The sequence below is a fragment of the Carassius auratus genome, unplaced genomic scaffold, assembly GCF_003368295.1.
Source record: "Carassius auratus strain Wakin unplaced genomic scaffold, ASM336829v1 scaf_tig00015901, whole genome shotgun sequence".
Lineage (NCBI taxonomy): Eukaryota > Metazoa > Chordata > Actinopteri > Cypriniformes > Cyprinidae > Carassius > Carassius auratus.
The window spans coordinates 79,406-140,993 of NW_020524633.1; the positions used below are offsets into that span (position 1 = coordinate 79,406).

The following is a 61,588-nucleotide window of genomic DNA, read 5'->3' on the forward strand; positions in this document are numbered from 1 at the left end:
GATATTGACAGATAGCACAGTAGTTAGAGATATAGAATTTAGATAGATTCATATATATATAGATAGATAGATTCATAGATACATAAATTTATATATAGATTCATATATTAATATATATATATATATATATATATATATATATATAGAGAGAGAGAGAGAGAGAGAGAGATTCATATATATATATATATACTTTCATAAATACATAGATTCATAGATAGATAGATACATATAGACATTAATAGAATAGAGAGAAATGGAGGCTCCACAGAAGAGATGCCGTAAATCTGTGGTGTGGGAGCATTTCCATTTGGAAACCCCAAATAAAGTGAGATGTATGTATTGTGATAGGCAGCTAGCCTACTTCAACAATACATCATCCATGATGCGCCATTTGAGGAGCACTCATCCTGCCATTTTGCAGTGTGCAGAGGATGGTAACATTCCCCCTGTACCTAGGCCTGCTACTGACACTGCTGGGCCATCTAAACAAGGTATACATTGTTTGATATAATATGTACTTCATGTAACACTGTTTAGAAAGTCCATAGTTTTAAATAGACTTAGGCTTGTGTCCACCAGCCTTACAACGTAACGTCAATCTTTTCCAAAACTCCCAATCATGTTGAAAACAGCTTCACTCTGAATATGTAAATGTAACATCTCACAAACTTAGTCACTGTATTACATAGATATTTTTATAGGCTTGAAGACAACATTTTGGTTTTCCTAATTGTTGTAATTTTATATTGTATTTGATCTGTCTTTGCACACTGAGCATAAACTTTCCCAAACTTGAAAAAGCTTTTATTTTTTTTTAAATTTAGTTTTGTGAAAGTACTTTTAATCTTTTATCTTTATTTTCTTTTAAAAGGCAGACAGAGGGAATTGGATGAGGCTCTTGTAGACATGGTGGTAAAGGATTTGCAGCCCTTCACTATCGTGGAGGATGAGGGTTTCATGGCTTTTGTGAACAAACTTGATCCAAGCTATGTCCTCCCATCCCGGAAGGCACTTAAAACGATGGTAACCGAAAGGTACAACATTTCTAAGGAGAAGACAATGGAGGACCTAAAAAAGGCAGATTTTGTTAGCCTTACAGCTGACATGTGGTCCTCCATTAATATGGACGGATACCTTGGTGTTACTTGCCACTACATAACACCAGAGGCAAAGCTGGCAACTGTTGTACTGGGTGTAAGGAGGTTTTACCAAACACACACAGCCCAGCATCTCATGGAGGCTAAAGCTTTGCTAATGGCCGAGTGGGGAATAACCACCAAAGTTCAGTGTATGGTGACTGATGATGCATCCAACATGATCTTAAGTGCCCAGCTACTGAACCTTCGGCATGTCCCATGTTTTGCCCACAATTTAAATTTAATTGTAAAAAAGGCCCTAGATCAAACCCCACTCATCAATGAAATACGACAGAAAGCCAGAAAGATAGTGGGGTTATTTAGATCCAGCTGCAAAGCAAAGGACAAGCTTGTGGAGATGCAGGGCTTGATGGGCAGACCAGCTCTGAAACTGATGCAGGAGGTGGACACAAGATGGAACAGCACTTACGACATGTTGCAGCGCTTGTATGAGCAACGAGAGCCAGTGGGTGCAGCGCTATCAAATTTAAACAGTGATACTGCTCCGCTGACAAGTTTTGAGTATAACATTATACAAGAATCATTGTCACTACTGCAGCCTTTCAAACTCGCAACGACAGAGTTGTCAGAGGAACAGAGAGTGTCTGCTTCAAAGCTCATACCACTTTACAGGATGTTGCAGCACAAGCTATCGCAGAAAAAAGGCCAATCAGCACAGGAATCAACTGCACAATTAGGTAGGCCACAATGACCATACTACTGTATGTAATGTATTGGCCACAACTGTCATATTATTTTTTATCAATATAACCAATATGGTTTGCTTGTGTTTTGAACAGGCACACACCTGCAAGAAGGTCTGCACTCAAGATGTGGTGGGTACGAGTCATTCAGAGCCTTGGCTCTGGCTACACTGCTGGACCCAAGGTTCAAAAATGTGGGTTTTGGAAATCCTGCCAAAGCCCAGGAGGCTGAAAAGCAGATCACACTGGAGTGTGCTTCGCTGATGCGTTCAAACACAGCAACTCCTGGTAAGCAGTTTCACTCTTCATCTGTCATTATGGAGTTATGTCATCTGAATAATTATGTGACTTATACTTCATATATGCTGTCAGTTTAGACTTAGTAACTAATTGTTGTTTTTACTTTCATTCAGAGCCACAGTCAACATCAGGCCCATCATCATCATCATCAACAACAACATCAACAACAGAAACCCAGGACAGTTTATGGGAACTTTTTGATAGTCGTATCCATGAAACCCAGGCGATACACAGTGCCACAGCAGATGCCACAGTAGAAGTTAAAAAGTACCTAAAAGATGCATTTTTGCCAAGAACCCATGATCCACTAAGTTACTGGAAAGAGAGAGCTGTGATTTTTCCTCATTTGTATGTCCTTGCTAAAAAATATCTATGCATGCCAGCAACAAGTGTCCCTTGTGAGAGGATTTTTTCTAAGGCTGGAGAAATTATCAGTAAAAAAAGAAGTAGGCTAAGCCCTTCCACAGCAGAGCAATTAATATTTTTGAATAAAAATCTTTAAAAAAAAAAAAAAAATTAGACCATTGTGGATTTATTTGTTTTATTCATTTTTCATGACCAAAATAACCTAGTTATTATTATGATATAGGATTATATAGGATATTATTATAGGATTTTAAAATATCACCACATTAACGAAAACAACATATTTTTATTTATTTTTAAATGGCTTGATGTCAAAGTTGTTTCAGATAACATGGGCAATTGGCCACTAGGTGTCACCGTGGAGACGGGTGTCGGTAAAGTTTCGAAGCCTCGAAACAAATACGGCACTTTGCTTCAACTGTTTCAGTGTTTCATGAAGCCTCGCTCTGCCCAACACTACCTCTACACTGCCCGCCGGATCGGCCTGAAACGATTCAACTCCAACTCCTGTTTGAATTTCTGAGACTCTTTTTATACCCTTCCTGTTCTCTCCATTGTCCAATCCACGATCGCCGCGTTTATTGTCCTCACCTGTGCCTCGTACAGCCCAATTTGCCTCCCGGAGTTTCCCGGAAGTTCCGGTGTTTGTAATATACGGGCCGGGCGGAAACCATCTTCGGGCGGAACCAACCTTCGCCACTTTTGGTTCCGCCCCCAAAAAGTCACAGTGTGACACTAACCAAAGACAGTAAAAGACGCTAACTCGCTAACCGGAAATTATCGGCAGACACAACCGGAAGACGTTGGCAGAGTGAAAGGATAATGGCGGCCCGCCTATTTCACATAGGAAACTCGTCTATACATAACACACCGAAACACGTTTAAACTAACACTACATTCACTACACCCATTAACATTACAAATATTTAAGTAAACTAACCAACATCCAATAACCTCCCATCTACACACACATATATTAAAACCACACAGTCTATGATTAAAACCCAAAATTTCCACAACTTCAATCTAAATCCTAACGTTAAGTTACCTAACGTTAGTGTAAAACGATTGATTATATCCTAAGGAACTTTTCCCCACACATTAAACATAGCTTTATATACGCTTTATAAACTCAATATAAACCCTACCTATTACACGTACAAAACATTTAATCATTTTTGACTTATTTAACTTATCCGATTTCAAACCTTAAACTCACCTGAAATAACTGAAAACAGCAGCAACGCAAATAGGCCTACGACTGTTACCACTCAGTTTCCATAGCAACTCCCTCCGCTCCACTATTTGAATGTCAATAGAGTGCCGAAGTTATGACGTCACTTTGTAGTTAGAATTTTAGCGTCAGGTTGAATATATATTATTTATATTTTTGCTTTTATTGTTCATTTGTATGTGAATCATCACTAAATAAAGCATTAAAAAAAAAGTTAGACTTTTTCTATATTTCTTGCCTTTGCTGCTGTTTGCAGTTTTCAATTAAAAGCACGTAATGTATATTACTAATAAAAATTACAATTCATTAGCTAAACAATTGTCTTCTCAAACAGATCGCATTGGAATCGGAGGGGGTCGTTAGTGTTGCTGACTATATTTGCAGCTGTGCAGCTGGTAAAGGATTGTGCAACCATCTGACAGCACTTTTGTATCAGACAGCCCACTACGTGCAGCTTAATTTACAAACCGTCCCACCACCACTGGCCTGCACGAGTGAGCCACAGAGATGGCATCGTCCAAGAACACAGGCATGTATTTTTCTTTTCTGCACTTGGTAATAACACTATTAACTCAAAGAAAGTATATGTTAACATTAAAACATAGATTAATAATGAACAAGAGTTCAGATTAAGTAACAAAAATGAAAATCACCAAAGATCAATAAACAATTTTTAACTATCACTGTACATGTTTTATATAAAGGGAGTACATGCAGAGGCAGTGAGTGAACTTTGTGTAGTGAAACCAAAATCAGTTGGGAAGACTGGAATCAAGTCTACCCTATACAAGGAATACACGGGTAATTCACAACTTTGTTTGTTTGTGTGTGTGTGTGCACACAGCTACAGCTTAATGTCTTCACGACTCATAATTTGTGTTGATTTCTTTAGGTCCCCTTCCAGATGCTGATGTCTTGGCTTCTGGTGCAAAACTAAATTGGATAAATCCCAAGCCTATGCTGGCACACATACTTGAGGGTATGTCAAAAGTAGAGTTGGCCCCCTCACAATTTGGTCCTGTTCCTTTTGGCAGTCCACTGTCTTACCAATGTCCCCCTATAGCTGCAGGTGTTCCTGATGTTAATTTTCCCCCACTGCCTGTGCTTGGTTATGAGTTAAGTTGTAATTTTAAATTTGTGCCCACACACCATCAAGCACTTCATCTGGAGTCTATAAAGGTTACCCATAGCTCAGCTTGCCAGATTGAAGAGGCCACAAGACTACAGTCAAAATTCACTGCTTGGGGACAAATTCGGAAATCAAGGGTTACTGCGAGCAGGTTCCGGGAGGTTTGTCATGTGGTTGGGGATTCAGCTAGTCAGTCATTGGCCACAAGAATCTTTAAGGGCACAAGGCAGACAAGTGCTATGAAACGTGGCCTTGAACTTGAGCTAGATATTTTGAGAAAATATTCTGAGACAGCCAGTGTTAGTGTCCTACCATGTGGCTTATTACATACCTCCCCAGTCTAGGGGGATGGGAGGGAGTAATAAAGAAAATGGAGGAAAAATGGAGGGAGTTTTTCCCTTCTACTGACTCACACAACCACGCAAGTAACGTGAAAACAGAATAGAATTTATTAAACACAAGGAAGCAAGTATAACTTCAGGAGGGGTCCAGGCCAACATAACAAACAAAACCTACTAACTCCCAAAAACAAACCTAACTAACCTACAAAATAAAAAGAAAACAAATTACAAAAGATTACCCTAACTCCCTAACTGATCTTAAACAGGAGAAAAAGTATAGTCAAAATAAATAGCAACCACCTCCCTACAGCTTCCCATGAAAACAAAAGAAAACAAAAATAAACCTTAGCTCTAACAACAAAAGAAAATAACTCACGCTTGGGCTGAATAAGTCCTCCCACAAGAGGACCACTAGAAAGTCATCAACAAACTTCTAATCACAACAGAATCAGCTACAAACTCTAGTGACATCAGCAGAAGGTACTCTCACTCCAAATTCCCCCACTCCAGACATCGCAACTCTGTCTTTTAACTTCGAGCATTTCCTCTTGTGGGCCAATCAGGATAGGGCAGTCATCAGAAGAATCATCCACTAATTGGTCTTCACCTGTTAGTCCTTGTCAGCACTTGAGAGGGCGAGAGAAAAGAACACAAGGCACATACACAAGAGACAGTCCCAATTAAGTAAGCCCTGGGACGTAACACCCCCACCACGAGATTTCAAACTAACAAAAAGTTTGTAAACAACCCACCCCCACAACCCATAAGTACACTTAGTTTTCCACTGAATGGACCCTGGACAGGGCATCGGCCACAACATTCTCCGAGCCTTTCTTATGGCGAATATCCAGATGGTATCCCTGCACCATCAAGGACCACCGCATCAACCTCTGGTTGGAATTAGCCATTTGGGACAGGAAAACCAGGGGGTTATGGTCAGTGTAAACGATGACTGGGTTACTGTGATCTCCCAAGTACACTTCAAAGTGCTGCAAGGCTAGTAACAGTGCCAATGCCTCCTTTTCAATAGTGCTATACCTCTGCTGGCACTTTGAAAACTTCTTTGAGTAATAGCACACGGGGTGGTCAATTCCATCACGGTCCTCCTGTAACAGCACTGCTCCAGCTCCAACAGCGCTTGCATCCACCTGTAGTTTAAACGGGAGGGCAAAATTTGGAGCAGACAACACTGGTGCATTACACAAAATATCCTTGGCAGCATTAAAAGCATGAGCACATTCTGGAGTCCAAACAAATTTCTTAGAGGTACTAAGAAGGTCTGTAAGTGGGGAAACTACAGAGGCAAAGTTTTTACAAAAACCTCTATAGTAACCGGTCATCCCCAGAAATCTACGTAGTTCTCTTTTGGTGGTAGGAATAGGAAATTCAACAACGGCAGATATTTTTTCCTCCACAGGACACACCTGTCCCTGCCCAACCTTTTTGCCTAAATAGGTAACAACAGCTTTGGCAAAATCACATTTGGCCAGGTTTAAAGTTAAATTGGCAGCAGCCAACCTATCAAACACACAGTTCAACTTTTCCACATGATCCCTCCATGTAGGTGAGAAGATGACAATATCATCTAAGTAGGCTTCACAATCTGTAACCCCGGACAATACTTCCTGCATAAGCCTCTGAAATGTAGCTGGTGCATTTCGCATACCAAAGGCCATGACCTTATACTGCAGAAAGCTGTCAGGAGTCACAAAGGCAGAAATCTCTGATGCTCGAGCCGTCAAAGGAACTTGCCAGTAACCTTTGAGGAGATCCAACTTGGTGACAAACTGCGAAGAACCCACCCGGTCAACACAATCCTCTAACCTTGGTAAGGGAAAAGAGTCAGGCTTAGTGATGGCATTTACCTTGCGGTAATCTGTACAAAACCGCAAGGACGAATCTGCCTTTGGCACCAATAAACAAGGAGAACTCCAGGGACTCTTGCTAGGTTCCGCCAGTCCATGGTGCAACAAATACTCCACCTCCAACCGCATAACTTCTCTCTCAACAGGAGAAACAACGTATACAGGCTTGGATGATTTTGACTCATTCCGGTCAACATAGGCCTTTAACATATTGACATGACACACCCGAGTCTTTCGTCTCCGATCAGGAGTTCGGATCACATAATTGGTTTCACTTAGCTGCCTATCAACAATGTAAGGTCCAACAAACTTAGTTTGCAACGCAGACCCCGGCACAGTGAGCAGAACCATCACTGAATCTCCAGACTGAAATTTACGAGAAACACTTTTCTGGTCATAACGAACCTTCATTCTAGCCTGAGCAGCAGCCAGATGTTCTTTAGCCACTTCACAAACCTTCTGAAGACGTGCACTGAAAGAGCTGACATATTCCTGCACAGTCACTGGTAATGACGGTTTAGAGACCAACTGCTCACTTAGCAATTTTAAGGGTCCTCGAACTGTGTGACCAAAAACAAGTTCAGCTGGGCTAAACCCTAATGACTCTTGCACAGACTCCCGTGCTGCGAACATTAACAAAGGCAGCCCTTCCACCCAGTCTTTGCCCGAAGCAAGGCAATATGCACGGAGCATGGACTTGAGCGTTTGGTGAAACCGCTCAAGTGCACCTTGTGACTGGGGGTGGTAGGCACTTGAGGTTTGATGACTTACTCCAAGTTCGCTCAATAGGCCTTTAAACAACTTCGAGGTAAAATTAGTCCCCAAATCAGTCTGTATGATTCTAGGCAAACCGAAGACAGAGAAGAACCTTACTAACTCCCTGGCAACAATGTTAGCTTTAAGTGATCTCAGAGGAACAGCTTCAGGGAACCGTGTCGCCGCACACATCATAGTCAGTATATACTGATGGCCCGATTTAGCCCTCGGCAAAGGGCCAACACAATCAAGAATCAATCTCTCAAATGGTTCTCCAATCACCGGAATTGGTTGTAATGGTGCTGGGGGAATCATTGCTTTAGACTTCCCAGCCACCTGACATACATGACAAGACCGACAAAATTCTGAAACTGTGGATTTCATGCTCGGCCAGAAGAAATACCTTGAAACCCTTTTGAAAGTTTTCGTAATACCCAGATGACCTGCGAGCACGTTCTCATGAGCCAATTTTAAAACCTGGTTTCGATAACCAGAGGGTAAAACTATCTGAAATAGTGTATTCCAGCTAGCCTCATCACTGGAAATATTAGACTTCCACCGTCGCATCAAAATACCATCATCCCAAAAAAACACAACCTTGGCTTCAGGCTGGTCTACTTGATCAACTGCTGCATCAGCACAGTTCCTCAAGCTCTGATCAGACTTTTGGGCAGCCGCCAACTGTTCCCTTCCAACTCTTAGAGGACCTAGTTCACTGGTTTGATTGAACTCAGTACCTGGACTCAAATTACTTGGAGTAACAAATAACTTGCATTCCTCAAGTTCTAGAGAAGAATTCATAAATGATTTAGACAAGTCAATAACATCCTCAAACTTCCGGCTCTGAGCACGAGTCACTACACATGCAGGAAAAACTGAGGGGAACAAACTAGCAACATCAGACGTTGAAGATACAGGCTTCTCGATAACCAGTGGGATAGAAAAAACCTTACCACCAGCCAAGTCATTACCCAGCACAAGACCAACTCCCTCCACAGGCAGCTCTGAGCGCACTCCAAGCTCAACAACTCCTGAAACAAGGTCAGAGGTTAGACAAACGGTGTGCAGAGGTAACCTAACACATCCCAGTTCAATGCCACGTACTAAAATATCAGAGCCAGTATATGTTGCAGCAGAAAATGGCAATACGCTCTCCAATATAATAGACTGGGCGGCACCTGTGTCCCTGAGAATTGTAATTGGTCTTAACTCAGAATCATCAGATAACGAGACAAAACCTGACATGAGAAACGGCTGGTACACTGAAGCAGCACTCATGCTTTCACTAACCTCAGAAGGGTTGACAAAAGCAACACTTTTAGCTTTCCTAGACAAATTTTTCTGCTTCCAAGACCGGCACTCAGAAATCAAATGACCTGGGTCAAGACAATAAAAACACACACGCTTGTCACCCATACGTTTTGAATCATACTTGTGAGAACTCTCAGATTTTGGCTGGTCTGCACGAACCAAATCAGTAACTGTATCCTCAGCAAGAGATCGGTTTCTACTCTGACGCACGGAAGGAAAAACGCTTCTGTGCGTTAGCACAAATTCATCAGAGATGACAGCAGCATCCGACAGCTTAGTTACCTTCTTCTCATTTAAGTGCACAACAATATTCTCCGGCAAACAACCTTTAAAGTCTTCCACCAGAACCAACTCTCGAAGTTGTTCAAATGTGGACACTTTACTGGAACAACACCATTTGTCAAAGAGATTCCCCTTCTCTCTGGCAAATTCTACAAATGTTTGTTTGGCTGCTTTTACATAGCCCCGAAACTTCTGCCGGTATGCCTCAGGTACTAATTCATAAGCTCTAAGCACAGCAATTTTAACAATGTCATAATCTAATGACTCTTCTATAGGAAAGGAAGAACAAACTTCCTGGGCTTTACCCTCCAAATTACATTGTAGTAGTAAAGCCCACATATCCTTTGGCCACCTAAGCTTCACAGCCACACGTTCAAATGTAGTGAAATAGGAATCTACTTCAGCTTCACGGAATTTTGGAACTAACCTGATATACCTGCTAACATCAAAAACTGCTTCCCCTGCTCCATCACCAGGAGTCAAAGCACTTGGAGCAGACAGAGATGTACCCAGAGACCTCCCAGACAAAGGAAAAGGGGTAACTGGAACATTATCAGACAAATGCGGTGGAGCAACTAACCTACGTTCTCGTTCACGATCAATCTCTAATTCAAGCTCCCGCAATCGCAACATCTGATTATCATATTCCTGCTTTCTAACCAACAGATCTAATTCTTTCAATTTAACTGCCAATGGAAGCCCACCTGATGTCACTTCAGGCACAGGAACTGACTTTACATCAGAACCCTCAATAACAGGGGTCTTAACTCCATTCCCAGCTTCCTCAGACTCCTCAGGTAAAATTCCTTGCTCTACCAAAACCTTTTGCAATTCAGCTTTAATAATACGCTTGGACGCATGTCTGGAAACTGAAATATGAAAAAAGTCAGCCACTTGTAACAAGTCATCTTTCCGGCACTTGTCAAATACCTCAACAGTGGGACAAAGAGTAAATGAGACTAACTCAAAAACCATACTCACTCAACGTCTTCTCCTCCACCAAAAGAAAGCAGCCAAACAAACAAGCTGACGAGCCCCCAATTTATTACATACCTCCCCAGTCTAGGGGGATGGGAGGGAGTAATAAAGAAAATGGAGGAAAAAATGGAGGGAGTTTTTCCCTTCTACTGACTCACACAACCACGCAAGTAACGTGAAAACAGAATAGAATTTATTAAACACAAGGAAGCAAGTATAACTTCAGGAGGGGTCCAGGCCAACATAACAAACAAAACCTACTAACTCCCAAAAACAAACCTAACTAACCTACAAAATAAAAAGAAAACAAATTACAAAAGATTACCCTAACTGATCTTAAACAGGAGAAAAAGTATAATCAAAATAAATAGCAACCACCTCCCTACAGCTTCCCATGAAAACAAAAGAAAACAAAAATAAACCTTAGCTCTAACAACAAAAGAAAATAACTCACGCTTGAGCTGAATAAGTCCTCCCACAAGAGGACAACTAGAAAGTCATCAACAAACTTCTAATCACAACAGAATCAGCTACAAACTCTAGTGACATCAGCAGAAGGTACTCTCACTCCAAATTCCCCCACTCCAGACATCGCAACTCTGTCTTTTAACTTCGAGCATTTCCTCTTGTGGGCCAATCAGGATAGGGCAGTCATCAGAAGAATCATCCACTAATTGGTCTTCACCTGTTAGTCCTTGTCAGCACTTGAGAGGGCGAGAGAAAAGAACACAAGGCACATACACAAGAGACAGTCCCAATTAAGTAAGCCCTGGGACGTAACAGGCTTTATTATCAACCCAGAAGTACCACATCTGGGAGCTAGTCCAGACGGACGAGTCCACGATCCATCTGAAAAATTCCAGTTTGGACTAGTGGAGGTAAAAAGCACCTCTGCTGACAATATTGCTCAGGTTCCGTTTGTGAAAATTCAGAGAGGAATAGCCAAACTTAAAGAGACCCATAAGTACTACTGGCAGGTACAAGGTCAGCTTGCAGTTACTGGTCTTCATTGGTGTGACTTTGTGACTGACACGAAATCAGATTGCACAATACAGAGGATCTGGCGAGATGATGCGTTCATAGCATCAATGAAAGACAAGCTAGACATGTACTATTATAACGTTTATATGGGTGTCTATCTGTCAGCGGTATGAATGGACAGTTTCTTTTCATATTATACTATGAATTTAAGATTTTTTTCTTATGTGTATATACTTTATGTAGTTGAGTAGTATGTAGCATATTTTGTAGTGTAGATCTTTTGTAGCATATTAGAGAAATCACAAATTATACTGTAACATTAAATATATAGTGCTTGCTCTTAATTAGATGTAAATATGTACATACCAAGCTGAACACATTTTGTATTCAATATTCTGTAACGTATATGATATGCATACACATTTACTGGTTGTATATATTTATTTAATACAATGTGTGAAATAACAATGAACACCAGAGCAGAGTTGACCATTTTTTTTCATGAATTATTATAAAAAGACTTTTATCAGCTATTTCATTTTGTCTGTCCAGTTTATTAATATAAATTGTTTCAATATACACAGATTAACTTTTAATTTACAATAAAAAGTAAAAGCACATTTATTGATGGTAAGTATTAAAAGTATGCATTGCAACTAAATGAAAAAAATTATTTATATATATATATATATATATATATATATATATATATATATATATATATATATATATATATATACACACACACACACACACACACATATATATATATATATATATATATATATATATACACACACACATATACATATATACACATATATACATATACACAAAACCTGCAACATCTTGTGATATAATTGTTTTTTATTTATTTCTAGTTGTCTGATGTGTAAATTCTGCCACCATGAAATTATATTATTAAAATAGAGTGAGAATATTAATAGTATTTAAGAATTGAGTCATACACAGACATCACTGTCATTTCAACAAGATTATTATTTCCGGCTTTACAGAAAATATATTTTTATGGCCTTATACATCCTGTGATCAACGACAATGAGAAAATTATAAAATGATTAATATTATTTGAAAACTATTTCAAAAGGCTTGAAACTTTGGACAACAAATGTACCTGCAATTATAGAATAAGCAAAAAAAAATGTTTACCTGGAGGTGGTTGTGCCGCGTAATCATGTTCCTCAACTTGAACGGATTCATTAGGTGCAGTTTCTACCACCTGCTGCTCCTGAACACGAACGTCCACTCCAAGTCGCAAGGCAGTTCTCTCAAAAGCTGACAGCCTTTGAGGGGGTACATGGAAATTGTTCCACAGAAAACGACTGGGAATGGAACCAACTTTCAGCCGCGAACTTCCTGGAACGTAATCGGCAGCGGTAAAATGCTGACTACAGACATATGTGCTACCTCTCCGAATTACGAAAGTACACCCTTCCTCTCGTCTAATAGCAACGATCCGTTTCTTTTTGTGGTCTTCGTTTAAAGGAAACCCGTGAAAACTCAAATATGGTTGTTTTTGTTTAGAATTAGTGCACTGAGGGACGCTACAGCAACACTTACTCCTCGACTCCGCCATTGTTACCGGAAGTAACTTTACCCTGCGTTGGCGAACGCCGGAAACACAAAACCCGGAAGTGTGAAAAAGGCTAATAAAGTGCCGAAGTTATGACGTCACTTTGTACGCCAAAACGCGAAGTGAGTTAGAATTTTAGCGTCAGGTTGAATATACATTATTTATATTTTTGGTTTTATTGTTCATTTGTATGTGAATCGTCACTAAATAAAGCATTAAAAAAAAAAAAAAAGTTAGAATTTTAGCACTTCCGGTTCCCTTGCCATAAAGTGTTTTTTGAATGGGTTCTTGCTAAATTGCCTGAAATAATGTTTGTGGTTAACAAAGCCTATTAATATTTTTCACGTTTTGATCTATGACATAAAACACATTAGTTATAACCTCCTTGGGATTTTTTTTTTACTTTACTATGTCTTAAAAACTGTGGATGCTAACAAGTTGCTAAAAGGGACTACATCCTTTTGGCAGGGACTTTAGACGTCATCATGACAAACATCTCTCACTAGCCAGCGTTTCAGCTTCACAGATAGTGCTACGACTGTTACCGCTCAGTTTCCAACTCCCTCCGCTCCACTATTTATATGTCAACTATGCTCTCCCATTAAAAAACGTCAATTACACCACACTTACATAAATAAATATACAAAACAAGCATATTTAATAGTTTAACATTTAGTTATTAATTTAGTTTATTATTTTATCCAGACATAAGCTATGTAATTTAAAATGTTGTTTACATTTTTCTATACTAAACACTATAACTGTTATATTTAAAAACAAAGAGTTGTTTAAGTAAATGCAATTTATAACCACTAGATGGCAGCAGAAGACCACTAATAGGCTCATTCAGCTAAGTTAAACAGTACTGTTCAAAAGTTTCATGAATTCATGCCAAAACATTAATAAATCAACTGTTATAACATTTTAAATCTTATTGAGTCAATGTTTTCCATTTTGTCCATAAAGATATATCAGTTTTTTTACAATTTTGCCACATTATGATTACAGTTTAACCTGAAAATGACATCTAAACTCCTAAAAAGAGAAGACTTGCAATAAGTTTATTGTCACCTATCACTTATTTCAAATACCTATATCTGCAACAAAATGTGTGTGCATGTATATGTGTGTCTTTGTCTTTTTGTGTGTGTGTATGCATATACTTACAGAGTATTAAAATATTAGTCTGATCAATCGCTTTCAGTGTGTCTGTCTGTTAGCCTGTTCTCCGTTTTGGATGTGTTTAACGGTCATCCAAGCATCCAGGTTGGCTCTGACCACCTCAGAGGCCTTAATGTGCTTGAACCCCGGTAAACGCTGCTTGCAGCTTTAATTATTATTATTATTATTATTATTATGGTCATATCACCGGTCATTCAAGCTGTTTGTGTAACGGAGGCCTGCTGTAGCCATTTAGCCTCCTTGTTAGTGCGTCCGCCTCCCATGCCGGAAGACCCGGGTTCGAGCCCCGCTCAGTGCGAGGAGTGTCAGAGAGGACCCGGGTGAGAGGGGTTACATTTGCAATGGGGTTTTTTAATAACAGAATGTCAAGAATCAGTTTGTAAATTAATCGGTTCACTCTTGAATCGTAATCAAATCATGAAGCAATAGAAGATTTTCACCTATACTCCAAACTATTTATTTTTTCTTCATTATACTGGTCATAAAACAAAGACATGAGTTGTTAAATCGTACATACTCTCTATGTCTATTATCCAGTCTCTCCACTGGCCAACAGCACGCTCTGAACTCCTTCGCTCTGAGAAACAGATCTGAAACAGGTCTGTGATTTGCTGAGGGGGTCTCCACTAAACAAGATCCACAGGCTTGTGTCTTGTAGAGCTTTTAGCACCCCCAATGTTCCCAAGCCCTCCTGCATCTAATCAAGACATTAGGAAAAAAAAGATTTAGTAAACTGTTAATTTACTAGCTGTGTGTCAATACAGATCAACTGCTTGTAATGATTACATCTTTATAGCAGCCATATCACCCTGGAGCCCAAGACCGGTTTCCCACTGAAGCTAAGCAGGGCTGAGCCTGGTCAGTACCTGGATGGGAGACTCCTGGGAAAACTAGTGCTGCAGGAAGAGGTGCTAGTGAGTCCAGCAGGGGGCGCTCACCCTGTGGTCTGTGTGGGTCCTAGCGCCCCAGTGTAGTGATGGGGACACTATACTGTCAACAAGCACCGTCCTTCGGATGAGACGTTAAACTGAGGTCCTGACTCTCTGTGGTCATTAAAAATCCCAGGATGTCTTTCGAAAAGAGTAGAGGTGTAACCTCGGCATCCTGGCTAAATTCACCCATTGGCCTCCGACCTAACAATCCCCATATCCGCTGATTAGCTTCATCACTCTGTCTCCTCTCCACCAGTAAGCTGGTGTGTGGTGTGTGGTGGGCGTTCTGGCGCAATATGGCTGCCGTCGCATCATCCAGGTGGATGCTGCACACTGGTGGTGGATGAGGAGATACCCCCCGACTAATCTAAGCGCTTTGAGTGTCTAGAAAAGCGCTATAAAAATGTAATGAATTATTATTATTATTATTATTATTATTATAGGTATTTGCCAAACTTTTGAAGACAGAAGGGGCTTTATCAGCACATCTGAATAATATCTCTCCGGGTATCTGCAGGATTTTTTTTTAGCTCAAATTGAAGACTTTTAATGACATTTAAGACCTACACACAAAAAAAAAAAAGTAAAAGTAAAAAAAAAGGTGGGGTAATGTCTATGGTAACATTTAACTGTAAAATGACTGTAATAATGTGATTTATAGTTCAGATACAATTTTTTTTATAAAATGATAAACTTCACATTTCAGCTTTTAAACCATTTTTAGGGAAATAAATTAATCAAAAGAACTGTATTTCCTCACTATTCATATTAGGGCTGTCAGTTTAACATGTTAACTGTTAAAACAAATGAATGGAATTAAAATATCTTAACACTGGCCCCAAACCTGTACATCTCACTTCATACAGTTAACTGTGGGCAAATATTACACAGGGCAACAACTCAATAAATGCAGTTATGCCCTAAAATTCAAGATATTGGTGCAAAAGTGCCCCAGCATGTGTTTTTGTCTAGTATTAATATACAATAAACGATATCACAGGAGCAGCGAGAGTGCTGAAAAAGCCAATAATTGTAGGAACGTGAAAAGGTTCCTCCGCTGCAAATCCCCCTATTAAAACATTCATGGATTGTACAGACACAAAAAGGTTGTCAAAGAAACACAGGTTTAATCCAAACACTTACTGTCTCAAGAGTGCTTCCAATCTACCCTCCAGATAACATTTGAGTGAGAAAGCCAAAACCTCATCACGGGCTTTTAACGTCCTGATGAGAGTTAAGGATCCCAGAAGAACAAGGTTAGAGGCTGTCTCCTCTACAGCTTCCTGGGTTTCTTCAACTGTTTTTGCTTGTTGAATCTACAATGAAAAAAAAACAATTGTTTACACTGTTCTTTACAAGTTGGTTATTAAATGTCACAATTGATTTGCTCATGAATTGGGGAAAAGAACCCATAGGAAAATCATCATGTTTTGATGTCATCCTTTTCTTCTAGTATTTCCAATCCTGGTCCTAGGGACACACTGCCATCCACATTTATGTTTTTCTTATGTGTCACACATTTCATGATCTGAATCAGGTGCTCTGAATAACAGACATATACAAAGAGGTGTGGGTCAGCAAGACCATTATTGAAAAAATAAAATCCGTCTCTCCAATTCAATTCAATTCAAGTTTATTTGTATAGCGCTTTTTACAATACAAATCATTACTAAGCAACTTTACCGAAAATTATCTTTCAACAATATTTAGTAGTAGCTTATAAGTGGTGACTGTCAGTTTGTGCACGTTTGACAGGATTTGTAGAAAAATTAATACAAGACATAGTCAGCTAGACGATGAACTATCAATATTAATTAATAGTTATTATATGATGCAGTCACACATGTAGCAATAGTTGTTAGTTCTGTTTGTTGATTCAGGGTTAGCATCATCTGAGGGTCAGCATCATCTCTTCTCAGGTGTTCTGGATCCAGACTGGAGCTTGTGTAAATCCTAGTTACGCAAAACAGAGAAACAAATAGAGACATCATTAGCATAGCTGCTGATCCAACAAAGTAAAATTAGTTTAACCCAAGCTAAAGAATAAGAATGCGCATTTGATCAGATACAACTGTGGGATCTACTGGTCTCTCCATACAAGAGGCGTCTAGAAGCTGTAATTACCAACAAAGGATTTTCTACAAAGTATTGAATAAAGTGTGTTCAATACTTATTCCCTGTGTCGTTTAACTTTATTTATTATGACTCAATTTGTATACATAAATGTTTTGATTTCTTTGTATGAATTCAATATTTGGCTTGATGGCTACATCTGGTGGAAATTTTGTGTCAATAGCCCAAATTCCCTTACTGATAAAAATATTGAAGTGTCAAATACTTATTTTCCCTGCTGTATATATATATATATATATATATATATATATATATATATATATATGTATGTATATATATATATATATATATATATATATATATATATATATATGTATATATATATGTATATATATATATATATATATATATATGTATATGTATATATATATATATATATATATATATATATATATATATATATATATATATATATATATTATTAAAATACGCATTTATTAATATCTCAAAGTGTAGGTTTGACATTGTACAGTGCATGGACTGGTCATCAGTAGTTGATTCTACATATTAAAATGTAAATATTAGGTTATTTATAATAATTTCATGTAGCAGATTAATTTGATTATGCAGGTATATTGTTAATCAAAAGGTGGGGCTCCCTTTGCGTGCAAACATCGCTGACGGCCCCAGTTTATTATTGTTTCACTTTCACAGCACATTAAACATCACTGTCTTACTTGATCTGGACAAACTGTGCATCAATGGAAAGTTTAAAGACTCAAGCTTCGATATTTGACCAATATTTTGATAAAACATTGTTGCAGTGACAGATATTTAGTGATTTATGTCAGGAGTGCAAAATAATAAATCCGTATTATGCCACATTTTGAATGGAAATTAATCACTAACTAATATTCAGTCAGGTCAGCAGCGGTTTATTTGTGTTCACATAGACTCACTGAACAGCGTCAATAAGGATTTTTAGACCAAAGATGCATATCTGCGGAGATATATGGATATATTTACTGATGTTTACTTCATATTTCTTCAGACAGAATCGTCATTTCTATTCATTTTCCACGGATTTACGCGATCAGATGATAAACAGCCTCTCCCAGCGATCTGTGTGTGTGCGTGCAGTAGTCACAGCTCGTGCGGTGTGTGACTCAGACTCTGATTGGGTCTTTCAAACGTCCATCTTAGAGTTTCATATCTGGACACCGCCCCATCGTGTCACATGTCCTGGTAGTTATCTGGCCAAAACAACACTGAAACACCTCTGTACACACAAAATATCCGAATAATAAACCCGCGATTACGATAGTAAAGCTTGGTATGAGAATTTCTTGAGATCTGGGGCGTTTTTATAAAAAAAATTGAAAATGTACATCGGAAATGCTAACTTGTGCAGCGATGAAAAAGGCTACAAATAACATATTTTTACAACAGTAAACGACCAAATTCCACCCCTGATCGCTAAATGAAGTTATTATAAACACTCGATCGGGGTTTAAAGTGAGTTTTGAGTAAAAGTGTATTAATAATTTCATAAATTGTCAGATGTAGCTTGATGCTAACGTTAGCACCAATGCTTCTAATAGCAGGTGCTTTTCTTCTTCATAATGCATTTTTGTCTCAATAATTCACGTAAGGTCGTAAGAAAATGTTTTGTTGTATTTTTATAGTAAGACTTTTGATAAATAAGGGCTAAATGCAAAGAGAGACTGAAGTGAGATCGCTGCTTTGTTGCTTTGTAAAGCCTGAAAAACCACAATCAAGGCTAATAAAGGTGGAATAAAAACAAAAGAATAATGATAAAAGAATAATGCGGATAATGTGTCATACTTGGCGGAGGTGTGAAAGAACCGTTTGGTGAGAACAATACAATCATGATTCGGGCAGTTTTCAACAGTGAAACATACACAAAGAGCACAGGAAAGTTTACATGTGAGATCTTACAGAGATGACAAGGGCCATAAATCAATCTGATTAGCCTTCTCTAAAAACACACATGACATGGCCTTAGAAAATATTTCATAAAATTCACAGTTTTACAGATTCGATTATGAAATTTTTTATGAAGTCTTGGAAGACTTGTGGCCTTAGCTACACTGTGTTTTCAAACTCATTTCCTACATCAAGATTTTTTTAAATACATTTAAAACATATGTTTTTAATATTTTTATTTTTGTTTTTATGTTTGAGCTTATATATCTCTATTATCATAACAGTCTGAGTGATTCTGATTCCTGAACAGTAAACTTTAAAGTGTCAGCTTTGTGAACAAAGGTTGGTTATGTATCTAGTGAGAAAGAATCATGAGCAGAAACCTTTTTATTTTGGGTATGTAATTTCGGTCTCCATGCCAAAAAAGGGGGGTTACTAGTAAGGGGTTAAGTAATTCATGTTGTATTTAAAAAATCATGTTATGTACTAGGGCTGTGCAATAAAAAAATGGGGGAAATATCTCATTTGCAATTTTTGACTATATAGACTAAAAAATAGAGTCAGTAGAGTCAGTTGTGTTCAGGGCTTGACAAGGGAACATTTATTAAATTAGTTGTAACTGATTGCTAGTGATAAGTGCTATGAACGTCTCGTGCATGAAATTATTGCATTGTTCTTTAATTATGCGTGTGAATGATTGCCATTTACCAAGTATTACAATTAAGTTAATTTAGCTCCTTAAAATGTAGTATAGTAAAAGTGTAGTAGAGGAACAAATATATACAGTAATGTAATATATGAATATTGTACAAAAGTTTAAAGCCACAACATTTTTTAAAGAAGTGTGTTTATAAAATAATTTATATTTTATAAATGTATATAATATATTTGTAAATAATTATTACAACATAGTAATCATTTTAATCAAAGGATAATGTTTTAATCAACGTGTTTTATAAATTAAATATATTTAATGTTATTTTTAACATATTAGATATAATTAGTAATTATATCTGATTGTATTTATTGATTTGTTTTACTTTATCAGTCAATCATTTTTATCGTGAAGGATTGAAATTTTGTTTAATATGAAGTTAAATTAGGTGTAAAGTGAAACATTTGTTCATGTAGAAATTTAATATATTGTTTTTTGCTTATTATTAGGAGAGATGGATATTTTGGTGAATTCATCTTCATCATTAAGGTGTGTTCGACAGCTGGACTTTATGTTCGATGAGAAGCTGCATGAAGTTGTTCAGGATGTGACAGTTGAGTACATTGTGAAGGATCCCTGCGAGTATCAAAGAGTAAGATATGAATGTTTGTGTATGATTTGGATAAGGAATATATAATGTTAAACGTGCTGGCAAAAGTTTGTACTTATTTGCTTACACGTGAGTGCATCTGCCTAATGTGTATGAAGACAATTGTACTGTAGATTTATGTTATTAGGCGTTTTAGTTATTCCATAATGAAATGAATGGCAAAAGTAGTGTATTTTAAATTGTAGAGTTTAAGTTTAAGTCTCCATCCACAAACAGACGCACATTTTCTGCAGATAGAAGGTATTTAATTGCACTTTAACAAGTAATCTGAACGGCCTATATATGTGCAATATTTTAAACGTTCCCTCACTGAGTTTAATGCCACAGTTATGTTAGATGCATCTCATTCTTGTTCCTGTGGTGGTGCGTCGGTCTCGTCATGAGGCGCGCGGTCCTGAGCGCTGTATGACTGAAGTTGAAAATTTCAAAAACCATGAAACCACTAGGAGAAACAGCAGCTTTAATATGTCTTTATTATCATAACAGTCTGAGTAATTCTGATTCCTGAACAGTAAACTTTGAAGTTTCAGCTTTGTGAAAATATGTTGATTATGTATCTAGTAAGAAAGACTCATGAGCAGAAACCTTTTTATTTGGGGTATGTCATTTGTGTCTCCATGCTGAAACTGGAGGGTGAAGGCCAATGAGTTTCCATTGTGAGATGTATATTATTTACACGTTTCTAATTGTGTAAAAAAATTATTTATATTAAATTAAGATGCTATTTTAATAGCATTTTACAATATTTTAATCATGATACCTATTATAAAATCTAAAGGTATATGTTATCATCATTAGCAACAATAAAACAAAATACATTTCGCTGCTTTATCATGCAGGAACAATTCCTATTGGTAGTTTTATTTTATTAATTTGATCATGATTGGTTAATCTGGCTGTCATTCAGGAAACTGGACAATGAATCGTTTTGCGCCTTCTGAATTTGAAAATATTACCGTTAATATCGTCTTTCTGTGAGTGAGGCGGCTGACTCTGAGCTATTGCTCGTTGTAACTGTTCGGTCGGTCCCACATTATTTTATATTTGCCTGTTATTTATTTAATTTTACTTATTTATTTTGAGGGAATTTGAATCATGACATGTCAATGGAGAACAAAAACTGTAATGTGAACACAAGAAGGGTAAGGTGTTCTGTGAGGTCCTGCAAACATACTGGCAAAATGAAGTAAGAAAATCGGTATCTTTATTATCTTTTGAAAATAGTAAAGTATAACCAGAGTTTACAAATGGGTAGCTTAAAGGACCTGTAACTGCAGAAGATAAATAAATACTATAAAATATATTTTTGTATTGCTTTATCACAGATGATCAAGTTACACTGTAAAAAAGTGAGCATGGGTCTAAGATGGATTACTAAAACTATTTGAGTCTATTTACTTCATTTTTCTGCATTACTGATCGTAATTGATTATTGTACTCTCATTCAACTTGAGCGCATAGAAATTCACAGATACTCAAATATCTCACTTTCACCCAAAGTATAATTTCCCTTTAAAATTATCTCCTGTCACGAGCCCGATTTCAACTTCTGTTGCTCAACTGACAACCGCCATTTTTTCTCTCCGGACTTGGATGAAAAAGGTATGTTGGAAGTTTATTTTAAGTAATATACTCGAAAATTTAACTTTTGGATGTGTGTTTTAGTTATTTATGAGTTTATTGATGTTGTTTGTGAACATGAATACTAACAAAATCGTAATTAACCGAATTTTTTAACGTACGTTTGCGATATAGCGTTACTGAACATGTTCTATGTATACAATATGTTGCATTTACTCATTTGTTAGATAAAAATGTGTTCAGTTTGGATCTTGGGAGTGTGTGTATAAAATTATTTTTTAAATTGATGCCTCCTTAAGTTAACCTTAACCATCTGTGCGCGCGAGATATTAGAAATGCGTTGTGCAGGAAGTGCTCGGAGAGCGGGATAAAATGCTTGAATTTGATTTCCTGCAGTAAAGTATTGAGTATGCTTTTAATGTAATGTTTGTCTGTTCTTTTATTTGTCTTTGAAAACGTTAGCTCTGATTTATTCATCGATAAATTTTTTCGCCCAGAAATATGATGATGATGAAAGTCATTGGGTTAGGGTGACCATACGGAACACTTCCCAGCCATTATTTTAATAATGCCTAAAACATCCAGAGCAGTTTGACCAATAACATGCAGGTATTGTACATAATCGACCAATCGTAGGGCTGCGTGTGTGAGAAGGTGAAATCTAGAGGGAACAATCAAAGCGATTAAAATATGCGTTTGTTCGTTCGATTTTTTTTTTGTAGTTATGAATGAAAAATGTTAAAATAATAATAATGTACACTACTCTAGGAGAACCAGCAGATGATTGCGAGGGTGAGCTGGAGCAGCTCACCATGGCTGTGTATGTTATTCGGAAGGAGGGGGGAGAACATCATGAACCACAGGCTGACATAGGTGTTATCATCAAGGGTGTTAAAGTTCTGAATGAGCTGCCTTCGTCTACATCAGCTTTTGCCTTGCTTCTCGGGATGATATACATCAGTCTGGCTTATCCAAAACCACTTCAGTTTACATTCAAAGTTCATAGTCTTTTCGGGAGACTACAGTGAACTTGCAATAATGTTTGAATGTGCATGTGTTTGAAAGAATGTCTCTGTTTTAGTCGAACAGTTCATGTGTTCTTATTGTAAGAAAATCTATTTGTTCAGTCAAATGTATAGTGTGTATTTGTTCGGATCTGTAGTTGATTTGTTCCTTTTACATTGGTGAAAGGGTAATTAACTAGCTGTCAAAAACATTTTCCATGAGCTGTTTAAGGTTTAAGGTTTATATATATATATATATATATATATATATATATATATATATATATATATATATATATATATATATATATATATATATATATTATATTTAAACATGGCTCAGTTTAGGGCATTATATATAAATATATATATATATATTTATCATATTTAAACATGGCTCAGTTTAGGGCATTAACTGTAAGCTGTTCTAAAGTACTTATAAATTTCACTTATGTGGTTCTATTTTAAGAATATTAAAGGGATAATTCACCCAAAAATGGTTCAAGTTGTTCCAAACCTGTATGAGTTTCTTTCTTCTGCTGAACACAAAAGATGTGTTGAAAAATGTTGGCAACCAGACAGTTGACTGTACCCACTGACTTTCAATCTTTTTTTTCCTGCTGGAAGTTGATGGGTACGGTTAGGCAGTAAATGAAATCTCATTGGCACAACAAATATGAACAGTTTGTAATGATTTCTCAAAGTTTGTAATATGGAAAACACTGTTAGCGTATACATGAATTAATGGTAATAAATATCTCTAAAGCATTTTTAGTCTTGTGTGATTGACCTAGTGAAATTAAGTTGAGAAAATATAATTATTTAAGTTGAGGAGACATCATTTTTTTAAGGTGCTACCAATTGAAGTTTTTTTTTTTTTTTTTTTTTTTTTTTAAGTATATCTAACTGTAGTAAAAATTAATATATTTAAGTTGTAATGCAGTGAAATTAAGTTTGACTAATTTAAATAATAGGATTGAATGAACTCAAATAATATAAGTGTGATTAACCTAGTGAAATGAAGTTGATAAAAGGTGATAATTTAAGTTGAGAAAACTTAATTTCTTTGGTGTTACCAATTGAAGTAATTTTTTTACGTTGATCCAACCATTCACTTTTTACAGTGTACATGAACGACATGAGGGTGGGTTATTAATGACACAATTTTGATTTTAGGGTGAATTATCCCTTTAAGTAATGACAATTGAGATGTTATGTCAAATTTTTGGTATTTAAGTGTTGAAAACAACACTGTAACGGGAGACATGTAATTATATCATAGGCTGTAGTCATATGTGCTATATCACAACTGTTGCAAATTTTATAACCGCCCTAACAATCTCAAATTCTCACCACATTCATAAAAAACAAACAAAGGATTGAGTTACAACCACTGATCTATAATATAGAGTCATATAGTTATATATAGATCAGTGGTAACAACGCAGATCCTACTCGTGTTTGGCATTTTGTATCACATGAATGCGTTTAACTATCCTACAGATGGCGCTGCAAGCTGGTACAGCGTTCTCAGGAGCATTCCGTCCAATATGTTTTAGAAAACAATATTTTGGTAGTTTATTTAAGAAAATAGCTTAAGGCCATTTGCACGGTTTCAATTATCATGCAGTAACCAACCGAACCATTGTAATATATTTTGCTGTCAAGCTAAAAATAAACTCATAACTAGCAGGGATAAACCGTACATAATCACAGATCACCTCAATTACACACATATAACGTTTATATATATATATATATATATATATATATATATATATATATATATATATATATATATATATATATATCTCCCCTCCACACACATAAACGCCCAAATTCTCAAAACAAAAACTATCAAAATCAGATTGTGAAATAGCAGATTTGACGTCAGTTAAAATCTAACAACTACCCAGATAGCCACTGGACGCTGTAACGGAACAGGGCCGCAACCGCAAAACGATAGAGCCGGGTCTGGCATGCATCCGCCTCACGGACTCGTTCCTGAGTCCAAACGCACATCGGGCCGAAGCCGTTTCTGGTCTGTTTTTAGGGGTTGTTGTGGATATGTGCCAGCGCCGATCCAGCACCGCCTGATCATCCCGTTACAGATACGTAACGGGTGCGTGAAATGATTCCGCCTACCGGAGCTGTGCCGGATGTGTTACGAATCTGCTCAAATCACCACTGGATTGACCTTTTGTCTTATTTTCGGGATTTGTCATTTGTCATACTAAAACAACGTGAAAAAAGTTAACAAACACAGAATTAATGACCACGAAATCATATATTTAATTATAAAAAACGAACAACAAAGTCATGAACAAAGTCAACAATTAACACAAAACACAGTCAACAACATACACAGAATTAATGGATAAAAAAAACGCACAGGCTATAAACACAACGTGGAAAAAAAACATGCACTTAAACAAAATCACTAGGTGGGTGCTGTGGCTGCTCCTGCTGCTGACGCGCCAGTCTCTCCTTGCGCCCTCCTCTCCTCTCCAACGAAAGGGCAAATCACCTTATAGCATGCCTCCATATTTCAGCTTCAGCACCTGGAAAACAGCATTACTGATTAGGATGAATGAGACCTTTTGATCAGTGCTGGTCCTACATGACGACAAAACAGGCAGACGTATATTGCATTTGCTCAAAATGAAGATATGCCCATCCTTCTCGGCCTACTTCTATAACGATTTGTGCATTAGTTGATGGAACTGTAATAAAATAATAGCCTAATAATAAAAAGAATAAGAAGAATAACAGAATGCATTATTGTTGGTGTATGCTGTTTTACGAAGACGTCAAAACTGTAAGAATTAAATCAATGGAAATCTGTGGCGGAAGGATCGATTGTCATCCTCTTTTGTATGTCGTTTATCCTTGTACTTCTTAGCGAGTAAAAGTAGGCTACTTCACTCATCTCCATACTACTAGCCCTGCTAACACACAACGTAACAGTTACGTAACGTACTGGTAATTTTTGGTAATTCCATGACTTACCAATTGACAACGTAACTACGACGTTGCATGCCCGTAATTTTATTACCATCACCTTACCAACTCACAACATCATCAGTACGTCCTTCCAACGTGACTAGATAACCAAGAACGTCCCAGATAGGTCCTCTATTGGTAATATATTGGTAACTTCATGACTTACTGGCAAAGTAACTACAACGTCGTATGCACGTAATATCATTACCATATTTTTTGTACGTTCTTTATATGCTCTCTGAGTATAGAGCTATTTAAAAAGTTTGATTAAACTTCAGACACAATATTAAACGTTCCTTAAAGATAAAATATGTTTCTTTTCACCAAGTCAGAATATGGACATGCTTTTAATATATAGTGACGTGACATACAGGCGCTCGCTTCCACAACTTACGCACAGTATTGACAAGAAAAGAGTTGTGAAACTTTCTATCTCGTAAGTAGTTATGAACGTGAAATAGTGACACAGACTGGCTACACTATCTCATCTGCCGCAGATACAGTATCCGGAGGACAGCGCGTTTGTTTGAGGCACTTTTCACTTCAACTGTGTCTGACAGGAGAATTAGCTTTCTGAAGTGAGTTTTACAATTTATAATAAATAAGTTGGTTGATAAAATGTATAAAACAAAGTAAAAACAAAAGTCTAACTTCGCTAAAAACTTTTTTTATTATTTTATTGTTTTTATTAGCCTTTTAGCCGTTGAGTTACCGTGGCAACCGCGTACACATCAGATGCTGGAGAGGAGAGGACTCGTCTGACATTTTCTCTGTTTGTCATCAGTTATACCAAAGAAAAGGCCAACAACTGCGACAGCTTTGTTAAGTAACACGTTAATATTATCCACAGTCTACTTTAGGTACTTTTTGTTAATATTTATACCTCTGTGATTATGGTATTTTTCCTGAAATGTCTGCTATCAAGTATTACCCTAGCATAGAAACATAATTAATATTATCGCATATTAGATTTGAGCTCTTATTAATGAAAGTTTGGGCTTTTAATTACATCTTATGCGTAAAGGATCGGTTTTGATTGCTTTGTAAATGTTTTTGATGGTAATTTGTCAATAGATAAATGAAGTAAAGTTAAGCTAATTAATTTAGCCTATAAAGTCTATCCGTGACGTCACTCGCGGTCTAAAATGGGCTGAAACTATTTCAAACCACTGTTTCAAGCTTGTTCTGATTTGACATTGTAAACAGATATTGATAAAAAAAAAAATTGTACAGTGATTTCAGGAGTGTCTTAAAAACCCTCTAAAACATTTCCAAGAAAATGTCTAACGGGAGCTGCTGACCGAGATAGAAAACACAGGTGATCTGAGAAAGCTTATTAAATAACTGCATATTTATTTTTTACAATATATCATCATGCATCTGTAAAATCTAAACGTGAATTCTGGTATCTTAAGATAGTTTTGTATGTTTTCCATATTACTATTTTTCTTTTCTGCATTTCCCCTATTCTCTAGTTTGTTTATTTCTAATAAGGAGCTGGAGGCCGTGAAGATACAGATCCATGATATTGTGGAGAAGCAGGCCCAGCTGAGCAAGTGGAGAGCTGTGCTGGAAATATTCAGGAGTTGATGCTCATACGTCCAGGGTAAGTATACAGCTAACCCTACTACCACCTCTACACTGTGTGGTTCTCTGCAAAGGTCCGGTGTACCCAGGATGCGATATTCCCAGATGTCCTTCACCCTATTTCACAGCGTAAGACATGAACCAGGCCCTGGGCGACGACCTCTCTCCATCCGCCGCCTCCGGTCTTCAGGATCTCCACCAGAACCCGATTCGCTCCACTTCGCGAGACAGAACACAACGCTGTGATCATCAGAGACTCCATCCTCCGGCACGTTTGCGCTATGTTAGCTGAAGGTAAAGTCCACACTCACTGTTTCCCTGGTGCTCATGTTCTTGATATTTCTGCACAGATTCCCGTGATCCTGAAGGGTGAGGGGGCATCGGAGCGGACGTGCTTCATGCTGGGGTTAACGACAACACGCTGCGGCGCAGGACCACTTCCCACATATAGATGAGGACATGAAAGGTTCAGCAGACTTTTTGCTTTAAACGAATGGTTATAGTCATGCTGTAAAGAACAGAAACTGCTTTTTGTTAATAATTGGAATCTTTTCTGGGAGCGTTCTAGGCTTTTTAGATCTCCTGTTGGACAACATCTCCAGGACACTTCGCTCCATATGACTAGTAAGCCTATTCTCAAATAACTATTATGATGACTTTTGTTCTACACGCTCAAATAGAAGTACTTGTGCTGTCCAATCAATAAAGATTGTGTTTGTTCCAGTGTTAATTTTGACAGGCATTTTTGATTCAGCATTAGTCTAAACTCCACCAAACTACTGTTATAAGCATGAGCCCCGTCAGATTGGTCGTGGTGGAGGTGTTGCAACAATATATAGTGATATTCTCAATGTTACCCAGAAAACAGGATACAGGTTTAACTCTTTTGAAATAATTCTGCTAAATGTTACTCTGTCAGACATGCAAAAGAAATCTAATGTATCTCTTGCTCTGGCTACTAGGGTTGTGACGAGACACTTATCCCACAAGACGAGACGAGACACGAGACTGGGTTCATGAGAGCGAGACAAGAGGTTTTTTTTAAGAAATCCTCAATGATAAAATAAATATTTCATTTTTCTCTACTCCTTTTTCGTAGTACATACATTTTCACAATGATTTATTAAAAGTAATAAAAAAAAACATGTTTAGGGCCCTATGAAATGTTTAATTTTTTCCCCAGCATATTATTTTTTATTATTATTGTTAACAAATTCTGTATTTTAGCATTTCTAACTATTTGAATGCATAACACAACTTAATTTATTCATTTAATTTTTTCTTAAATGTAGCCTTACTGATATAGATATCATATCTCAAAGTGTAGTTACTGACCACTTCCTTGTATCGTGCATGCTGCATATTACTGATATTAACTATATTTCCAAAATGAGCATTATGAATGTAAGATCCTTACATTACATTTATAACAATCATTGTTAATGTTTGAATTGTATTTCAGGGCAGTTTGTGAAGACAGATAATCAAGAGAAGTCAGTTCCAGATCCACACCAGACCTCTCTCTCACGAGGATTGCTGTCTACTAGCATATTGTGTTCTCTTCAGACTTCGGGGGATGCAGATATTACTCAGGGACACGAACACTTGAATATTGAGTTACTTAAGATTTTAGAATTTAATGTTAATTGCTTAAACATGATTAGCTGATGTATTATTGTGGGAGCTTGTGATTAGTTGATGAATGTGTGCATTGTTAATGATAATATTTAAATGCAATGTGCTGAGGGCCTACTAAGACTTGCATGTTGTGCATAATGTTTTGACCCTGCATGCTTACAGAAGGGTATAGATATTTAAATATATGGAAATGTATTTATTATTAATATATCTCAATCTATGTGCTTCTGTATGGGCTGAATGCTTTCATTCATATTTCGCTGTATATCCTGTTTTTATTAATAATCTGAGTGTATTACTGTTCATATTTGCTTGTTAATAAATTAACTGAATTCATTTCGAGTATGTATTCATCATTCACAGCTGCTAAAACAGCCTTTAAATTAGTTTGGGCATATGAGGACATAAATTAGGTTCAAGTACTGCATGTCTGCCCATAGAATAATTATAAAAAAAAAATGACCAACTGATTACCAGCACACGACCACCGATCCGCAACGTTGCCACGACGTCGCAGTTACTTACTGGCAACGTCACAAAGTTACGTTGTGGCGACGTATACGCACCTTTCACTTTTCTGGTTGCCACAACCTAACTAGTTACGTCGCCACAACGAAACTTGGGTCACCAGATTACGTTGCAGTTACGTAACAGTTACGTAATGTTGTTAGCAGGGAATGCAGTAGAACAAGAAAGACGCTTAAATAAGAAAATAAAATACACCCTGTCTAACGTGGGCTCAAGCGCTCTCTTTGAAATAAAAATCGTTGCCATATTTCTTGTTACCATTTTATTTATCGTTGTCTTGTTTGTATTTGGCCAGTTTGGAGAAAGCCTCACCAAACCTGACCAGCCAGCGTTTGCGATCACGAGAACTTGTGCAAACGCGGATGGGTGAAATGAAGGCTCAACACTAAATTAATGTGCTGAATGCATAAACTATTTTCCTGCGCTCAAATTTCTCAATACAAAGGAAACGCTGTATCTGAGGTAATTTGTTTATTACCATAGACTTAGAATTTGCAACTATTACAGTTATTACACTATTACACAACCGCGGTGGCAACACCTTCAGATCCCTAGTGCTACCAGCTCTCCTGGGCAGAATATGCTCATAACACCCTTCCTGTGGCCGTGTCAGTTATGTCTCCTTTTGAGTGTGCCATAGGTTATAACCCACCTCTGTTCCCATCTCACGAACCTGACGCAGCGGTTCCATCCACCCTGGCTTTCGTCCAGCGCTGTCGTCTCACCTGGGAGAAAGTCAGGAGGATTTTGGTCCAAACCTCCGGCCGAACCTGTGGGAGATTTTTATTAGTAAGATTTTGATCAATCAAGAATAATCAATGTGAATCAAGCCATTTTTGTTGCTAGTTGTTTTTCCATTATAATCCTATAGGTAATGGATAGAAAGTTGCTTACGTGCTGGAATGTTCAGAACGGATGAAAAACATATGGCCAGAAAGGGCCTTTCGTTATACAAAAACAAGTAGGGGCCCTCCTCCCTAGGGAGGGATCAAAATTGCAAGCATAAGGAAAAGTTTTACTATGTGGAACCGCCCTGTGTGGGGTATATGATGAGATGCAACCTAGCATTTCGGGAGATTTCCTTGCAGGGACCTCTCGGCTTTGTTTTGCTTAAAATAAAGAGTTTTCTTCTGAGAGAAAAATCCCTGACTGAGTTTGATCCTTTGGAGAACCGGCAAAATACACCACAGATTTGGCACCTCAGATGGGACTGGAAAGGAGCAGAGTGGACGACTGCTCTTGAGCTGACTGATGAGCAACACACACACAGTGGTGGCCACCATAGAATAAGGTAAGCATTTTTGCTTATATAATTAGTGTGTGTTGTTGACTGGTCAGTTCTGAGTGGTAAGGACACTTAAAATCTGCTCTTCCAAATTTAGAAAAATAATATGATATCTAAATTGAAAAAGGGGTTTTACTCCAGAAGAAATAACTGCATGCACATATTTGGGTTATTAATAGGAAGGCCTTGGAAGGCATCCTCGATTTAAGACAAATATGGTGTAGGCAGAAAGACATGGCATGCTGTGTGTCTGTGTTTATCGGATAGCTGGGCCTAGGTAGGACAGTGATAAACGGATAAGCAGATTAAGGAATCCACGGATACCGCTTTGAGAAAGTATAAGTGAAATTTTCGAAGGTCAGAATAGGTGGGCCCTTAAGGAGCTCTATGTGAGCTGTGTTTTGTTGTGTGGATGTCTCGGTGTCCGGACGAATGAATGTGTGAACAAATAAATTCTGTGTTGGGTGGGTAAAAGTTGCGCACCATTCTTGGACTGTCACTTCAGGGTGGCTGAGAGGGATGAATGTATGATGAGCCTTGATAATAAAAGGACAATTAATGACTGATTATCCCTTAGATAAAGGGAAAAAGTATGCAAGAATAAGCACTCTGGCTCAATAAAGAGTGCAGAAAGTGTGAATGAGGTTAGGAAATTAGAATCAATAAAGTTTGAACCAAGATCTATAATAGATTTTTGCATTTAGGATGTCTGGGTGAAATGGGAGAAAATTTTCTGAGCCCAGTGTAGTGGGAGTGAGAACAAAGGAGGACGTTTCCACAGTAAAGTTGTATTACATGGGTGGAGCAAGAGGTGCTCTTCCCTCCTGGACCATCACTTGGGAGTGATCAAGTTACAGAGACGGGGGTGGCTGGTGTTGAGAAAGGATAAGTGCAGGAGCCCTAAAACAATAAAGTCAACTGTATGAAGGTTGTTTTAGAGAAAAATAAATACAAATGTTCCAAGAAATGGACTAATATAGAAATGGCAGATATGGTGGAATATAGAAATAATAATAAATTAATTAAAATAAGATATGGATTTATTATTTAATAACTTGTCTGAATAGATTAATTTAAAAGATGCACGTGCTTAAAACTTTTTTTAATACGTGAAAACATCTAGAATTTGTATCTTGTTATCCCTGGGACACAGTATGAAAGTTAATCCATTACAGAGTTTCAGAGATTGGGCTTGTGTAAATGTCAAAAATAAAATAAATAACTTGTGCAATGTGGAATGAAAGCAAGATTGGGTGACCAAGTTAATAGACATTTTGATTCAAAAGCTATAGGTATTTTATAATAGGAAGGGAACTAGTTGCTTAAATAATTAGATTTAATTATTTTATTTACAATAATAGGAATTATTTTCTGTTGGTTAGGAAACATTAAATTCACAAATACCAGATTATTCTGAATCATGTATGCAAATATAGAAGAAAAATTATGATTGAGGTGTTTATTTTACCATATGCATGTCTGACTGTTAAAAAAGGAAGGTTTATTTTGTTTTATTGCAGTATATTTAGATAATAAAGGTAGCTGATTTCTGCATTATGCAAAGAAGAAAAAATGCTTGCTATTTTCCTGCAATGAAGAACTTGCTTCACTAACAAAGAATAAGAGAACTGCTGTTTTCAACCAGATGATTTTGTTTTTATTAAGGGAACACTGAAAGAGGAGGTTGAAAAGTGAAAATTAGAAAAAGAGCTGACTGCTCAGACACAGTTTGGTCAGAAGTTACATAGGTACATTTGATTAATGCAGTCTCTGAGTGTTAAACTTTCAGATGACTTCTGGAACAGTGCCTTGAACAAGGAAAGCAATGAACTGGAGTCTGTCGAGGAATGGCAAAGCAGCAAACACAGCTGAAGAGAGAAGAAGAGGGAGGGGCTGACGGATGTTCCCCTCGCCTCTTGAAAGAGAAGGACACACTTCAGCAAGGAGAAGACTGAATCAAAGCAGGAAAAGGTGAATCTTTCACTTGAGACTTTTCCTGAGGTTGAAAAGAACATTATGGAATGCCAAACTCTGGCAGAAAGCAACCAGAAGCCAGACTGAGAAGAAGCAGAAAAACAACAGAGACCGCACGCCACAACATCAGGTCTTTGAGTGCCATCACAGACTGATGACCCAGTGTAACAGCCCAGGCTGATGATGTCACCAGAAGGACTTCCATCCCTTCAGTGCACAGGTGCTGAATATACAACGAACACTATAGAGACTGCTTCAAATGTTAATTATTTTATTTCATTATCTTATTTACTATGTTTTAATCTTGATTATTCACTGGTCTCACAGCACTTCCTTAAATTCTGTGTTTTAACTAACTCTCTCAATCTGCTTTTCAATAGGTTCCAGTCCAGCCTCATGTCTTAAAGAAAAATTAATTTTGACAGACAGAAGTGAGTACTTGACTCACCAATCAGATAAACATGGAGCTGGATTTGGCATAGTAAGGCTGTTTCATTAAACAACTAGGGGAAAATGCACAACTGAATACTTGACAACAATGCTGAGCGCTTTGGGAAAGAAGATAATAAATAAATAAATAAAAAAGGGTATCTTGATGAACAATAGGAAAAATATATAGGGTTGAAAAAATAGAAATGTTGGTCACTCCATTTTGTTTAAAGGTAATTTTCTAAGGTGAAACTGAATAAAATACTATTGAATAAAAAATTATTCCAGAGATCCAAAATCATGTAATCACATATACTGTCATCACTGGGGATAACCAGATGGAAATGTTGATGGCCATGGATCCAAGATTTACAGAAATCTCCAATCCTCTTCTAAGAGTCGCTCATGAGCAATAACAAAAAAGTATTTGACTAAACTTTAAATTAGACAAACACATGACATTTGAGAAATGATAATTGGCTCTCTCAAATGCCCAATGCCTAGGCCTAATATTCTAAACAAATTAATCTATGAGATTTTGAAAAAAGGAAGGAAAGAAAGAAAAGAAAAGTTTTTGGCAAAAAAAAAAAAAGTATGAATTATGGTGTTGTATGGCATGAAAGAGAGTGTCTGACGAGACACTGAGGCAATTCAATCAATTTGCCCAAACAGCTGTATACAAATATGAATGTGGGCCCACAGGGCAAACTTATGCCCAGTAAAATAATGACCATGGATGAATTTGGTTAAGTTTCCTGGTCAGTACCTAGGTCTTTGTTGTGACAGAAAGAAAAACAGTGCCACACATGCGCAGCGTATAACACGGGAAGCCAGAGCAAAGCAAGCTTGCTCTGTCCACCCCACATCTAACTTCCTTTTCAGCATATCATGATGGAGCTGATTGTGTCAAAAGAATGAAATATTGTCTTTCTGACTGTTAAAATAAATACAGTGGGTTGAGTGTTTTCCAGGTCAAAAGACCTATGCTACTGAGCAACATAGGCCTAGATAAATTATCCAGTGATATAGTGGAACTCAGTTTACAAAATAAAAAGATAACTAAATAAGCAAATTGTTGAGAATAAAATTAAAAGGAATTAAAATATAGTAAAGACAGCACTGGAATTGTGAAAACTCAAAAAGGGGCCAAGACAGCCCTCAACCCACATTACATTTCCACAGGTCACACCAAGAAGGACGACTGGCAAGATGAACAAATTAGCATGCTTGATAACACTAACAAAAAACTCAGAAGTTTTCCATTTACAGGTGACAGCAGTTCCAGTAAGACCAAGGAATGCTTCACTCCATCAAAGAGAACCAGTGGGGGTGCAGTTATGATCTCAAGAGAGCCTTGCATGAATCAGAAAAACGGTTACAGAGTGACACCTGAGTTCACATCTCTAACCTTAAAATACGCCAACCAGCTTCAACAACTCCACACAGCATGAAGTGAGGGATGAAGGGCGTGCTAGTAACGACCCACTCTTGCCAACGAGGGAAAGACCATTGCAACGACTCGCAAAGAGTCTCCCTGGTGAAGAAGGAATGAGAGAGTGATGGGACTGCTACTGAGATCAAAATACTTGGGTGCAGATATGAGCCAACAAATAGAGAAGAAAAAGTGGAAAGAGAATTTTAAGTAATGGTAGATGAAGAATTTGAAGGTTATGAGAAGGGAAATATAGATGTAGGAAGATTTGAAGGGAAAATAGAGCAATTTGATGCAACAAATAGAATGAAAGGAGCTAAATAGAAAAGCTCAAGATTTGTGAATTGAAGAAGGAAAAGTATGTGTTATGTTTGGGGAAAATCCTGTATTTATAGAAGGGAGCATTTAATGAAGTAATGAGCAAATTGAAAAGGCTAAGAATGATAGATAAAGAAAATGTTGGAAAAGATAATAAAATGTAAGACTGGTTTGATTTACAGTTAGGAGCATGTGGAGCATAGTTTATAATTAAATAGGGAAAGTTTTTAGGAATGGCATTAATGACAGGATATTTACTATTTTACTGTATACTGCCTATATTGAGGTCACTAGGCAAAGCCACAGTTAAGCAAATTAAATTCAAAGATATCAAAATAATGGGAAATTGATACATAAGGTATCTAAGCTGAAGATCAACTCTTATAATCTTGTGATATTCAATGTGTGATGTGATTTGTATTTGTATGTGTATGTATTTTTATGCCTTTTATACAAAACTGTGATAACCAGGCAAATGCTGAACCAATTGCATATTCATGCTTTTAACAATGTTTACTATTAAAGAGGGGTTAGGGAGACTGGATCTTTTACTCACTCCATGTCAAAGTAGGAGAGAGATGTTTGGTCCAGTAATCCCTCAGAGTGGAATTTCGTAATCTAGTCACTGGTGATAATACAATGTGACTTATTTAGTCACTAGGTAGTGTCTGTATGACTGGATTATGGAGTAGCACTCTGGATAAAAATAATCAAATGTGAGACTTATTAAGTCTCAAAGGGGAGAATATGTGGAAGATTTTTATTAGTAAGATTTTGATCAATCAAGAATAATCAATGTGAATCAAGCCATTTTTGTTGCTAGTTGTTTTTCCATTATAATCCTATAGGTAATGGATAGAAAGTTGCTTACGTGCTGGAATGTTCAGAACGGATGAAAAACATATGGCCAGAAAGGGCCTTTCGTTATACAAAAACAAGTAGGGGCCCTCCTCCCTAGGGAGGGATCAAAATTGCAAGCATAAGGAAAAGTTTGACTATGTGGAACCGCCCTGTGTGGGGTATATGATGAGATGCAACCTAGCATTTCGGGAGATTTCCTTGCAGGGACCTCTCGGCTTTGTTTTGCTTAAAATAAAGTCTTTTCTTCTGAGAGAAAAATCCCTGACTGAGTTTGATCCTTTGGAGAACCGGCAAAATACACCACAAACCAAGACTGCAGCCGACCGTCACCCGTCCTCTCCTCCTGCCTATGTGTGTGGTCAGCGGGTTTGGCTTTCTACCAAGGATCTGCCTCTCCAGGCGCCTTCTCATAAGCTGGCACCCATATTAATTGGGCCATTCCGCATCACCAAGGTAGTTAGTCCTGTGGCGATCAGGCCCAAGCTTCCTCCTACTCTTGGTCTGGTTCACCTGGTGTTTCATGTTTCCAGGGTCAAGCCGGTGTTCTCTTCCCCCCTTAATCCTGCTTGTAGTCGCCCCACCCCCCACCCCCTGGTCTTGTGGATGGATCTCCTACCTATACGGTTAAGAGATTACTCGATGAGCGGCGCCGCGGCAGGGGGTTTCAGTATCTTGTGGACTGGGAGGGTTATGGTCCAGAGGAGAGGTGCTGGGTGCCGTCCCGGGACATTCTGGACCGCTCGTTGATTGAGGACTTCCATCAGCATCGAGGTAGGCCCTTTCCTGGAGCGCCGAGTGAATATGTGTTGTGTGTGTTTCGATGGTTTGACAGCTCACCGCGTCTGTCTGTTTGATTTGAGTGTCCCCCGCACTCCTTGTTTCTCCATTATTAACCTTAATTGTTTGCCACCTAATCTCCATGTTCTTCTAATTTCTTCCCTTTATAATTCCCTGTGTTTCTCTGTCTGTTGTCAGACTGTTGTTATTTGTACCAAAAGCGCCGGTCTACAAGCTGGTCTGTGTACTCACCTTGTCATGTCTTGTCTTCAGGATCCAGTGTCTTTAGCTGTTTTCCTCTGCCTCCTGTTCTCACGAACGCAGTGCTCCTAAAAGCTTCCAGCTCTCTTTCCTCCGGTCTCGGCTGTCAAACGAGCTAAACTGTGGAACGTTACTCATCTGCTTTGACTTCTCATACTCTCACTCGGGTGCCTAGTTGCTTTTTCAAATAACTAAACCACTTCCATATAACTTAATTTGTGCTACAGTTTGATGACAATTTCATAATTTTTTAATAATAACTCGAGGTTAGTTTCACTTTCGTCACTGCTTTCACAAATTTTTGTCGTCCTTGTCGAGTTTTCTTTGCAAAGTGCTGTAGGAAATTGACTTTGTTCTTTTTACATAAACATTTAAAGCTGCATGCTGTTTGGCTGTTGACACAAATTTTTGCTGCATGATTGGCTCTTATATTAATCCATAATGAGTAAAAATGCCTAGAGCTTCTCATCATTTTCAACATATATTTTATAGCGATTCAATATAATATCGCTTATCAGCACAGCCTTATGCTAGAGCAACAAAAGTTACATAGTGTACCTAATAAATGTCAGGCTGTACACTTTTGTTTTAAAGGTTTTATGTGTATCCTTTAAAAAAAAGAATAAAAAATGGTAGCTTCAATATGAATTATTTTTTTAAATGAAAATCTGCTTCTGTATTACAGGTGCTGTGAGAAAAAGCCATGTATCACATGCCGCCACTGATGATGAAATTGCAAACACCTAATATGGTGGTTCAGCCTGGCAGCTGATTGGGGAAGCTCAAGGAACCGTCCGTCCCACTGTGAGCACCCAATAGTAGAGTTTCATTGTTAACTTCAGTGTTTTGAAGTGTTAATTTAAAATAGGTACAAGGTTACCATTTTAAATATTTTTGATTGTTTTTGTTTATATTCAAATAATTTATTTGTTTCTATTTTTCTATTCAAAGAATATTTTAAAAAATCCTGTTTATACAAAATAAATTAATAAATATATAAATTAAGCAGTACAACTGTTAACAAAATGTTGCTCAATTATTTATGGTTGCATTTCAATTTCTGTAATAATTATATTCAAAACCTATTAATTGGGGGGCGCTAGTGAGCCAAGATGGATTGAAGACGGATATTTCAGAGCTCCTGCAGGTTTATGAAGATTTATGTTTTAAAAATGGCAACTTATAACTAAAGGGTACTTAAACTGGATCGATAATAGTTTGGGACTTTAAAGAAGTTGGTCTCTGCCGACGTTTCATGTTAAATGGCGGATAAACTTTGCAAATTCAAGTATCACCGTAGCGCATCAAAGCTAGAGGCTAACACCAGATCCACGAGGCAGCATACTCAAGAAGACAACGCTCCACAATCTACGAGCTCTGATATGAGCGAGGAGATAAAAGCTGATATCTTAGCCTCTATAAACTTTCCAAAATTATAAGAGAGGAAATGCGGAGTGCACTGTCTGAAGAGTTTACTACACTTAGGGCCGACATTAACGCTGCGAGGGCCGAAATAGCCAGCAATGCTACCGCTATTCGAGCAGAAATCGCCTCCATCGAGACGAACAATGAAGATGTGAAAGGTGGACTGTCATCATGGTCTAAAGAGGTGAATACTGTACAGACTACTGTGACTGAACTTCAGAGTGAGCTGGTCAAACTACGGGACAAGTGTGAGGACATGGAGGGAAGGCTGAGGCGCGGAAATATCCGAATAGTCGGCGTTGAGGAGCAACCAGACTCTGCCAGCCCTAAAGAGGTTTCTAAAATTATCAAAGAGGTTCTATGGATGGACTGGGACGTAAAAATCGACCGCTCACACCGAGCGTTCGCACCCAAAAAACCGAGATTTACAGAAAGACCCCATGTCATCATTGCCAAGCTGCATTATGATGGAGACGCCGCTGACATCCTGAGGAGAGCCAAAGACCAATCCCCGCTGATCTACAATGGTAAAAGAATAGCAATTTTTCCAGATTACACCACCAGTGTGGCCAAGGCACGCGCCGCCTTCACGGATGCTCGGAAAAGTCTAAGAGGACGAAGGGACGTGCGTTTTGGACTACTTTACCCTGCAAGATTTAAGATCACGTACAAGGAGGATAGTAAAGAGTTCAGCGACGCCGTTAAGGCTATGGACTACATCAAGAAGACCATCCTCGCTACAACCACTGAAACTGAAACATAGGATGTGCCTGAAGCTTAAACGCTGATGGGGTATGAATGGGTCCAGTAAATTTCATTTCAAGTTGTTCAACCACTAACTTTAGAACCGCCTCATCTATACCGTTGGTATCAATACTATTGGTGGATTCTATGTGTTTAATTACCTACTTTTATGTATACCTGCAGGAGCCTGAGCTCTTTCACCTTTTTTTTCCCCTTAATATATCTTTCTCCTTTTGACTATTATCGTACACAGCCAACTTTCTTCGGCTGTGTTTGTTGCTGCTTATTATAGTGGCTAGGGACTTAAACCCTCTTATCTGTACTATGTTATTAATTACTATTTTAATTGTTGCGTTCTGATCCTTTTGTTCCCCGAGAAAACAACAGAGCATTTGTATTTCAGTCTTCCTAAGTTTAGAAAAATGTACAACAAAGCATTAGTGTTTTCATTTGATTTATCATCATGGTTTCCAGCATTCACTTCTCTCAAATGATTGGTGCTATGTTAGACTCAGGTCTTTGCCTCCAGCACAATTTAATATTAGAATACATCTCTTGAATTAGTCATGAGTACATTAACTGTAACAAGTTATAATGTGAAGGGTCTGCATAGTCCAATCAAAAGAAAGAAAGTACTATTGCAACTCAGACAGTTAAAGTGTCATGTAGCACTTTTACAGGAAACACATATATCAGATGCTGAGCATCAGAAATTAAACAAGTCTTGGGCCGATAAAGTTTACTTTTCGTCACATTGTTCTGGTAGGAAAAGGGGCGTTGCCATCTTAATACATAGGCAAATTAACTTTACTGAAACATTAATGCATAAAGACAGGGAGGGCAGATTTTTATTGATAAATGGGATAATTGATGGTACAGCAGTATCCTTTATAAATGTATATGCGCCCAATGAAGATGTACCGGGGTTTATTAAGTCAGTTTTTAATATGATTGCAGAGTACAGCTCCGGCCTTCTGATTATGGGGGGAGATTTTAATTGCGTGATGTCAAATTTAGATAGACAATCAGCTTCTCATACCCCCATATCTAAGATGGGTAAAATGCTTAAAAATGTATCTATAGAAGCTGGGTTAGTGAATGTGTGGCGATCCAAATTCCCAAAGGAGAGAAATTTAACTTTTTTCAAAATCGATATGCATCCTACTCACGGATAGATTACTTTTTTACTGCTAAAGCCGAACTACATAGAATTGAAGATATCACAATATTGCCCATCACGATCTCTGATCATGCACCTGTTACTCTCCAGTGGGATATAGGCTTGCCACCATCTTTCAAGCAATGGAGACTTAATGCCTCTCTTTTTATTGACAAGGATTTCATTACTTTTGTTAAAGCTGAGTTTAAGAGTTACTTGTATATTAACAACACTCCTGGAACATCTCCTATCATGTTGTGGGACTGTGCAAAGGCCTATTTAAGAGGCAGTATCATATCCTACGCAACGGCAAAAAAAGACAAAAGATAGCTAAACAAAAAGACTTAGAAGATAAAATCAGAGACCTCGAACATGAACATAAAAATAGAATTTTGAATTATTTAAATAAGACCCGCAGAGAGCTTCAAGACTTACTATCAGGAAAAATTGAGGGTAACCTTCGTTTTGCCAAACAGCAATATTATGAAAATGGAAATAGAGCGAGCAGACTTTTGGCCTTTAGACTTAAAAAAACAACAGTCATCAAATGTAGTACAAAAGCTAAAATCGGTCAATAAATCCATCCTAAAAACTAAAGAAATAGCTGAAGCATTTTCAGAGTTTTATAAGGTTTTATACCAAGACACTGATACCTGTCCTGATGAAACTAGAATAGCAAATTACTTACAAAATATACATGTCTCTGAATTATCTGATACAATAGCTAAACAACTAGATAAGCCAATCCGAGAAGGGGAAATTGAAAACGTTATTTCATCCCTTGAGAATAATAAATGTCCTGGCCCGGATGGTTTCATCAATGAATTCTATAAATGCTTCATGGATATCCTTACTCCACACTTATTAAAAGCATATCGCTACGGTTTAGAAACCAAAACAATGGCACCATCCTGATCTGATGCGACAATAGTTGTATTACATAAAGAAGGTAGGGACCCTACTGATTGTGGTTCATATAGACTATTATCTATGCTCAACAGAGATGTACGCATTCTAACAGGTATTCTTAGCCAGGCGATTAAACGTCATAAAAACACAAATCATACATCCTGATCAAACCGGGTTTATCACTGGGAGGCATTATGGACACAATTTGCGTCTGTTGTTAAATATTATATCTCACCAAAAAGAGAACAAAGCTATGACGGCTGTAATATCTCTAGACGCCCAAAAGGCATTTGACCGCGTGTCGTGGAAATACCTTATTCAGACATTAAAGAGGTTCAAATTTGGTATTGAAAGGTATCCAGACCAAATGACCCACTTAATAAATGGGTCCAGATCGGATTTGCAGCAGATGAATCTTATCTGCGGACATGGGGCATCTGATCTGGATCCACAATCCTTATCTGACCCGTCTTGCGGATGCGTTCCGGTGCTTGTGGGGCGGATCCGTTGCGGAGTCAGTTTGCTATCTGGGTCAGTGCAACTAGAGTAAGGCTAAAACCTCTGTGGCATTCAATCTCTTTTTTGCTGATATTTCTAAGGTAAATCCAAGTTTTAACTTATCAATGACATATAAAAACAATTAGAAAACAAAGTTGTGTGCCTGATTGTAATAATGAATTGAAATTATTGCAAAGAGCAGTTTCAAGCAGCTTGACGTACTGTTTTTGTATTTGTTTTTGTTTGTATTTGTTTTTGTTTTTGTGTCTGTTTAATAGAGCGACGTCAACATTTACTTTCACTTTTGTTTATGACGAGAGCGGCACGGTTGCCAGATCCCGCTAAAATGTTCCTTATCCTAGACAGCACTCTTTTATCTCGAAGACGACTAGCATGTATCATCAATAAGGTACATACTGAATTGGCTCTTTTAATATCACTGTCTCACTACATTAGTACTCACTACAGATGGGGTTGTCAGTGTTTTACAGATGGGCGTTCCTACAAGAGCATGACATCATGTGGAAATGATCAATATGCACTCTTAGACCACCACTTGTCAAATCAAATTTGAGAACCAAAACTTTCTTATATATGAAGTTCTTGATTACCTCAGCCTCAGATCGAGGTTGTGACTCCTTTAGACTTTTTATATCATTAAGAAGACCAGGAATCTCTGTAACAAGACTTTATACAGTACTTTTATACAGTATTTTCCTTGCTATAAAGTTGTACATCGAAAAAAAATCACATTTGAAAGAATTACTTACAGAAAGTGTCTACCATATATTGTAGTTGCTTGTTTTATGTTTGTTAGATTATGAGTTTGTTAAATGAATAAATGTAAATACCTGTGCATTCATTTGTCTTCTGCAGTTCTCATCTCTGAGCTGCTTGTTCTCGTCCTGAAGCTCCTTTATTCTTCTATACATGCCATTATTTTATTCATTTACAGGTGCCTTTAAAATTTGTTTTTGGTTTTTATTAAATATTTATATGCATGTTGTGAACTAGTGCCTTGAGTGTAAAACTAATGTATCTGTGTTCTATTTTTCAATTGTTTTATTTGTTAAAATGCAATGTAACATTCAAAATTGTGCGGATGTCATTTTTGTTTACATGGTCATACCAATCTTAACCCACTGTCACACTAGACTTTGAGCATATGAAATATCTTCATACACTGCAATGTTGTCAAAACCTAAATTCAACACATAACGAATAGTGATACATCTAAAATGTAAAAATATACAATTTGACCACTTTCCTGTAGCACTGCAGTTTTAAATGTATATCCTTTTTTTAATTCAGCTACGAGGTCATGCAGTGAAGTGTCACTCTGCTTTTGGTCACATGGTTTCACGTGATGTGAAATCGTAGGATTTCTTTCACCAGGCTAAAACACTGGAATGCAGCAAAATGTGAAATTTGTGTGACAGCCCTTTACACTCTTTATAACCAGCCTATATTTCAATATATCATTATGTGGCAGGTATTACTTATATTATTAGATATTATTTTGAGAATTTTGGTGAAAACAGGCAGAAAGAAGCAGCACCAGACTTAATCCTACCAATTAATCGGTCTCTTTCTTTGAGAAGTTTTTCATCCAGGCGTGACTCTTTAATATTAAAATTAACATGTAATATGGTTGACATTTTCATCAGGATTTCATATCATTAATACCATTTAAGTAAAAACAATATAAAGTATTAATCAAGAGCTGCAACGGATGATCTATGTGGATGATACATGTCGTAAAATACATTTGCAAAATAAGATATAAAGTACAAAAGAGGACAGAAGTAGATTTCTGTATCAGCACTTTTTACTTGTTTAACTCAGAAATACAATGTAATGTGTAGTAAGTGCTGTGGCTAACAAACTCAATATGAACACGATTAATTAATGCAAAACTGCTATATACTGATCCACCAGTAGTCCAGTTCATGACCATGGCTCTTCTGGTGGGGCTTTTTAGAAAATGCCAGTGTCCAATTCATGAACAGCAGGCCCCTCCCCCCATTTTTTATTACTTTCAAAATTCCCAGTTTAAAAAAAAATAGTATGTTTTATATGTTGACTTTTGTTACTGCCTTGTGCATATAAAGAGAGTGCTATATTGTCGGGTGGCTAATTAAACTGACAGATAAAGCATAGTTAGCACAACATACACACATAAAAGTATTGCAGAAGCACTTCAGCAATGTAATGTTAAAGCTACTCTCCTGCAAAAAACAAGACTCTGGCGATGTACTGAGACGTCTGATTTCTCCCAGTGGGCCAGTGAATGAGTACTTCTTTAGACAAGTTACATTCCTCATTATTTAATTTTTCGACGTGAATGTTTCATCGATATAATGTTAAAGACCCATCTCTACCATGTTCTCCTTGGAAAAAACAAATAAACAGAAACGCATCATCTTTGCAGTACCAGTTTGCAGGATGGCAGTCGAGAAACGCAGTGACGTGAAACTACAATCGGAAAGTGCACCAAATCGAGATCCACCAATCAGAGAAGTCACTTTTGTAATGAACTTGAATTAATGCAAGCTCTTCTGTGGTGTGTTGCTGCCAGCTACGTGCTAGCTGGTGGTGGATGAGGAGATACCCCCTGACTATGTAAGCGCTTTGAATGTCTAGAAAAGCGCTATATAAATGTAAGGAATTATTATAGCTAGCGGAGGTAGCTGATAATTACAATAAAAATAATGATAAATACAATTATAATAAAAATTATATTATTGTAGATTTATTTATTCATTAATGTATTGGTTCATTTAATGCAAAGTTTTCATACAGATACATGAAAAACAAAAATGGAGCCTCCCAAAAAGAGGAAATGGTACAAAAAATATCTTCACCATTCAGATGTGACTGTGCCCAGACAGACAAGACACACCTGGAATAAACAAGGATCAACATGGGTACGTTTGTTAACATTTTTCTGAATAAAATTGAGAGCTGTAGACCTTCTTTAACAAATAATATTTAATTTTCTTTGTTTTAATTTTTTGTTTTAGTTTTCTTTGTTTGTCCTTACAAATATGACTTTTATTCACATATACAATTTTTTGTATTATCTGTACAGACTTTATCTCTTATTGACAGAAATGTAGGCTATATAATCTAAAGTTACAATTTAATTAAAGACAAATGATAAAAATGCGATGTCTGATATGAAGAGTTTAGCCATTTGTATCATGATGAAACGATACATCCATTCTGTCCAGCCTAATACCTTAAATCAGCATTAAGAAAAGAAATAAGGAATATTAATCATTTCTTTTGCTCTTCGGTTTCACAAAGAAGTCTGAAGAGGAAGAGACTGAAGATGGCTCAAATGAGGTAATAAACCATAACATTCTTCATTCTAGCATACATATACGTTTTGGCTGGTCATATTCCATTGCTGCATTGTTATCTGACATGTTTCACTTTCAGGATGCATGTGATGCTGAGGAACTAATTGTAAAAGACCTGGATAGAGTGAGATTTGAGTAGGAACTATGAGGTTTAAACTGAGATGAGGCAAATCTGATGATTACAGCATTTATTCTCTGTCACAAGATCACAGGAGCATCTCTTCAAGATCTTATCTTCTAAATGCACTGATGACTGGTGTTGCACCCCATACTCACTACCTATTTGAGCAAACTCTAAAAAGTGTGCACGGTGAAATGGAACTGCATTTCGGTATTTTGTGTCACTCAAATATACAATAAAGACAGGCCAGGAATGCATATCTTGAACAGACATACAGTAGCAAGTCCTGTCCTAACTAGTCCAGCTCATTTCTCAAATTCACTGACAACAGACAGCCAATCAAAGAATCTGGTACACTGGCAGTTGTTAACCCAAAGCATTTGTGTATTTGTGTGTGTGTGTGTGTAAACCTAACTTACACATTTTAATTGTGTAGCTCTCATCCATCAAACATAATACACTCATTTAATTGATGTCAAGATTTCAGAAAGTAAAATAAAAGTGTCACTGGCTTATTTCATAATGTTCATGTCTCTGGGACAGTGTCTTTTGCATCTTTTCCATCACTTTCCATCTTCAGATCTTGATGACCCTGTTCATTTATCCCCATATAACTCGAAGTAATGCTCATGGTGTCATGTCCAGATGATGCAGCATGATGTTTAGGATGTCTTAACCACTGACATACTTTGGCAGCAGAGTTGTAATGCAGATTGTCAGCTCCTGCTGCACTGTTGCTGTCAGATAATGAATCTTCACTCACTGAAAATACAATGAAAAGTCTTTATATCTTAGTCTTGTGTTGGTTAGAAGAACAAAAACGAACTAAAGTAAACAATTCTGTCTTCCAGCTCTCTATGCACACCATGGCAAATCGCCAGTGCCTAGTATGTTTTTTTTTTGGCTGGACCATTCATGGGTTGCTGGGTTAATGAATATTAATCACATTGTCTATATTCACTTAAACTGATTTGCTGAAATCAAAACAGAAATGGTAATATGTGAGCTCTTGCATTAGATTCGCCCACTATCAAAGAAACAGGCAGTGGCTTCTGCTTGTCCTTAAAGGCTGAATAATTAAGTTGGCTTGAAAAATCACACTTACTGAAATCAGAATTTAACTTCTTCTTCTGAGACTAAATTTTAAAATGTATCTCCTCCTAGACTTTTAAAGATACAACCACCAAATTCAGGTCAGACCTTCAGACTGGTCTGACTCAGGTTGCCGTATTTTCTAACTGATCCGGCATATGGTTTTTGTAAACCAGACTATTAAAACCACATAGACTTTCATTTTGGGAATGAAAACTTTTATACAATAAGACTTATGGTTTATTTAAGCTGTCTATTGCTACAGCAAAGCTTAAAAACTTCCTACCGAAAATACAGCTAAAACCAGTCTAAGCTGATTGGCTATTTTGGCTGGACTCCCAAGCTGGTTTAAAGTGGTTTTGGCCACTTTTTAGCATCTCAGGCATGCCTTAGTTGTTTTTTAGCTGTTTTTTTTTATCTAGTGATAAAAAAGTGGGTTTTAGCTGGATTAGCATAGAAACATGCTAACAACATGCTAGTAACTTGCTAATAAGGCTCGAAACATGCTAGTGAGATGCTAGTCACTTGCTAATCATGCTAATGACATGCTAGAAACACAGAGGCACTCTCACCTAAGCGACTACTAGTTGCACACTTAATCACTTGATTTATAGTGTTTCAAATATGCTGCACATCTATTTATATGAATAGGAATAGTTTGCTTTAAAGACAGAGAGCAAAACTCTCAAGCACTCAGTCAGTGTTCATGATAAGTGAAGGCAAGTGAAAAAATATTTGTGCTAAACTTATACATAGCCTCAAACTCAAACAGAGTGAAATCTAACAATGCCTAATGATTGACATTATTTGGTATCCTAGAATGAAAATTTAGTCACATATTCGAGTTATTTAATTCCATTTGCTTATCCTCTTTTTTTCTTTTTGTTTTTTTGTCAAAATACATTGTTAAACAAATTTTTGATTTACATTTTTCAAATCATCTTCCTGTGTATTACAGATAAAAAATAAATTCATACATTTTTGGAATGACATAAAGGTGAGTAAATGATGACAGAATTGTATTTTTTTGGTTGAACTATCCCTTTACTTCAGGTTTATTATTACAGTAGAAAGTATTATGACAAACTCAAGAAAAACAGAAACTTACAGTTTATCGATCGATCAATGCTGTTCCTTCGTTTTGCAGATGGCCTGTTCCATTCTGTGTCTAGATCCATTATGGCTGCCTCCAGCATCTTCTCTATGAGTTCATCCTCACGTTTATTCCACTCGTCTTCAGTCAGTGTCTTTGTTGGTGGCTTGCGATCTTTCTTTTTTAGAGTGAAGTATTCACCTCTGTTTCTTGCCACCATTACTTCAATCACCCCAAGCAAATCTTTAACTTGAGATCTACTACTCCATGTATTAACTAGCACATGATATCTGTTTCCACACTTCCTCACCAACTCTTGCAAGGCTTCTCCTTCACATGCAATGTATTCTTCAGCTGGTCTGTCCTTCAACCAGTGTCCATAACTGAATACAACCACAGTATGTCTCCAGACATTCTCCCCAAAAAGATTCATGATATCTTCCACTGTTTGTTGAGCTTTCTTTGTAAAAGACACACGCAGAGGTAGCACTAGCAGGAATGCATGTGGGCCTGGTGAGCAAACCTTCACACTGCGAAAAATTTCTTTTGCATTTTCCAGAGTAAATTCTGAGCAGTTTGGTGTATTAACCACAGAGACTTGATATCCCTCAACTTTCTTCTGTTGCATCACACACTGTAAACCCCAATAATTCATCAGAACTCAAATAATTTGATGTCATCAGTTAGCTCAGTAAGCAGAAAAATTTTAGTAATTAACTTTTAAAATTAATTGAATTCATGTTATCTCAAATAAAATATTTTAGTTGAAACTTAAAATAGCTTTAACCATCTAATTCAGTAAATGCTAACATGCTTATTGCTAGCACAATAATGCTTTGATTAGCATATCAATTGTGAAAAAAATGAGTAAATCAATATACACTAAACAAAATTGTAAACACAACTATTTTGTTTTTGCCCCCATTTTTAATGAGCTAAACTCAAAGAGCTAAGACTTCTTTTATGTACACAAAATGTATTTATCTCAAATATTGTTCACAAATCTGTCTAAATCTGTGTTCGTGAGCACTTCTCCTTCTCCCACAGGTGTGCCTAGGGTGGTCACAATAAAAGACCACTCTAAAATGTGCAGTTTTATCACACAGCACAATGCCACAGATGTCACAAGTTTTAAGGGAGCATGCAGTTGGCATGCTGAGTGCAGGAATGTCCTCCAGAGCTGTTGCCCGTATTATTCATTTCTCTACCATAAGCCGTCTCCAAAGGCGTTTCAGAGAACTTGGTAGTACATCCAACTGGCCTCACAACCACAGTCCCACGTGTGACCACACCAGTCCAGGACCTCCGCATCCAGCATCTTCACCTCCAAGATCATCTGAGACCAGCCACCCGGACAGCTGCTGCAACAATCAGTTTACATGACCAAAGAATTTCAGCACAAACTGTCAGAAACTGTCTCAGGGAAGCTTATCTGCTGCTCGTCATCCTCATCGGGGTCTTGACCTGAGTGCAGTTTGTCATTGTAACCGTCTTGAGTGGGCAAATGCTCAAATCCAATGGCGTCTGGCACTTTGGAGAGGTGTTCTCTTCATGGATTAATCCTGGTTTTCACTGTACAGGGCAGATGGCAGACAGTGTGTATGGCGTTGTGTGGGTGAGCGGTTCGCTGATGTCAGTGTTGTGGATCGAGTGGCTCATGGTGGCGGTGGGGTAATAGTATGAGCAGGCGTATGTTAAGAATAACAAACACAGGTGCATTTTATTTATGGAATTTTGAATGCACAGAGATACCATGATGTGATGAGATCATGAGGCCCATTGTTGTGCCATTCATCCATGACCATCACCTCATGTTGCAGCATGATAATGCATGGCCCCATGTTGTAATTATCTGTACACAATTCCTGGAAGCTGAAAACATCCCAGTTCTTCCATGGCCAGCATACGCACCGGAAATGTCACTCATTGAGCATGCCATGTTTGGGATGCTCTGGAATGGTGTATACGACAGCGTGTTCCAGTTCCTGCCAATATCCTGCAACTTCACACAGCCATTGAAGAGGAGTGGACCAACATTACACAGGCCACAATCAACAACCTGATCAACTCTATGTGAAGGAGATGTGTTGCACTGTGTGAGGAAAATGGTGGTCACACCAGGATACAAAGGAGAAGTGCTCACTAACACAGATTTAGACAGTTTTGTGAACAATCGAATAGAAAAAGTCTTAGATCTTTGAATTCAGCTCATGAAAAATGGGGGCAAAAACAAGTGTTGTGTTTATCATTTTGTTCATTGTAGACAACTGTTCTTAAAATACGCTCATGCTCCATCCACTCATCACTATGATGGACCAAAACAAAAAAATTAAACACTTTAAACTTAAAAAAAAAAAAAACACACATTATAAAACACTTAGTTTTAGCATTTACTTTCTCTTTTGTGTGCCATGGCAAAGCATGCTGGGAAATAGAAATTTTAAGTTACATTTTAACTTAACTTCTTCTAAATTAAAAGACACAAGTTCATTAAACTCAATTGGGATAACTTAAATTGAAAAAGAAAGTTCTAAATCAGGGGTGGCAAACATCGGTCCTGGAGAAAGCTACAGGCAGGTGAGTTTTTATTAGGGTTGGAGCTAGACTCTTCAGGGCTGCCGCTCACCACCCCTGATCTAAATTAGAGGCTGACATTTTTTCGGGGATTTCCGCAGGGGAATCTCACGGGAATCAAGCATGATTGGGAACAAAATTACTATTAATCACGGGACTGGGACGGGACAGGAAAAAATTTCAGCGGGAGTGAGCGGGACCGGGAATACACTTGGATCCCCAACTTTGTACACAAATATAGCCTACCTTTTATATAAATAAACTATAAACTAGGGGGGTGCGATATGAAGATTTTTGATGGTGAACAATAAAAATCTTTCTACAATCTGCTTTTTGAAGAAATGTAGTATCGTGCCTCAGCGCTCATTCTATCAGCTGGTACAGGCTAGTTCTCACGGAGTTTGTCGCTGTTCCTTTTACTGAATATTTTCGGGTTAAAGCATAATTTAAACAGATTTAGTACAATAATACGCAGTCGCTTTCCCAGTAGCCTAATGCATAAAAAAAATTCATCTTACATTGCTACTTCATCTGTCTCTGATTTTGAATAAGCAGAAATCTGTAAGAAATGCATCGATCTGTAGATAAAAGAACTGACAAAAATGTACTTTTATTTTCATCACAAACAAAATTTTCAAAGCAGAAAGCAGCAATTATACCTTTTAATGCTGACAATGTTATTAGTTTGGCATGTGATAGGAAAAAAGGTTTGCACACAATAGCCTAAGCCACTTTGAAACTCTCCTGTGATTTAATTTTTTTATTTTAATATAGGCTACGTTATGAACATAACATTGATATACACTGAAATACTTTACCCATGGAGTGAAGGCTGAGCGGTGTTTCTGGTATCAGTGCACGTGGAGCAGAGTGATTATTAAATTCTCAGAGCAGAGGGAATTTTTTGTTAAAATACTCCATCATTTTTGGTCATACAGATAAAAGTAATCAGTCTTTAGAATCTGTATACGTTTATTTGTGTGAACTCCGAATAACAACAAAACAATTTGCAGTTTCTGCCGTCTGAGTCATGTGAACTTGAGCATCAACCAGGTTAGCATGGATGATTTATATGAAATTTAATGTGTGTTCAATGCACATTGTTCATTGTTTAAGATGGCTTTCAGTTAATAAAAAAAAAAAATATATATATATATATATATACCGTATTTTCCACACTATAAGGCGCACCAGATTATAAGGCGCACCTTCAATGAATGGCCTGTTTTAGAACTGTTTTCATATATAGGGCGCACCGGATTATAAGGCACATAGAATAGAAGATACTGCAGTCAAACGTTTGACTGGGTTTGCGTTATGCATCCACTAGATGGATGCTAAAGGGAATGTCAACATTTTGACAGAGCGCCTTGATCCGTATATAAGGCACTCCGGATTATAAGGCACACTGTCGTTTTTTGAGAAAATGAAAGGCTTTTAAGTGCACCTTATAGTGTGGAAAATATGGTATATATATATATATATGGGACAAGACAGATTTGAAAATCCACTCCCGTGTCAGCCTCTAGTCTAAATACACAAAATTTTATTTGTTTGAATTTATTTAAAAATCGCACTATTAATGTTAGGGTTTACTGTACACATTGTTTGATATCAACTAGAAATAGACCTAAATAGGTCCTATATAGGGCAAAAATATAAATAGGTTCTAATGACAATGATGTTACACTAATTAACTACTGCAATATTAAAATAATATTTAATAACGTTTTAAAAACAGGAATTTATATTACAGATTCTAGTCAGGATCCGAGCAAAATAACATGAAGTAAAATTCTAACAGTAAAGGTTAACACTTTCTTGACATACATACCTCTGCTAATTTGTCCTCAAAAAAAATTCCTTCTAGAATGATGTTGCCTGACATACTTTTTCCAGCCCCTTCTAGTCCAAGAAGCACAATTCTCACATCCGAGAAAGTGTTATCTGGAGTTATTAAAAAAGTGACAAAATATGTTAAAAACGTTGTTGTACTTCATCACCTTTAGAGGAAAATAAAGAGTACCTACCCTTCAGCAACTCATGAAGGATCTGTTTTTTCTTATTCACTTTCATCATATTTGTTTTGCCAGTTTTCAGCTTCAGTTCGAGCTCAGTAGATGGATTGTTTTCTTTTTCTGGTACATATTGACAGCCGTTGTTTCCCATCACCATGTCCTCGATCTTCTCAAGGAGTTCTGTGACTTGTGTGCTGTCAGTGTACTGTTTACAGTTAAACACATGGTATCTGTGCCCACATTGTTCCATTAGCCACTCAAGATGCTTTCCTTCTTCTTCAGTACGTTCCTCAATGGTTGTATCTCCAAGCCAGTCTCCTCTCGTGAACAGCACGATTGTATGGCTCCAGACGTTCTTCCCAAAAAGACTCATATGTTCATCCACAGCTATTTGGTACAATTTGTTAAATGCTATGGCAATGGGAATAGTTAAGAGAATAACATGTGGGCCAGGTGGGCACAGATACACACTACGTCTAATCTCCAATTTGTCCATCTCTGATGTCTTTTCAAGTGAATTGTATAAGTACCAGCCTGGAGTGTCCACCACTGTCAGCTTCCTCCCATGTACTTGAGCTTTGCGTACTGCACAGGACACTGTAGTTCTTGACTCGTCAACGTCAAACACATCTTCACCCAGAATGAGGTTGCCTGCAGAACTCTTTGAAGCCCATGATGCTCCGAGGATCACGATGTGTATATCAGTTAGATGTTGCTCTGTAAACAAGACCACGCATATTTAATCCAGAAATATTTGGTTATTTATATATAAATATGCTAAAAAAATGTTTACCAAATGTTTACTTTTACCAAACGTTTTAATGAGGTGTTAGTTGTGTAATAATATCTTACTTTTAATGTGTGCTTGGAGTTCAGTTCGATCTTTTTTCCTAAAAAGATTTTTTGGTTTGACTTTTACCTCAGTGGTATTCTTTTTCAAATCCTCTGTAGGAATACTTACAAAATAGTTGTCATTGTTTTTTGCTACCATTTCCTCAATTTTTTCCAGCAGAGTGGTCACTTGTAAGCTGTCATCAATGTTGTTAATGTTAAGGAAATGGTATCTGTTCTGACACATTTTTAGAAGCCACAGGAGGTCTGGCCATAATCTTAAACTGTTTTTAAAAGTAGCTTTATCATGTGGAGAAGTGGAGCTAAACAACACAATAGTGTAATCCCAGATTTTCTCAGACAAAGACTCAAGCTGCTTCTGCAGAGGGGTTCTGTAGATTGTTTTAAAGCCAGAATCTACAGGAATGACCAGAAGGAAGACATGAGGTCCAGGTGGACACTGTGTTAAGCTTCTTTTGATTTCCATTCTATCAAACTTTGGGGTATCCTCCACATCATAGTGCCACCACCAGCCTGGAGTGTCAACCACAGTAACGTGTCTTCCGTGTACTTCAGCCTCTGCTTTAACAGACCGAGCAGTTCTTTTTCCAACAACAAAAGCATTTCTGCCCAGAATAATGTTTCCTGTTGAACTTTTTCCACTTTCTTCTCGTCCAAATAACTCCCGACCCCCAATCAATATTATTCGGATTTCAGTGAGTCTTTTTCCTTTTTGAAACAGTTAAATAGTTATGTTTGGATTAGATCACTAAATTGTAGTTATTGCTTTGCTCAAATGGCATGATAAAAAAATAAAATAAACTTACCAGAACCAGATGTTGAAAGACTTTGCTCTTTCCCTTGATCTGACATGTCTTCTTTATTCAGGCTTTAATATCCTATTTGCTGAATAATGTAATTATTTACATTTACTGTAAATTATTTGACATTTTATCTTTTTTTGGCTGTTTTACCATTAAATGTGTCATAAAAGTGACAGCTATCAGCAAAATTGTTAATGGTAATACAGATATACTGTTAATGGTAATACATAATACAATAATTATCCATTTTCTTACCAGTGTATGTCAACACAAGTTGCATAGATACAGTAATTGATATGGATCCTCCATCAAACTAATTGAAGCAATATATATTTAAGATATTGATTTATGTAAATTGTCTCTACTACATAGCATATACGTATTTAGGGACTTTATATCTGAGTCATTGATATGACTTACCTTTTCGTTTCTCTGTCGCAGTTTAAAATGAAAGTTCCTCATACAACGTCATAAATCTACTGGTTGCCAGTTCTTCAAACATTTGAGCTGCAAACCTAACGTATGTTGTTTACCTTATTGTATCTTAGTAAATAAGTTTGAATGTCTTAAAGATAATAATATGAACTGTAATCATACCCTTCGTGAAGATAAAAGTGTATTAATACAGTAACTTTTAACCTGTTTGGAGTAGCAGGTCAAAGGATTAAACTTCTTTGTTAGAGTACACGGTATGTTTTTTTTAGTCGACACAAGCCACTCCCTGTATGCATTCACTTCCTCTCATACCTCCCCTGTTTTGCCATGTCATGTTGTGTCTTATCTCTGCATTGTGCAATGTTTCCCTTTGCAGTAACTATTCATGCTGGTTCTAGACAACAACCCACATCCATAGCCTGGAATGCAACTACTTGAATTACTTTTTTTTTAAGGTATGGGTGCAGTGACTAAAATCACATTCTGTGAGGAGATTGGTTATACCCTCAGTTGAGATTTTGTTTCAAATTGTCTGGACATTTAAGAAAGTAGATAGTTGAGTCTGTTTAATATCTGAAACCTGAAATGAGATATGATATAATAAATAAATAAATAAACTCTCAATACAACCACTAGGCTTTTAAACAATGCACACAAAAATGTGCAATTAACAAGTGTTATGTGTTTTGTTTTAGAGAGTTTGCAAAAGAAAGAGAGTGAGTGGAGAAGATGCATGAGCTCTTGCAGCACCACAGACTACAACAAATTGAGAGAGAGCTCACTGGCTACCTGAAATGGATATGCAAGGCAGGTTAGTGTAAATCAGAATCAGAATGAGCTTTATTGCCAGGTATGTTTACACCAGAGCCGTTGAAAAACAGAGTTGCGACACTCCCGTTAGTCAGCGACGGATCCATCAACGACTTTGATTGACATCCAAACTTCTTCTCAGGTGAGGTAACAGAGTTGACCAATGAAATCCACCCCGCAGCCGTGACTCGCGTCTCTAGCTCGATTTCATTGGTCAACTCTGTTACCTCACCTGAGAAGAAGTTTGGATGTCAATCAAAGTCGTTGATGGATCCGTCGCTGACTAACGGGAGTGTCGCAACTCTGTTTTTCAACGGCTCTGGTGTAAACATACCTGGCAATAAAGCTCATTCTGATTCTGATTTACACTAACCTGCCTTGCATATCCATTTCAGGTAGCCAGTGAGCTCTCTCTCAATTTGTTGTAGTCTGTGGTGCTGCAAGAGCTCATGCATCTTCTCCACTCACTCTCTTTCTTTTGCAAACTCTCTAAAACAAAACACATAACACTTGTTAATTGCACATTTTTGTGTGCATTGTTTAAAAGCCTAGTGGTTGTATTGAGAGTTTATTTATTTATTTATTATATCATATCTCATTTCAGGTTTCAGATATTAAACAGACTCAACTATCTACTTTCTTAAATGTCCAGACAATTTGAAACAAAATCTCAACTGAGGGTATAACCAATCTCCTCACAGAATGTGATTTTAGTCACTGCACCCATACCTTAAAAAAAAAGTAATTCAAGTAGTTGCATTCCAGGCTATGGATGTGGGTTGTTGTCTAGAACCAGCATGAATAGTTACTGCAAAGGGAAACATTGCACAATGCAGAGATAAGACACAACATGACATGGCAAAACAGGGGAGGTATGAGAGGAAGTGAATGCATACAGGGAGTGGCTTGTGTCGACTAAAAAAAACATACCGTGTACTCTAACAAAGAAGTTTAATCCTTTGACCTGCTACTCCAAACAGGTTAAAAGTTACTGTATTAATACACTTTTATCTTCACGAAGGGTATGATTACAGTTCATATTATTATCTTTAAGACATTCAAACTTATTTACTAAGATACAATAAGGTAAACAACATACGTTAGGTTTGCAGCTCAAATGTTTGAAGAACTGGCAACCAGTAGATTTATGACGTTGTATGAGGAACTTTCATTTTAAACTGCGACAGAGAAACGAAAAGGTAAGTCATATCAATGACTCAGATATAAAGTCCCTAAATACGTATATGCTATGTAGTAGAGACAATTTACATAAATCAATATCTTAAATATATATTGCTTCAATTAGTTTGATGGAGGATCCATATCAATTACTGTATCTATGCAACTTGTGTTGACATACACTGGTAAGAAAATGGATAATTATTGTATTATGTATTACCATTAACAGTATATCTGTATTACCATTAACAATTTTGCTGATAGCTGTCACTTTTATGACACATTTAATGGTAAAACAGCCAAAAAAAGATAAAATGTCAAATAATTTACAGTAAATGTAAATAATTACATTATTCAGCAAATAGGATATTAAAGCCTGAATAAAGAAGACATGTCAGATCAAGGGAAAGAGCAAAGTCTTTCAACATCTGGTTCTGGTAAGTTTATTTTATTTTTTTATCATGCCATTTGAGCAAAGCAATAACTACAATTTAGTGATCTAATCCAAACATAACTATTTAACTGTTTCAAAAAGGAAAAAGACTCACTGAAATCCGAATAATATTGATTGGGGGTCGGGAGTTATTTGGACGAGAAGAAAGTGGAAAAAGTTCAACAGGAAACATTATTCTGGGCAGAAATGCTTTTGTTGTTGGAAAAAGAACTGCTCGGTCTGTTAAAGCAGAGGCTGAAGTACACGGAAGACACGTTACTGTGGTTGACACTCCAGGCTGGTGGTGGCACTATGATGTGGAGGATACCCCAAAGTTTGATAGAATGGAAATCAAAAGAAGCTTAACACAGTGTCCACCTGGACCTCATGTCTTCCTTCTGGTCATTCCTGTAGATTCTGGCTTTAAAACAATCTACAGAACCCCTCTGCAGAAGCAGCTTGAGTCTTTGTCTGAGAAAATCTGGGATTACACTATTGTGTTGTTTAGCTCCACTTCTCCACATGATAAAGCTACTTTTAAAAACAGTTTAAGATTATGGCCAGACCTCCTGTGGCTTCTAAAAATGTGTCAGAACAGATACCATTTCCTTAACATTAACAACATTGATGACAGCTTACAAGTGACCACTCTGCTGGAAAAAATTGAGGAAATGGTAGCAAAAAACAATGACAACTATTTTGTAAGTATTCCTACAGAGGATTTGAAAAAGAATACCACTGAGGTAAAAGTCAAACCAAAAAATCTTTTTAGGAAAAAAGATCGAACTGAACTCCAAGCACACATTAAAAGTAAGATATTATTACACAACTAACACCTCATTAAAACGTTTGGTAAAAGTAAACATTTGGTAAACATTTTTTTAGCATATTTATATATAAATAACCAAATATTTCTGGATTAAATATGCGTGGTCTTGTTTACAGAGCAACATCTAACTGATATACACATCGTGATCCTCGGAGCATCATGGGCTTCAAAGAGTTCTGCAGGCAACCTCATTCTGGGTGAAGATGTGTTTGACGTTGACGAGTCAAGAACTACAGTGTCCTGTGCAGTACGCAAAGCTCAAGTACATGGGAGGAAGCTGACAGTGGTGGACACTCCAGGCTGGTACTTATACAATTCACTTGAAAAGACATCAGAGATGGACAAATTGGAGATTAGACGTAGTGTGTATCTGTGCCCACCTGGCCCACATGTTATTCTCTTAACTATTCCCATTGCCATAGCATTTAACAAATTGTACCAAATAGCTGTGGATGAACATATGAGTCTTTTTGGGAAGAACGTCTGGAGCCATACAATCGTGCTGTTCACGAGAGGAGACTGGCTTGGAGATACAACCATTGAGGAACGTACTGAAGAAGAAGGAAAGCATCTTGAGTGGCTAATGGAACAATGTGGGCACAGATACCATGTGTTTAACTGTAAACAGTACACTGACAGCACACAAGTCACAGAACTCCTTGAGAAGATCGAGGACATGGTGATGGGAAACAACGGCTGTCAATATGTACCAGAAAAAGAAAACAATCCATCTACTGAGCTCGAACTGAAGCTGAAAACTGGCAAAACAAATATGATGAAAGTGAATAAGAAAAAACAGATCCTTCATGAGTTGCTGAAGGGTAGGTACTCTTTATTTTCCTCTAAAGGTGATGAAGTACAACAACGTTTTTAACATATTTTGTCACTTTTTTAATAACTCCAGATAACACTTTCTCGGATGTGAGAATTGTGCTTCTTGGACTAGAAGGGGCTGGAAAAAGTATGTCAGGCAACATCATTCTAGAAGGAATTTTTTTTGAGGACAAATTAGCAGAGGTATGTATGTCAAGAAAGTGTTAACCTTTACTGTTAGAATTTTACTTCATGTTATTTTGCTCGGATCCTGACTAGAATCTGTAATATAAATTCCTGTTTTTAAAACGTTATTAAATATTATTTTAATATTGCAGTAGTTAATTAGTGTAACATCATTGTCATTAGAACCTATTTATATTTTTGCCCTATATAGGACCTATTTAGGTCTATTTCTAGTTGATATCAAACAATGTGTACAGTAAACCCTAACATTAATAGTGCGATTTTTAAATAAATTCAAACAAATAAAATTTTGTGTATTTAGACTAGAGGCTGACACGGGAGTGGATTTTCAAATCTGTCTTGTCCCATATATATATATATATACCATATTTTCCACACTATAAGGTGCACTTAAAAGCCTTTCATTTTCTCAAAAAACGACAGTGTGCCTTATAATCCGGAGTGCCTTATATACGGATCAAGGCGCTCTGTCAAAATGTTGACATTCCCTTTAGCATCCATCTAGTGGATGCATAACGCAAACCCAGTCAAACGTTTGACTGCAGTATCTTCTATTCTATGTGCCTTATAATCCGGTGCGCCCTATATATGAAAACAGTTCTAAAACAGGCCATTCATTGAAGGTGCGCCTTATAATCTGGTGCGCCTTATAGTGTGGAAAATACGGTATATATATATATATATATATTTTTTTTTTTATTAACTGAAAGCCATCTTAAACAATGAACAATGTGCATTGAACACACATTAAATTTCATATAAATCATCCATGCTAACCTGGTTGATGCTCAAGTTCACATGACTCAGACGGCAGAAACTGCAAATTGTTTTGTTGTTATTCGGAGTTCACACAAATAAACGTATACAGATTCTAAAGACTGATTACTTTTATCTGTATGACCAAAAAATGATGGAGTATTTTAACAAAAAATTCCCTCTGCTCTGAGAATTTAATAATCACTCTGCTCCACGTGCACTGATACCAGAAACACCGCTCAGCCTTCACTCCATGGGTAAAGTATTTCAGTGTATATCAATGTTATGTTCATAACGTAGCCTATATTAAAATAAAAAAATTAAATCACAGGAGAGTTTCAAAGTGGCTTAGGCTATTGTGTGCAAACCTTTTTTCCTATCACATGCCAAACTAATAACATTGTCAGCATTAAAAGGTATAATTGCTGCTTTCTGCTTTGAAAATTTTGTTTGTGATGAAAATAAAAGTACATTTTTGTCAGTTCTTTTATCTACAGATCGATGCATTTCTTACAGATTTCTGCTTATTCAAAATCAGAGACAGATGAAGTAGCAATGTAAGATGAATTTTTTTTATGCATTAGGCTACTGGGAAGCGACTGCGTATTATTGTACTAAATCTGTTTAAATTATGCTTTAACCCGAAAATATTCAGTAAAAGGAACAGCGACAAACTCCGTGAGAACTAGCCTGTACCAGCTGATAGAATGAGCGCTGAGGCACGATACTACATTTCTTCAAAAAGCAGATTGTAGAAAGATTTTTATTGTTCACCATCAAAAATCTTCATATCGCACCCCCCTAGTTTATAGTTTATTTATATAAAAGGTAGGCTATATTTGTGTACAAAGTTGGGGATCCAAGTGTATTCCCGGTCCCGCTCACTCCCGCTGAAATTTTTTCCTGTCCCGTCCCAGTCCCGTGATTAATAGTAATTTTGTTCCCAATCATGCTTGATTCCCGTGAGATTCCCCTGCGGAAATCCCCGAAAAAATGTCAGCCTCTAATTTAGATCAGGGGTGGTGAGCGGCAGCCCTGAAGAGTCTAGCTCCAACCCTAATAAAAACTCACCTGCCTGTAGCTTTCTCCAGGACCGATGTTTGCCACCCCTGATTTAGAACTTTCTTTTTCAATTTAAGTTATCCCAATTGAGTTTAATGAACTTGTGTCTTTTAATTATAGAAGAAGTTAAGTTAAATGTAACTTTAAATTTCCTATTTCCAGCATGCTTTGCCATGGCACACAAAAGAGAAAGTAAATGCTAAACTAAGTGTTTTATAATGTGTGTTTTTTTTTTTTTTAAGTTTAAAGTGTTTAATTTTTTTGTTTTGGTCCATCATAGTGATGAGTGGATGGAGCATGAGCGTATTTTAAGAACAGTTGTCTACAATGAACAAAATGATAAACACAACACTTGTTTTTGCCCCCATTTTTCATGAGCTGAATTCAAAGATCTAAGACTTTTTCTATTCGATTGTTCACAAAACTGTCTAAATCTGTGTTAGTGAGCACTTCTCCTTTGTATCCTGGTGTGACCACCATTTTCCTCACACAGTGCAACACATCTCCTTCACATAGAGTTGATCAGGTTGTTGATTGTGGCCTGTGTAATGTTGGTCCACTCCTCTTCAATGGCTGTGTGAAGTTGCAGGATATTGGCAGGAACTGGAACACGCTGTCGTATACACCATTCCAGAGCATCCCAAACATGGCATGCTCAATGAGTGACATTTCCGGTGCGTATGCTGGCCATGGAAGAACTGGGATGTTTTCAGCTTCCAGGAATTGTGTACAGATAATTACAACATGGGGCCATGCATTATCATGCTGCAACATGAGGTGATGGTCATGGATGAATGGCACAACAATGGGCCTCATGATCTCATCACATCATGGTATCTCTGTGCATTCAAAATTCCATAAATAAAATGCACCTGTGTTTGTTATTCTTAACATACGCCTGCTCATACTATTACCCCACCGCCACCATGAGCCACTCGATCCACAACACTGACATCAGCGAACCGCTCACACCACACAACGCCATACACACTGTCTGCCATCTGCCCTGTACAGTGAAAACCAGGATTAATCCATGAAGAGAACACCTCTCCAAAGTGCCAGACGCCATTGGATTTGAGCATTTGCCCACTCAAGACGGTTACAATGACAAACTGCACTCAGGTCAAGACCCCGATGAGGATGACGAGCAGCAGATAAGCTTCCCTGAGACAGTTTCTGACAGTTTGTGCTGAAATTCTTTGGTCATGTAAACTGATTGTTGCAGCAGCTGTCCGGGTGGCTGGTCTCAGATGATCTTGGAGGTGAAGATGCTGGATGCGGAGGTCCTGGACTGGGT

General features: G+C 37.4%; 2 protein-coding genes and 1 long non-coding RNA gene across 7 annotated transcripts; 2 read left to right on the forward strand and 1 right to left on the reverse strand.

Annotated features, from left to right (window-relative positions):
• Window positions 1-26,756: 26,756 nt before the first annotated feature.
• Window positions 26,757-27,844, forward strand: LOC113074984 (uncharacterized). 2 transcript variants are annotated; one of them, XR_003280862.1, is made up of 3 exons: window positions 26,757-26,845; window positions 27,258-27,342; window positions 27,500-27,844. It is a non-coding gene; the product is annotated as an uncharacterized LOC113074984 (long non-coding RNA). The 2 variants fall into 2 exon arrangements; XR_003280863.1 differs by having other exon boundaries at window positions 27,519-27,844.
• A 17,351-nt stretch (window positions 27,845-45,195) lies between these two features.
• LOC113074981 (GTPase IMAP family member 8-like) lies at window positions 45,196-54,493 on the reverse strand. 3 transcript variants are annotated; one of them, XM_026247696.1, is made up of 8 exons: window positions 54,188-54,493; window positions 54,023-54,080; window positions 53,771-53,849; window positions 52,965-53,672; window positions 52,125-52,829; window positions 51,929-52,041; window positions 47,536-48,154; window positions 45,196-46,097 (listed from the first exon to the last, which is right to left on the reverse strand). In XM_026247696.1, the coding sequence occupies exons 3-8, from the start codon at window positions 53,814-53,816 to the stop codon at window positions 45,862-45,864; spliced, it is 2,427 nt and encodes an 808-aa protein (XP_026103481.1). In that variant the 5' UTR covers window positions 53,817-53,849; window positions 54,023-54,080; window positions 54,188-54,493; the 3' UTR covers window positions 45,196-45,861. The 3 variants fall into 3 exon arrangements, with proteins under 3 accessions (XP_026103481.1, XP_026103480.1, XP_026103479.1); XM_026247695.1 differs by lacking the exon at window positions 54,023-54,080; XM_026247694.1 differs by having other exon boundaries at window positions 53,771-54,493.
• Window positions 54,494-55,900: 1,407 nt separating this feature from the next.
• Window positions 55,901-58,858, forward strand: LOC113074982 (GTPase IMAP family member 8-like). 2 transcript variants are annotated; one of them, XM_026247699.1, is made up of 6 exons: window positions 55,901-56,211; window positions 56,319-56,376; window positions 56,550-56,628; window positions 56,727-57,434; window positions 57,570-58,274; window positions 58,358-58,858. In XM_026247699.1, exons 3-6 carry the CDS (start codon window positions 56,583-56,585, stop codon window positions 58,492-58,494), a joined length of 1,596 nt encoding a protein of 531 aa, XP_026103484.1. In that variant the 5' UTR covers window positions 55,901-56,211; window positions 56,319-56,376; window positions 56,550-56,582; the 3' UTR covers window positions 58,495-58,858. The 2 variants fall into 2 exon arrangements, with proteins under 2 accessions (XP_026103484.1, XP_026103482.1); XM_026247697.1 differs by lacking the exon at window positions 56,319-56,376.
• The last annotated feature ends 2,730 nt before the right edge of the window (window positions 58,859-61,588 follow it).

Coding starts and splice junctions, on each gene's coding strand:
- LOC113074981 (XM_026247695.1), bottom strand. CDS start 53,816: ATGTCAGATCAAGGGAAAGAGCAAAGTCTTTCAACATCTGGTTCTG. Junction 52,042..52,124: donor CCTTCATGAGTTGCTGAAGG/GTAGGTACTCTT, acceptor TAATAACTCCAG/ATAACACTTTCTCGGATGTG. Junction 46,098..47,535: donor CATTGATCGATCGATAAACT/GTAAGTTTCTGT, acceptor TTGTATTTTCAG/TGAGTGAAGATTCATTATCT.
- LOC113074982 (XM_026247699.1), top strand. CDS start 56,583: ATGTCAGATCAAGGGAAAGAGCAAAGTCTTTCAACATCTGGTTCTG. Junction 56,629..56,726: donor TCTTTCAACATCTGGTTCTG/GTAAGTTTATTT, acceptor TGTTTCAAAAAG/GAAAAAGACTCACTGAAATC. Junction 57,435..57,569: donor ACTCCAAGCACACATTAAAA/GTAAGATATTAT, acceptor TCTTGTTTACAG/AGCAACATCTAACTGATATA.